This window comes from Capra hircus, chromosome 13 (genome assembly GCF_001704415.2).
Source record: "Capra hircus breed San Clemente chromosome 13, ASM170441v1, whole genome shotgun sequence".
Classification (NCBI taxonomy): domain Eukaryota; kingdom Metazoa; phylum Chordata; class Mammalia; order Artiodactyla; family Bovidae; genus Capra; species Capra hircus.
Window position 1 is genome coordinate 46,509,434 of NC_030820.1, and position 66,233 is coordinate 46,575,666.

A 66,233-nucleotide genomic window follows, 5' to 3' on the forward strand; every position below is an offset into this window, starting at 1 on the left:
CAGGGATAAGAGTTGAAGTTTCTGCTCCTTTTGTATCCCACACAGCACCTAGCACAGAACTGAGCACATCAGTTGAATGAGTGAATGAATGAATTATTCTGTCTTGCCCCTGGAAACCCAGTTTCCTACTACTCCCACACCCACTTAGGAGAGTCTATCATGTCTTAAAAGAACTTTGTATATCTCTGTCAGTGTCATAGGAACAATACATGTAAGTGGCTCAAAGATATACAGGAAGAATTTCTTTGCTTTCCCATTCACACGAAAGTTCAGGTACTCAAGAGTTTACCTGCACCACACACACACACAAAAAGACAAAGTACAAAATTGTTGAAAAAAGATATGGCAGGTTTTTAAGAACATTCTTCAGGTGTATCAGAAACAATTCATGTTATAAACACTTCAGATTCTTCAAGGAAAGCATGAAGTGATATCTACAATCTATTTTGGATCTAACAAAGAATGGTAGATTCTTTGTTTTTAAAAGTCCTTCAAATCTATTCAAATCCCTTTAAGAGCATTCTGCCTTGCACAGAAGAAGGTCATGGTACCTTAACAAAGCGCACAAGGTCCTTCACGACATGGTCCTTTTTTGTTCTCTAAGCTCACCTTCCGTAACCCATGCTTTACAACACAACCATACTGCCCAGCCCTCTCAAGCCCTCTACTACCCTCTACAGAATTCCTACTCACATCTCAGAACCACCTCAGATAAGACCTGTCTTAAGATTCTGGGTAAGATAGCCAGTCTCCTTGTGGTTTTGTGGTGTAATTATTTATTGACAGTGAGTGAAGTAGCTCAGTCGTGTCTGACTCTTTGCGACCCTGTGGACTGTAGCCCACCAGGCTCCTCCGTCCATGGGATTCTCCAGACAAGAATTCTGGAGTGGGTTGCCATTTCCTTCTCCAGGGGATCTTCCCAACCCAGGGATTAAACCCAGGTCTCCCGCATTGCAGGCAGATGCTTTAACCTCTGAGCCACCAGGGAAGCCCAAGCATTTATTGATATGTGTATCTCTAACAGCAGACTGTGAGTGTCTCCAAATCCAATGATAAGTTTTGATCACCTTGCATTCCTCTACACAAGTGCTGACCCAGTCTTGTCAGATATCTGCAGGGACTAGAACCCTCACAGTGGGCTCCTAAATGCCTCTCTACATGTCTGTTTCAGGAATTTCACCTCTCCTGAATCTCTTTCCTTCCACCATCCTTTTGTCTTGAAAGCACCAGAATTTGTGTTGTTGTTCAGTCATTCATTTGTGTCTGACTCTTTGTGACCCCATGAACTGCAGGATGCCATGTTTCCTATCCTTCACTATCTCCTGGAGTTTGCCCAAACTCATGTCCATTGAGTCACTGATGCCATCCAACCATTTCATCCTCTATCATCCTCTTCTCCTCCTTCCCTCAATCTTTCCCAGCATCAGGGTCTTTTCCAGTAAGTCGGCTCTTCGCATCAGGTGGCCAAATTATTGGAGTTTCACCTTCAGTATCAGTCCTTCCAATGAACATTCAGGACTGATTTCCTTTAGTATTGACTGATTTGATCTCCTTGTTGTCCAAGGGACTCTCAAGAGTCTTCTCCAGCACCAGAATTTGAAAGCATCAATTCTTCAGTGCTCAGCCTTCTTTATGGTCCAGCTCTCACATGTATACATGATTACTGGAGAAACCATAGCTTTGACTATACAAACCTTTGACGGCAATTGATGTCTCTGCTTTTTAATAGTCTGTCTAGGTCTGTCATAGTTTTCCTTCCAAGGAGCAAGTGCCTTTTAATTTCATGGCTGCAGTCACCCTCTGCAGTGATTTTGGAGCCCAAGAAAATAAAGGTGCCAGTGATGCCCTTTTCTCCCCACCTATTTGCCATGAAGTGATTGGATCATATTCCATGATCTTAATTTTTTGAATATTGAGTTTTAAACCAGCTTTTTCACTCTCCTCTTTCACCTTCATCAAGAGATTCTTTAGTTTCTCTTTACTTTCTGCCTTTAGGGTGGTATTATCTGCATAACTGAGGTTATTGATATTTCTCCCAGAAATCTTGGTTTCAGCTTGTGATTCATCCAGCCCAGCATTTTGCATGATCTACTCTGCATAGAAGTTGAATAAGCAGGTTGACAATATACAGCCTTGACATACTCCTTTCCCAAATTTGATCCAGTCCATTATTCCATGTCTGGTTCTAACTGTTGCTTCTTTACCTGCATACAGGAGTCTCAAGAGGCAGGTGAGGTAGTCTGATATTCCCACCTCTTTAAGAATTTTCCATAGCTTCTTGTGATCCACACAGTCAAAGGCATTAGTGTAGTCAGTGAAACGGAAGTAGATGTTTCTATGGGATTCCCTTGCTTTCTCAGCAATCCAATGGATGTTGGCAATTTGACCTCTGGTTCCTCTGCCTTTTCTAAATCCAGCATGTACACCTGGAAGTTCTCGGTTCACGTACTGTTGAAACCTAACTTGAAGGATTTTGAGAATTACCTTGCTAGTGAGTGAAATGAGAGAAATTGTGTCACAGTTGGAACCTTTGTTGGCATCGACCTTCTTTGGGATTGGAATGAAAACTGACCTTTCCCAGTCCTATGGCCACTGCTGAGTTTTCCAAGTTTGCTGGCATATTGAATGCAGCACTTTCACAGCATCATCTTTTAGAATTTGAAAAAACTCAGCTGGAATTCCATCACCTCCACCTCCTTAGAAATGTTTCCTAAGGCCCACTTTACTTCCCATTCCAGGATGTCTGGCTCTAGGTGACTGACAAAGCTATCGTGGCTATCCAGGTCATTAAAACCTTTTTTGTACAGTTCTTCCATATATTCTTGCCATCTCTTCTTAATATCTTCTGCTTCTATTAGGTCTTTACCATTTCTGTCCTTTATTGTGCCCATCTGTGCATGATATGCTCTCTTGTATCTCTAATTTTCTTGAAGAGATCTCTAGTCTTTCCCATTCTATTGTTTTCCTCTATTTCTTTGCAGTGTTCACTAAAGAAGGCTTTCTTATCTCTCCTTTCTATTCTTTGGAACTCTGCATTCAGTTGGGTATAATTTCTCCTTCCTCCTATGACTTTCACGTCTCTTCTTTTCTCAGCTATTTGTAAGGCCTCCTCCAACAACTATTTTGCCTTGTTTCATTTTTTTTTCTTTGGGACAGTTTTAGTCACCACCTCCTGTACAATGTTATAAACCTCCATCCATAGTTCTTCAGGCACTCCGACCATCATATCTAATCCATTGACTCTATTTGTCACTTCTACTGTATAATCATAAGGGATTTAATTTAGATCATATCTGAATGGCCTAATGGTTTTCCCTACTTTCTTCAGTTTAAGTCTGAATTTTGCAATAAGGAGCTGATGATCTGAACCACAGTCAGCTCCTAGTCTTGTTTATGCTGACTGTATAGAGCTTCTCCATCTTTGGCTGCAAAGAATATCATCAATCTGATTTTGGTATTGACCATCTGGTGATGTCCATGTGTAAAGTTGTCTCTTGAGTTGTTGGAAAAGGGTGTTTGCTATGACCAGTGCACTCTCTTGGCAAAACTCTGTTAGCCTTTGCCCTGGTTCATTTTGCACTCCAAGGCCAAACTTGCCTGTTATTCCAGGTATCTCTTGACTTCCTACTTTTGGATTTCAGTCCTCTATGATGAAAAGGACATCTTTTATGAGTGTTGGTTCTAGAAGGTCTTGTAGGTCTTCATAGAACTGGTCAACTTCAGCTTATTTGGCATTAGTGGTTGGGGCATAGACTGGGATTACTGTGATACTGAATGGTTTGCCTTGGAAACAAACCGAGATCATTCTGTTGTTTTTGATATTGCACCCAAGTACTGCATTTCGGATTGTGTTTGACTATCAGGGCTACTCCATTTCTTCTAAGGGATTCATGCCCACACTAGTAGAAAGAGTGGTCATCTGAATTAAATTTGCCCGCTCCCATACATTTTAGTTCACTGATTCCTAAAATGTTGATATTCAGTCTTGCCATCTCCTGTCTGACCACTTCCAATTTACCTTGATTCATGAACCTAGAATTCCAGGTTCCTATGCGATATTGCTCTTTACAGAATTGGACTTTACTTTCACCACCAGACACATCCATAATTGGCATCATTTCCACTTTGGCTCAGTCTCTTCATTCAGTCTGGAGCTATTTCTCCAACTTTCTCCAGTAGCATATTGGGCACCTACCATCCTGGGGAGGGGGGTCATCTTTCAGTGTCATATCTTTTTGCATATTGCTCATGGAATTCTCAAGGCAAGAATGCTGAAGTGGTTTGCCATTCCTTTCTCCAGTGGACCACATCCTCTGTCTTATACTATCTCCCAAAGTTTGCTCAAATTCATATCCATTGAGTCAGTGATGCTATCTTACCATCTCATTCTTTGAGGCCCCTTTCTCCTTTTACCTTCAGTCTTTCCCAGCATCAAGGTCTTTCCCAGTGAGTTGGCTCTTCACATCAGATGGCCAAAGTACTGGAGCTTCAGCTTCAGCATCTGTCCTTCCAATGAATATTCAGAGTTGATTTCATTTAGAATTGATAGGTTTGATTTCCTTGCAGTCCAAGGGACTCTCAAGAGTCTTCTCCAACACTACAATTTGAAAGCATCAATTCTTTGGCACTCAGCCTTCTCTATGGTCCAGCTCTCACATCTGTACATGACTACTGGACAAACCATAGCTTTGACTATATGGACCTTTGTTGGCAAACTGATGTCTCTGCTTTTTAATACACTGTCTAGATTTGTTGTAGCTTTCCTTCCAAGGAGCAAATTTCTTTTAATTTCATGGCTGCAGTTACCATCCACAGTGATTTTTGAAGCCCAAGAAAATAAAGTCTGTCGCTGCTTCCACCCTTTTCCCCTTCTATCTGTCATGAAGTTAAGGCTTCCTTGGTGACTCAGACAGTAAAGAATCTGCTGGTAATTCAGGAGACCTGGGTTGGATCCTTGGGTCAGAAAGATCCCCTGGAGAAGAAAATGACTACCCACTCCAGTATTCTTGACTGGAGAATTCCATGGATAGAAGAGCCTGGTGGGCAACAGTCCATGGGGTCACAAAGAGTTGAACACAAATGAGCGACTAACACTTTCAACACTATGGGACCAGATGCCATGATCTTAGTTGTTGTCGTTTTTTAATATTGAGTTTCAAGCCGGCTTTTTTACTCTTTTCTTTAACCTTAACCAAGAGGTTCTTTAGTATCTCATCACTTACTGCCGTTAGAATGGTATCATCAGCATATCTGAGGTTGTTGATATTTCTCCCAGCAATCTTGATTCCAGCTTGTTATTCATCCAGTCTGGCATTTCACTTGATGTACTCTGCATAGAAGTTAAATAAGCACGGTGATAATATACAGATTTGTCTGATACAGGAGCGCTGAAAGAGCTTCTAGGGGCCAAGGTTAAGACGATTTGAGCAACAACAAAAAAATAACATTGGATTATAATGTGAATAAAATAAATGCCCGTGAATCTATACTAATATAAATGATTGAATACATAGTATATAGCGGGGAAGAGATGGATCTCCTGGGTAGAAGAATTCCAAATAATTTATGCAGATATTCTGCCTTCAAGAGACTGGAGCATAATCTTCACTTCTTAAGTGTGAGTTGCATTAGTAATATCATTCCAAAGATGACAGCATGGAAAGATGGGAAATGTAACTTCATAGGGAGAAATCTGATAAATGTCACTTCAGCCAGGTGATTACAGTCAACATCAACAATGATAAATCATGTTGACAGTATGTACTACTGACATGATGTGAAGGAAACAGCATGTTACCTCTGAGGTCTTCCTCTCCAAAATTCATAACTCAAGTCTAATTATGAGAGAAACACAAAGACAAATTCAATAGAGGTACATCCTACAAAATATCTGAACAGTACTCTTCAAAGCCATCAAGACGGTTAAAAACAAGAAAATTCTGAGAAACTATCACAGCCAAGAGAAGCCTAAAAAACAAGCAACTATATAATGCTTCAATATTGGCTCATTAGTTGTAATAAAAGTACCACATTAATGTAAGATGTTAATAATAGAGGACATTGGGTATGTGTTAGATGGGAACTATCTTCTCAACTTTTCAGTAAATGTAAAACTTTTCTAAACAATCAAGTCTTGAAAAAATACAAGCAGCAAAAAAAGTATTTGCAATATATAACAGATAACAGATTTCATAGATTATTATGGATTATATGGATTATAGAAACAACTTCCATAATCAATGAGGAAAAGACTGACAAGCCGATAGGAAAATAGACAAAGGATATGAAAAGGCACACAAAAGAAATGCAAGTGGCCAATAAACATAGGAAAAAATGCTTAGTTTCATAACAATCACCAAAATGCACATTACATTAAACTATTGATAAGATAGTTTTTCCCTTATCAATTTAGAGGACTGATGATAGACACCCTTAGCAAGGCTGTGAGGAAACAATGAAAATGCATTCACATAAACTTGTGTCATTAAATATGAATTAACATGAGTGAATTTTTAAGAAAACTCAGAGGAAATAAAGGCATTATCTGGGACTTCCCTTGGTGGTACAGCAAATAAGCATCCACCTGCCAATGCAAGGGACATTCTATCTCTGATCTGGGAAGATTCCACAAGCCATGGACCAACGAAGCCCATGCAGCACATGCTGGGCCCACATGCTGCAACCACTGAAACCCATGTGCCTAGAGACTGTGCACCACAACAAGAAAAGCCACTGCAATGAGAAGCCCGCATGCTACTGCAAAGAGTAGCCCCTGCTTGCTGCAGCTAGAGAAAACCTGTGAAAAGCCACAAAGACCCACTGCAACCAAAAATAAATAAGCAAGCACACACAGAGGGAAAGAAAAGGCATTATCTCTTTGTCATCCTTTTGTCAGACTCTAAAGAAAAATATGATTCAAAAGTCTTAAATGAAAAAAAGTGATGGGTGGCTATCCAATGGCCAACAAGGACATAAGATGGTATTCAATCTCATTCATCATCAGGAAAATGCAAATTAAAACTATGAAGAGATACTATCACATACTAGAATGACTGACATTACTGAATGTCAATGAAGAAAAAGAGCAGCTAGACTGTCAGTGGAACTGGCACAATCCACTCTGGAAAACTCTTGGACAGAATCTATTCAAACTAAACATGCACCTGTTTTAAGGCCTAACGATCTCGCTTCTTGGTAAATATACAACAGAAGTGAGGCTTTATGGTCTACCAAATGACAAAAGGGGTCATGGCAGTTTTATCAGAGTAGTTACAAATTGGAAACAACCCAAATGTCCATGGATAGTATTGCTAAATAGAACAGCTAAATGGTACAGCAACCAAAGAGAACTATTGCCACATATAATGTGAATGAACCTCACTGACTTATTGCTGAGCAAAAGAATCAGATGCAAAAAAATACTTATCATATGGTTCCATGTCTTCATGTTCCATGAAGTTCAAGGATAAGCAAAATTAAGATGATAGAAATTGGCATAGCACCTTTGTGGGGCAGCGGGCAGTCCCTTGGAGGAGGCTTGAAACAGCCTAATGGGAGGAAGAGATGCTCTATATCTGCATCTGGATGGTGGTTACTCAGGTATAGACACAGGTAAAAACTAATCAAGTGCACACTTAAGATGCTTGAATTTTAATTGTAAGTTAATGGTTTTTCCAGTGGTCATGTATGGATGTGAGAGTTGGTTATAAAGAAAGCCGAGCACCGAAGAATTTATGCTTTTGAACTGTGGTGTTGGAGAAGACTCTTGAGAGTCCCTTGGACTGCAAGGAGATCCAACCAGTCCATTCTAAAGGAGATCAGTCCTGGGTATTCATTGGAAGAACTGATGTTGAAGCTGAAACTCCAGTACTTTGGCCACCTCATGCGAAGAGCTGACTCATTGGAAAAGATCCTGATGCTGGGAGGGATTGAGGGCAGGAGGAGAAGTGGAAGACAGAAGATGAAGTGGTTGGATGGCATCACCGACTCAATGGACATGGGTTTGAGTGGACTCCGGGAGTTGGTGATGGACAGGAAGGCCTGGCATGCTGCGGTTCAAGGGGTTGCAAATAGTAGGACATGACTGAACGACTGAACTGAAAAAGGAGGAAGTATGTGAATTTCGAGTATGGGATAATTATTTGTACTCACTGCATCATGTAGAGATCAATTTTCAGAAAGAAATATTAAACGAATGATACATAAAATGTGGTCTATCCTTTAATGGAATATTATTCAGCCATAAAAGGGAATAAAAATGAATGAATCTTCAAAATATTATGTAAATGAAAGAAACCAGACACAAAAGTCCACATAACTATATGATTCCATTTATATGAAATGTCCAGAATATGGGAATCCATAAAGGCAGAAAGTGTATTGATGATATCCAGGTGCTGTGGGAGGGAAGAATGGGGAGGGACTGTTAGTAGGCATGGGGTTTCTTTTCAAGGTGATGAAAATGTTCTGGAATTAGATAGTGTTGATGGTTGCATAGCTTCACAAATATACTATAAATCACTGAACTATGTGTACACTTTGAAGGAATGAATTTTAGACTATGTGGACTATATCTCCAAGGAAAAACAAAAACAGAAAGAAATAGCTTCAGAAGTCCCAGGAAAATGCAATAAGCAGAGCACACCTCTGTCATCAGGGTCAGCTTCATGGGCATGTGGACTGTGCAGCCATCAGAAGGGCCCTATGCTTGATTCAATGCTCTGCTATCACTGCTTTGAAATTCTTTTTTTTTTAACTTGAGATATAAAAGTCTGTTATATTGTTTTCAGGAGTATAACACAATGGTTTGATATTTGTATATATTGTAAAATGATCCCCACAATAAGTCTAGCTAGCATCCATCACCACACACAGCTACTCTTTTTTGGGGGGATGAGAATGTCTAAGATATTCACTCTTAGTGTTCATCCATAAAAATGAATTAAATCTGGCCATTTGAGATAACATGGATGGACCTTGAGGACATTATGCTAAGTGAAATAGGCAGAGAAAGACAAATACCTTATGATCTCACTTACATGTGGAATTAAAAAATAAAGAACAAGGGACTTCCCTGATAGCCCATTGGTGTAGAATCCACCTGCCAATGCAGGAGACACGGGTTCAATCCCTGGTCCAGGAAGATCCCACATGTCAAGAGACAACTAAGCTCATGTCCACAACTACTGAGCCCGCGTGTTGCAACAAGAGAAGTCACCACAATGAGAAGCCTGTGCACAGAAACGAAGAGTAGCCCCACTTGCTGCAACAGAGAAAGCCCATGTGCAGCAATGAAGACTCAGCAGAGCCAAAGGTAAGTAACATTTAAAAACGTTAAACATATTAAAAAAAATAAAAGACAAGCTCATCGACCAGAGAACAGATTGGTCGTTATCAGAGGAAGGGGGAATGGTGTGAAATGTGTGAAGGGGATCAAAAGGTACAAACTTCCAGTTATAAGAGATGGTATGGGGAGGGAGGTGGGAGGGGGTTCAGGATTGGGAACACGTGTACACCCGTGGTGGATTCATGTTGATGTATGGCAAAACCAATACAGTATTGTCAAGTAAAATTAAAAAAATAATAAATAAATAAATAAACCATGAGGGGAATTTCATTCTTCAGTTCAGTTCAGTTCAGTCGCTCAGTCGTGTCCGACTCTGCGACCCCATGAATCGCAGCACACCAGGCCTCCCTGTCCATCACCAGCTCCCGGAGTTCACTCAGACTCACGTCCACCGAGTCAGTGATGCCATCCAGCCATCTCATTCTCTGTCATCCCCTTCTCCTCCTGCCCCCAATCCCTCCCAGCATCAGAGTCTTTTCCAATGAGTCAACTCTTCGCATGAGGTGGCCAAAGTACTGGAGTTTCAGCTTTAGCATCATTCCTTCCAAAGATATCCCAGGGTTGATCTTCTTCAGAATGGACTGGTTGTATCTCCTTGCAGTCCAAGGGACTCTCAAGAGTCTTCTCCAACACCACAGTTTATTTATTTTTTTTTTTTTTTTTTTAATTTTTTTTGTTTTTTTTTTTTTTTTTTTTTTTTAATTTTAAAATCTTAATTCTTACATGCGTTCCAACATGAACCCCTCCACCCCTCCCACACATCTCTCTTCATCCCATGCACCAAGCATGCTGCACCTACGACAGACATGGACTGCGATTCAATTCTTACATGACAGTATACATGTTAGAATCCCATTCCCAATCATCCCACCCTCCCCTCCCTCTGAGTCCAAAAGTCCGTTATACACTTGTCTTTTTCCTGTCTTGCATACAGGGTCGTCATTGCATCTTCCTAATTCCATATATGCACACAGTTAAAAGCATCAATTCTCGGCTAGCTTCTTCACAGTCCAACTCTCACATCCATACATGACTACTGGAAAAACATAGCTTCACTAGATGGACCTTAGTCGCAAGTAATGTCTCTGCTTTTGAATATGCTATCTAGGTTGATCATAACTTCTTCCAAGGAGCAACTTTCAAATGTACAATACAGTATTATTAGCTATAGTCACTATGCATTCCTAGTCATATCACATTCCTAGGGCTTATTTTATAATTGGAAGTTTGTACATTAGAAAATTTCAATAATTTTTAACAAGGGCCCATATCATCATTTTACACTGGGCCCTGGCAAAGTAAGTGGCTGGTCCTCTGTGTCGAGAAGGTTTCATCTTCAAGGGGCTAAGGCTGGTGCCTGCCTTCAGATGGGGCTGGGGAGAGGGAAACACATGTAGAAAGTGCAGGACTACTTTTCCTTCCTCAGTTTGGGCCTGAAAACTTGGATGCCTGGACCCTGGCTCCAAGGGCTACCTTTCCATCCCCAGGGAAGCCTGAGGATAAGACTAAAGATCCGGAGGAGCTACCTGGGCCCTGGGCAGCCCAGAGGGCACAGCTGGGATCTGATGGGTACAGGAAAGAGGTTGAATGGGAGGCAGAGAAGGGGCTCTAGTGAAGGGGGAGGGCCAGGACAGTGGTGGGGAGTCATCCTCAAACCTGGGGCTCCCATTGCAGAGCATCCTGCTTCCCTCAGGGACCCACCAGATGAGCCCCAAGCCCCTCCAACTCCAGATTCTATAAGGATGAAAATACTGAAGGACCAAGATTGAGGCATTGATTGATTTCTTCTAGAGAGTTAAAAGCTAGCAACCCAACACTGAGGAGGCTACCCAAGGAGAGGGCCTGTAAGGCTTCAAGCAGTTCCTCTGCAATTAGTGTCTCCTTGCTGGGTGGTGCTATTGATGCTGATGAGGGTAAAGCCCTGGAATGGAGAAGAAGGGAAAGTCCCAAAAGAACCCTTGACTGGAAATTCCCTGGCAGTCCAGTGGTTAGCACTCCATGCTTTCACTGCCAAGGGCCAGGGTTCAATCCCTGTTTGGTGTACTAAGATCTCAAGAGGTGAGGCAACAAACAAACAAACAAACAAAAAAACCCCTAGATGTCTGCTGTTTCTCCAGGGAAAGCACAGGCCCTGGGGCACGTGGCTACTGCCTTCTCCACTTGAAAGCTTAAGGAGTAGATATATGGAAAACTGATTTTGTTTGTTTATTGTAGGTCTTAATTAAATTACACAATTTCTCTTGTAGCCACCCATCCTATTATGCATTTTAATTGCTTCTACTCGATTGGAGGCAGGAGGAGAAGGGGACAACAGAGGATGAGATGGCTGGATGGCATCACCGACTTGATGGACATGAGTTTGAGTGAACTCTGAGAGTTGGTAATGGACAGGGAGGCCTGGCATGCTGTGATTCATGGGGTTGCAAAGAGTGAGACATGACTAAGTGACTGAACTGAACTGAACTGAATCCATGACAATTTGAATAAAAAGCTTTAACATGTAAAATGAAGACATACAAATCAAATTATGATTAGTATGCACCAAGCGCTGTTCCTGTGGCTTGTTTAACCCTCACAGCCATATCAGACAGGCTCTATAATTATCCCCATTTTACAGAAGGGGAGACTGAAGCTTAGGGATTAGGCATGACTGGTAGTGAGCAAGGGACCTACTTCATCAGTCTAGGTTCAAAGGTCATACCTTAACCTCCATTTCTCTTTGCTTCCTTCCTTTATTTATTTGGCTGCTCTGGGTCTGAACTGCAGCACACGGGACCTTTAGTTTGAGTATGCTCTTCGTTGTGGCATGCAGGATCCCTGAACAGGCATCAAACCTGGGCCCCCTGCATTGGGAGCATGGAATCTTTGTCACTGGACCACCAGGGAAGTCTCCCTGCTGCCTCCTTTTAATAAATTTTAGGGGCTTCCCGGGCTTCCCAGTGGTTAAGAATCTACCTTGCAATGCGAGTGACATCAGCTCCATCCCTGGCCCAGGAAGATCCCACATGCCATGGGGCAACTAAGTCTGTTGGTCACAACTACTGAAGTCTGTACACCTAGAGCTCATGGTCCGGAACAAGAGAAGCCACTGTAACGAGAAGCCTGAGCACCACAACTGTTGGGGTCCTTTAATGGACTGGAACCTGATGGTCCGGAGTCGACCGATAAGAAAGTAAAGGAGAGAGAAAGAGGCCGATGTTCCTTGGTTTATGCAGAAAGCCAATAAAGCCCCTGCACGGGGCTTGCTCTGTTCACGAAGGCTTCAGGCGCCCTCTCTATGGGGTGAAGGTGCAGAGTGCCTTCTCGAGAGGGTCTTAGAAGCCCGGGCAGGAAAGTGAACTCAGAGAGCCTCTGTGCTCCAGGGGATCAGCCTGAAAAAGAGAGAGAGAGAGAGAGAGAGAGAGAGAGAGAGAAAGAAAGCAAGACAAGGGGACCAAAGCTCTGATGGAGCAAAGGTGTTTTAATCAACATGGTGTGAGCATATATACTGTAGTTATTCTCAGCAAAGATAAAGATTAAAATTCCAGACTTACAAAACATAGGCGATCCATATTAAAGAGAGAGAGAGTTGTAAATAATCACTTTTATCATATGGCTCACAAGAAGGAAGAGGGTACTTATCACCGTATAGAAAAACTAACGAAGGAAATGCCTGGATTCCTCAGCCCCCTGGGAGAGGTTTGCCTCTCCTCTTAATTCCTGAATATTTGGAATTAATAAGGAGCAGAGAATTCCTGACAGATCCAAAACAGCACACAGGAAGCCTCCTGTTAAATGCTTCCTGACACAGAACTAGAGAGCAGTCCCCACTCTCTGAAACTAGAGAAAAGCCCGTATACAGCAATGACGACACAGCACAGCCAAAAATAAATAAAATAAATTTTCACATTAAAAAATTTTTCATCCACAAGGCTGGAGAATCATCTCTTGCTGCTGGAGTCTTCAAGTGAAGGTCATGGCCCTGGCCACGGGCAGGAGACTCCACTTGACGCCGCACTACACAGTCTCCACCCGAAGCAGAACCAGCTGCAGACGGCATTGCTCGTCCCAGGTGCCCTGTCAAGAGGCTTGGAAAGCCTGGTGTCAACAATCTTGTGTTCAGCTTATAGGTCATAGAACCAAACCCTGTAACCACTCCCTGCTTGGTCCCCTGGCTTCCTCTCTATTTCCATTTATCAAATCCTCTCAGGGAAGAGAACAATGTTCAAGGCACATTCTTCCCCTAATTTAGGCATTTCCAGTTCACATGAGTCCTCGACCAGGCTTGGCTGAGAGGTAGATTGGGCTCTTTTACTGAGAAGGGCTTGCAGTTACTTTGAAGGAGTTTCCTGCCTCATCGGGGCATCTTCTTAAGATACTGAATGAACTGATGGGGCTGGAGCTGCTGGGAGTCCAGGAGGATCAGCTCAACCAGATTTGCATCCAACACGTCTCCCTCTACCCACTACAGAATGGCTAATTAATCCTGAAAACCCTGCACACTTTACCAGTCTTCAAAGACCAGGTGTCAGCTCTAGTCTTAGGTATAGACCTAAGAAGACAAAGAGCTTTTCACCACAGGGGGACATTGCTTACATCTGAATGAGGGATCTCTGAAAGACTTGCAAAGGCAAAGTCTAACACCATTTTCCTGGGATCCTCCCCTGGAGTGTAGCCAAAATAGAGATTGTGCCAAACCCCAGATCGCTGTGCTCCTCTTACCAGCTATGTGTGCCCTTGAACAAGTCACTGACCCTCATGGTATCTCTGTTTCATTTGTAAAGTGGAGATAAAGACCTACCTCATAGGTTGGTGTAAGATGTCAACAGCTTAGGGAAGTATATAGAAAATAGTAAATGCTTGACAAACAGTTACTACACTGCTTCTATTACTTCTACACTCTTACTCAAATGCCATGGACATACCCATCATCTATCTTCTTTTTTTTCCCTCTGGATTTCCAGGAATAGTTTTCTAGGGGTGGGGAATTAGTCGCTGATGATAGTTCTCCATCATACCCCAAACCAGAAGGCTTGGTCCTATGAAATCTATTCTAAAATGCAGTATTAACCCACTCATTTCTCAGTACTGCCAATGTCACCACCTGGCCCAGGCTCTGCCGTTATCTCACCTGGATATCTTCAACAGTCTCCCAACTGGCATTCTTGCTTCTATTTGCAAAAAGACAAAGATGGACAATTGAAACCATAAAAGCAATTCTCTCTCCTCTCCTCTCATCTCCTCCCCTCCTTCCTCTTTTCCCTTCCTCTTTTCTTCTTCTTCTCTCTCCCTCTCCTCCTTAAAACCTTTTCAAATCTTCCCACTGTACTGAAAATAACATTCAAACACTTTATACTGGCCTGCAAAGCTCTGTACCTCTCTCTAGCTTCATCTGCCCCCTTTCCTGGAACAACTCTGCTTCAGCCACCCAGGTCTTCTGCTAAAACACAAGTTATTTCCAGCCTCAGGAACCTTGTTTCCTCATACTCCTCTCTCATTATCATGTGGGGAGCTTCTTCCTAACCTTCAGGTCTCAGCCTAAGTATTAGCTCCATTCCATAATTTTCCATACCATCCTGCCTCAGCATGTTCCTTCGGGTGCTTCTTTATCTCAGCTTCTTTTCCCCTTCAGAGCACCTGTATCAGTCAGCTATTGCTGTGTAACAAACTATCTCAAAACTCCATGGCTTAAAATCACAATCTTATATTATCACTCACATCTGCAAGTTGGCTGGGCTCAGCTGGGCACAGCTGTGTTCCTCAGGGCAGAGCTATGGGTTGCTTGGGGGAGCATCTCAGCTCCATATGTCTCTCATCATCCTGCTAGAACCAGACACGAATGTTTTTCTCACAGCAATGGCGGAGGAGCAATAGAGTAAGCAGAAATGTATAAGATCTCCTGAGACTTATGCTCAAAATTGACATACCATCTCTTTTGTCAGAAAACAGAGATTTAGAATACTATCCTGTGAACTGAGAAGGAACTTTGAGACAGCAAAACAAAGCAGGCAAATTCATAAAATGAAATTATGAAGTTTATTTTTGGTAACTTACCTACAGGCAGGATTGGGCAGATGATCCAGAGGCATTTGCTGCTGCACGCCAATACGCCAAAAAGGGTATGTTGCTGTTCAGTTGCTAAGTTGTCTGACTGTTTGTGACCCCATGGACTGCAGCACACAGGGCTTCCCTGTCCTTCACTGTCTCCTGGAGTTTACTCAAATTCATGTCCACTGAATCAATAATGCTATATAACCATCTCATCTTCTGCTGCCCTCTTCTCCTTTTGCCTTCAGTCTTTCCCAGCATCAGGATCTTTTCCAATGAGTTGACTCTTTGAGTCAGGTGGCCGAAGTATTGGACCTTCAGCTTCAGAATCAGTCCTTCCAGTGAATATTCAGAGTTGATTTCCTTTAGATGGACTGGTTTGATCTCCTTGCTGTCCAGGGGACTCTCAAAAGTCTTCTCTAGCACCCAATTCAAAAGCATCAATTCTTCAGTGCTCAATCTTCTTTATGGTCAAACTCTCACATCCATACATGAATACTGGAAAAACCATAGCTTTAACTATCAGACCTTTGATGGCAATTGATGTCTCTGCTTTTTAATATGCTGTCTAGGTTTATCATAGCTTTCCTTCAGCAATCGTCTTTTAATTTCATGCCTGCAGTTGCCATCTGCAGTGATTTTGGAACCCAAGAAAATAAAGTCTGTCACTATTTCCACCTTTTCACCTACTATTTGTCATGAAGTGATGGGACCAGATGCCATGGCCTTAGTTTTTTGAAACCTGAGTTTCAAGCCAGCTTTTTCACACTCTTCTTTCACCCTCATCACTTTCTGCCATTAGAGTGGTATCATCTGCATATCTGAGGTTATTGATATTTCTCTCAGTAACCTTGATTCCAGCTTGTAATTCATCCAGTCCAGCATTTCACATGATGTACTCTGCATAGAAGTTAAATAAACAGGGTGACAATATACAGCCTTGTGGTACTCTTTTCCCGATTTTGAACTAGTCCGTTGTTCTGTGTCTGGTTCTAACTGTTGCTTCTCGACCTGCATTCAGGTTTCTCAGAAGACAGGTAAGTGGTCTGGTACTCCCATCTCTTTAAGAATTTTCCACAGTTTGTTGTGATCCACAGAGTCAAAGGTTTTAGTGTAGTCAGTGAAACAGAAGAAGATGTCTTTCTGGATTTCCCTTGCTTTCTCTAAGATCCAATGAACATTGGCAATTTGACCTCTGGTTCCTCTACCTTTTCTAAATCCTGCTTGTATATCTGAAAGTTCTCAGTTCAGGTACTGCTGAAGCCTAGTTTAAAGGATTTTGAGCATAATCTTGTTAGCATGTGAAAAGAGCGCAATTGTACGGTAGTGTGAACATGACAAAATGGCATTGCCCTTCTTTGGAACTGGAATGAAAACTGACTGTCCTCTGGCAACTGCTGAGCTTTCCAAATTTGCTGGCATTTGAATGCAGCATTTTAACAGCATCATATTTTAGGATGAAATAGCTCAGCTGGAATCCCATCACCTCCACTAGCTTTGTTCATAGTAATGCTTCCTCAGGCCCACTTTACTTCACATTCCAGGATGTCTTGCTCTCGGTAAATGACCACACCATCATGGTTTCCAGGCTTTTTCTGTATAGTTCTGTATATTCTTGCCACCTCTTCTTAATCTCTTCTGCTTCTGTTAATTCCTTATCACTTCTGTCTTTTATTGTGCCCATCCTTACACAAAATATTCCCTTTTTATCTCCAATTTTCCTGAAGAGATCTCTAGTCTTTCCCATTCTATTGTTTTCCTCTATTTCTTTGCACTGTTCATTGAAGAAGGTTTCTTATCTCTTCTATTCTCTGGAACTCTGCATTCAGTTGGGCATACCTTTCCCTGTCTCCCTTGCTTTTTGCATGTCTTCTTTCCTCAGGTATTTGTAAAGCCTCCTCAGACAACCACTTTATCTTGAATTTCTTTTTCATTGGGATGGTTTTGGTCACTGACTCCTGTACAATGTTACAAACTGCTTCGTGAATCACAGCCTTGTCATGGTGAAGGGGCTTGCATAACTCAATTAAGTTATGAATGCTGTGTAGGGCTACCCAAGACAGATGGGTCATAGTGGAGAATTCTAATATAACATGGTCCATGGGAGGAGGGAATGGCAAACCACTCCAGTATTCTTGCTGGGAGAACCCCATGAACGGTATGAAAGGCAAAAAGATATGACACAGGAAGATGAGCCCCCCAAGTCAAGTGTCCAATATGCTTACTGGGGAGGACCAGAGGGCAATTACTAATAACTTCAGAAAGAATGACGTAGCTGGGCTGAAGCGGAAATGATGCTCAGTTGTGGATGTGTCTGGTGGTGAAAGTAAAGTCTGATGCTGTAAAGAACAATATTGCATTGGAACCTGGAATGTCAGGTCCATGAATCAAGGTTTTGGACTTGGTCAAGCAGGAAATGGCAAGAGTGAAAATAGGTATCTTAGGAATCAGTGAAGTAAAATGGACTGGAATGGGCGAATATAATTCAGATGGCCATTATATCTACTACTGTGGGTAAGAATCCCTTAGAATAAATGGAGTAGCCTTCATAGTCAACAAAAGAGTCCAAAATGCAATACCTAGGTGCAATCTCAAAAACAACAAAATGATCTCTGTTATTCCCAAGGCAAACCATTCAGCATTCAAGTCTATGCCCCAACCACTAATGCTGAAGAAGCTGAAGTTACCAGTTCTGTGAAGACTTACAAGACCTTCTAGAACTAACACCCCAAAAAGATGTCCTTTCCATCATAGGGGATTGGAATGCAAAAGTAAAAAGTCAAGAGATACCTGGAATAACAGGCAAGTTTGGCCTTGGAGTACAAAATGAAGCAGGGCAAAGGCTAACAGAGTTTTGTTAAGAGAACACACTGGTCATAGCAAACACCCTTTGCCAACAACACAAGAGAAACTCTACACATGGACATCACAAATGGTCAATACCGAAATCAGACTGATGATAATTTTTGCAGCTGAAGATGGAGAAGCTCTATATAGCCAGCATAAAGAAGAGAGGGAGCTGACTGTAGCTCAGATCATGAGCTCCTTATTGCAAAGTGTTAGTCACTCAGTAGTGTCTGACTCTTTGCGACCCCATGGTCTGTCCATGGAATCCTTCAGGCAAAAATACTGGAGTAGGTTGCCATTTCCTCCTCCAGGGGATCTTCCCCACCCAGGGTTTGAACTCGCATCTCCTGAGGCTCCTGAGTTGCAGTCAGATTTTTTTTTTTTTTTTTTTTTTTTTTTACTACTGAGCCACCCGGGAAGCCCTTACTGCAAAATACAGGCTTAAATTAAAGAAAGTAGGGAAAACCACTTGGCCATTCAGGTACGATCTAAATCAAATCCCTTATGATTATACAGTGGAGGTGACGAAAAGATTCAATGAATTAGATCTAGTAGTCAGAGTGCCTAAAGAACTATGCGAACTATGGAGGTTTGTAACATTATACAGGAAACATTGACCAAAACCAAAATGGGTCTATAGAGATTTAAAGAGCCTGAATCTAAAAACAGAATCTGACTACCAAGCAAGAAGCAAGTCAGCAATGACAGGAATTGGGACTTTTTCTTCTCCCTGGGGGTCTTATGACCATTCCCCATCTGCATCAGCAAAAGGCATTCTTCCAGTTTTCATACCAGATGAAGGCAAGTTTAAAAGATGATAGGCACTTATTTGGCTTGGGCACATTCCTTGAGAGTAGGCTGAACCTCAGTCGCACAGAAAGGGGTGGGGGTTATGATGTGGGCTTAAGATGGGACTGACAAAATAGAGTCAGTGTGGTTCAACCACACATACATTCCATTGGCCAAAGCAAATCTCATGTTTAAGCCCAAAGTCGTGTTTTTGTTTCTCCCTTCTCCACTAGAACGTAAGCTCTGAGCAAGCAAGGCCTTTATCTGTCTTATGTATCTTCACCTAGAACAGTGTCGGGCACGTGATAGATGTTCAACCAGTCCTTTATACATGTGAATGAACTCCTGAACCAAAAATGTATGCTGAAGTCCAAACAACATCCTGTAAAATCATCGTGACTGTTGGCTTCTCAGAAATACCTCTGATTGGAGATGGCCTTGGAGACAAGCTTTTCTTATGATGGAGCTCTTTATTACTCATGTACAACTACACACTACTTGTCAGCAGCTCTGGACATGGCCTGAGAACCACAAGAGCCACCTCATGGTCCAAAACGGCAGAGAAAGCCCGTGCAAGTGGCCCTGACCAGGACAAAGACCATGCAAGGCATTTTCCACCCCGGACGTGGCAGAACCAGTAAAGTCCAGAGCTCAGCCCAGCCCCAAACTCTCCTGGTCTCAAACGTAACTATTCTCCAGAGAAGGAAGTGGCAGCAGGCAGAGGTAGAGAGAGGGTTGCGAAGGTTGATGGGTTTCCCTTTGCACCTCTTGTGAAGAATGAGGTCCACAAGAGGTTAAAACTCATGAAGAGCATCTAAGCATGTGTGAAAACCAGCAGTCCTTGGAGTGAAGAGGCTTAGCTCAGCTGGTGATCACACCAAGCAACTCGGGATAAAGTCTCTGACCTCTCTGTGCTTCAGTGTCTTCATATGAAACATGACACTAAAGCACTAAAGCCTTTGCCACCCCAAAGGCCAACATTAAGGAAGATACATTGGGTGAAGCCAGCATTTCCACTGGAATCATGTGTTTCCACCCAGGCTCAGAACCAGTGGATTCTAAAATTTTTCTGATTAGACATACATGAAATGGCAACCCACTCCAGTGTTCTCACCTAGAGAATCACAGGGACGGGGGTGCCTGGTGGGCTGCTGTCTATGGGGTCACACAGAGTCGGACACAACTGAAGTGACTCAGCAGCAGCAGCAGCAGCAGCAGTGAGCATTCTTAATATATGCTAATTCTTATTTGTAAATTACATAAATGTACTTTTGAATATTGTTAGTCGCCTCTTGCACTTTCATTATTCACATTATCTTAGATCTATGTTTTTTGGCAGTAATTCTTAAGCCTTTTAGGCTTTCTGTGCTCTTAAATACTTTACAGATACCTTTAAATACTAATGTTAATGACCTCTTGCACTTGCATTATTCATACTATCTGATTTATTTTTATTTTTTGCAGTGATTTTTTTAAAGCTTTTTAGGTTTTTTGGTGAGAGATTCAGTAAAACTAGAAGAGGGCATCAGCAACCCACTCCAGTATTCTTACCTGAAGAATCCTACGGAAAGAGGAGCATGACAGGCTACAGCCCATAGCGTCACAGAGTCAGACACGACTAAAGTGACTTAGCAAGGACACGTGCTCAGTAAAACTAAAAGTAATACTTCCTGTCACTTATATCATCCTTACCAAGGCACTTTTCTAAATGTTCTAAAGATGTTTAATTCCTGTAGTATCACCATGAGATGGGCCTTAATATTATTCCCATTCAAATGATGAAGAAATGAAAGTAGACAGTGAGCAAGCCAGGGCTCAAAATAGCAGAGTGAGGATTCGAACCAGAGAAGTCTGGCTCAGAAAGCATCAAAACACACCGGGACGCGTCAAAAGCTTTGATGTCCCAAACACTGAGCCCAGGGAGGGTGTCACCAGCAGCCTCTTCAAGGCATGAAGCTCTCACGTACTCTCAGAGCGTCCCTTCTGCTTTACTTGTGCAACAAGCTACGGAGCTGACATACAAACCAAGAAAGGGCACAAAGAGCAAAGTGTCACTATTTTAAGAATTTTAAAAATTCAATTATTTCAATTAAAACGGAGGTTATAGTCTTGTCCTACCTCACTTTGGAAGCCACTACTCAGAAGAGATGTGGAAATAGATGTAACACAGCGTCGCGACCACCAAGGGGCGCCATAAACCAACTGGCCCTGATCAGCAAGGGCCAAACCTGTTGACGGCACTCACGACCTGAACACCTTTCCGCCGAGTTTGCTTTGCTCCTTAGCCATCAGACTCATCCAGTTTGACAGATGGGCCTGTCTTAATTCCAAATCCTTCTCAGCGCTAGGCCTGGGAGGACGAAAAGCCTAGGTGTTAATCTCTGCTAATACCCGGATGGGGCAAGGACCATGCAATTCTCAGGGAGTCCCAGAGCTAGAAGGTAACACAAGGGGGCATTGCCCCCACCTGCTGCCTCCACATCTACCACCTCCTGGAGACAGATTTTAAAAAGATCTTTTTTAACAATTTCAGGGGCTTCCCTGGTGGCTTAGACAGTAAAGAATCTGCCGGTAATGTGGGAAACCTGAGTTTGATACCAAGGGTGGGGAAGATCCCGGAGAAGGAAATGGTTACCCACTCCAGAGAATGTTCAAACTACCATACAACTGCACTCATTTCACATGTTAGCGAGGTAATGCTCAAAATCCTCCAAGCAAGGCTTCAGTAGTACATAAACCAAGAACTTCCACATGTACAAGCTGGGTTTAGAAAAGGCAGAGAGAACCAGATATCAAATTGCCAACATCCACTGGATAGTATAAAAAGCAAGAGAATTCCAGAAAAGCATCTGCTTCATTGACTACAGTGAAGTCTTTCATTGTGTTCAGTTCAAACTCAGTTGTGTCCAACTCTTTGCGATCCTATGGACTGCAGTACACCAGGCTTCAAGAGATGGGAGTACCAGACCACCCTACTTGGCTCCTGAGATACCTGTAAGCAGGAGAAGAAGCAACAGTCAGAACTGGATATGGAACAATGGACAGGCTCAAAATTGGGAAAAGACTCTGACAAGGCTGTATATTGTCACCCCGCTTATTTAACTTCTAGGCAGGGTACATCATGCTAAATACAGGGCTGGGTGACTCACAAGCTGAAATCAAGATTCCTGGGAGAAATAACAACTTCAGATATGCAGATGATATCCCCCTAATGGCCGAAAGCAAAGAAGAACTAAAGAACTTCTTGATGAAGGTGAAAGAGGGGAGTGAAATAGCTGGCTTAAAACTCAACATTCAAAAAACGAACATGATGGCATCCAGTCCCGTCCCTTCATGGCAAATAGATGGTGGAAAAATGGGAACTGTGACAAACTTTATTTTCTTGGGCTCCAAAATCACTACAGATGGTGACTATAGCCATAAAATTAAAAGACACTTGCTCCTTAGAAGAAAAGCTAAGACAAACCTAGGCAGCATATTAAAAAGCAGAAATGTCACTTTGCCAGCAAAGGTCTGTATAGTCAAAGCTATGGTTTTTCCAGTAGTCATGTATGGATGAACATAAAGATTGAACCATAAAGAAGGCTGAGCGCCAAAGAATTGATGCTTTTGAACTGTGGTGTTGGAGAAGACTCTTGAGAGTCCCTTGGACTGCAAGGAGATCCAACCAGTCAATGCTAAGGGAAATGAACCTTGAGGTTCATTGGAAGGACTGATGCTAAAGCTCCAATACTTTGGCCACCTGATGCAAAGAGCCAACTCATTGGGAAGGACCCTGATGCTGGGAAAGATTGAAGGCAGGAGGAGAAAGGAGCAACAGAGGAGGAGATGGTCAGATGGCATCATCAACTCAATGGACATGAGTTTGAGCAAACTTCAGGAGATAGTGAAGGGGAAGCCTGGAGTTCTGCAGTCCATGGGGTCAAAAAGAGTAGGACACGACTGAATGACTGAACAACAACTCACTTCAGTATTCTTGTCTGGAAAATTCCACAGACAGAGGAGCCTGGCCTGGGAAAGGCCTGTTAGGACATTCTGCTTAAAAACAAAACAAAACAAAACAAAAACCTCTAACTCACACAGGCATCATCCAAACTTCTGAGGTTAACATGAATGACTTTTGGCTTCGGGACTGCATGGGAGGACCCTAAACTTGACTCTCCAAGGCGGCCTCTGAGGCTGGGCAGATGCAGAATGTGACAGCACCGAAGCAGAGTGTGAGTTAGAGAAAGAGCTCTGACAGGTTCACTCTGGCAAAGGCCCAGGGGCTAAGAGTGTTACTCACTCCAGTGGTACCTGCACCTTTTTTTTTTTTTTTGGTACCAGCATCTTATATTCCTTTCCACCAAAGAAAGGGCAATGCCAAATCCCACAGAATACCGTGGGTGAGTTTGCAGCATTAGAAGGCGGGACTCCATGCTCATACCAATAGAAAACATCATTCATTAATTCCATTCTGTGCCACAGAGAAGAATGTTTTGACCATTAGGAATACAGCAGTGAAGGTAACAGAGGAGATCTCTGGTTTCCAGGAACTTCCATTTTAGACAGGGAGGCAGAGAAAAACAAGTAAGAAATGTCCTACAGAGTGAAGCTGACGAAACAGTGCGATAAGAAAGCACTGAGGAAAGGCTGTATCCTGATTGGAGTTGTTGTTGTTCAGTTGCTAATTCATGTCCGACTCTTTGCAACCCCATGGACTGCAGCACACCAGGCTTCCTCATCTTTCCCTATCTCCCAGAGTTTGCTCAAACTCATGTCCATTGATTTTGATCTTGATTAGGGTATTGCTACCCTCAGATGGATGTATACCTTTGTCAAAATTCTCTATGCTCTGCTTTTAAGATAGGTACATTTTATCTTAATAAGTAGAATTTATCTTAATAAAAAACTTTCTTAAATAATGAAAAGAGTGACTGGAGAAGGAAGACATTACTAGGGTGATCAGGATGGCCTCTTTGCAGAGGGGACATCTGAGTTGAGACTTGAAAAATGAGAATGAGCTAGAATAAGAATGAACTAGTTAGCCATGGTAACCATGCAGCTGAGATACTTCAGGAGGAGAAACCTGTGTGTTCAAATAGCCCACGTTGAGAATGTGTTTGGTGGCGTGAGGAGGGAAGCGTGAGCAGAGGGAGCAGAGGAGCAGGTGTGTGAGATGAGGTTGAGGACGTAGCCAGGGGCTGCTGAGGAGGCCTTGAAGGTCTGTGTAGGAGTTCATTCTAAGTGCAGTTGGAAGTCTCTGGGAGGAATGAGAGGACATGGAGGAAAGAGAGCTTCTGAGCCTGGTAAACCCCAGACCATCTCCAGGCAGAGTCTACAGAAGAGGGAGGAGGAAGCAGCAAAGTCAAGAAACTACCTGAGAACTGACATTAGTGGCCTGGACAGCAGACAAGCAACAGGGGTCCAAGTTGTCCAGGGTAGGCACTGTGCCCACAGATGGAAAGCACAGCAGGGAATGGGCAGGACGTAGAGGAGTCAGAAAGAGCCAGGTTCACCTGGAGGGCTCCCAGGCCTGCGGTATTCCACAAGTGGGCACCAATATATGCCTCCTGAAATGAGCCAGTTGAAAAGTGAGTCAGAAGAAAAGGGACAAGGCTGAATGCCATCAGCAGGAAGGGCACTGCCCAACCACCGACCTGAGCTCCCTGTATGCCCACTCCTAGGAGTCCAGCAGCCATCTTGTAGACACACCCTAGGAAGTCCAGTGTTCCAGGAAAACAGGTGCCTGGTTGGTCCATATGGTGCATAAATTAATCCCCACAAGTCTGCAAGCAAAGGGTTTCTCTCATATGGTCAGGTGACTGAAGTATCAGCAGAGTGTCCCCCAAATGCCTGCACTCCCCATTGTTTCTGTCTGGTAGATACCTTTGGGTTGTCAGCTGTGCACTCTTAGAATGAAGAAAACCAACTGAAAGCTGCCACCCCAAACATCTAAATGACCTGGAGAAAGAAAAGCTAAGCTGGATATCTGAGATGGGGCCATCTGTTGTTATCTGAGAATGGAAGCGATCTCACCAAAGTGAAATAAGTTGGAACTAACTGCTGGGCGGGAGCAAGAAAATAGGTGGGCAATTTCAGCATGTCATTCAGGTTTACACAGAGAAGGGCTCCTCTCCTGAGACACACTGTCTTTCCAAAAGACACCATCTTTCTCATCTTTCTCTGTCTGGGATCTTAATTGATTCCAGTGTTAAATGAATGACAAAGCAAAAGAACCAAAGCTTCTTCAGTTCACTGATTGCTTTTACTCACAATTATATGGGGGCTTTGAGATGGCCTAGAAGAAGGGAATGAGCTTCAAGAAGTATGGATCCCTGGAGTTGGGGGTCTGGGGTCAGCCCTGCTTTGGCCTTGTTTCTCTCAGACTTTGTTTCTCATGACTGGGCATTATTCCAGCCTTCACAGTTATACATTTTCTAATTTGCTAAACAGGATCATGCAACCAACTATGGGCAATATTTGTGTCTAACTTCACTGTTTCCAAAGTAGCTCAGGCTTTCCATAGTTCTGTAGATTGACAAATGATGCCCAAAATATAAGGTCCCGATCCCTGGAACCTATAAATGTTATCTTATATGGAAAAAAGATCCTTGCAAATGTGCTTAAAGATTTTGAAAGGAAGAAATTATGGTGGAATATGGACCCTAGATGAATTCCTGGAGTGAAGGAGAAAAGCCTTTCTTTTTAGGACATCCAGGAAATTGTAAGATGAAGAATGAAGAAACAAGTTTACAGACCTCTGCTGCGGAATAGCTTTAATATTTACATCGAACAAATTGTCGCTTTTAACATATACAGATACAATGATTTCCTGTAGGAGATATTGTTCATATCACTTGTTTCTGTGTACACACACCTGATCATTAACAGCCAGCACCTGCAAGCTCATGTGCTTAGGGAATTAATGGCTCCCTCCTCCCCCAAGAGCAGCCCTCTACCATTGCCTGATGAAGGTTGGTATTTAAATACCCCGGCTGTCTCGCCCTGCAGTGGGAGAACTCTGAGGTGTACTCTACCATGTTCCCAAAGGTCTTCAGCAGGACTGAGCTGTAGTTGCCCAAGTGGTAACTTAATAACAAACCCTGTATTGGCTTCCTTCCTTTCCTTCCCTTTCCTATCACACTTTCCTCTTCCACCTCATCTGTGGAATCAACTCCCAAACTAAGTTTGAATCCAAACTAAAACACAATTGTGTGTCACCTAGTGATAATGTCAAAAGCATACATTTAAGGTACTTCATTAATTTGAACCTGAGCAAAATGACCTTGCTGGTCCTAACAGAAGCTCCAAATGGGCAAGAGATAGAGCATTAGCTCTTGACAGGGCATGTCAAAGCTGACCAAGTCATTGGTTTGAAGATGCTAGAATGTGTAGCCAGTATGGAGAGTCACTGATGTGAAAAGGACCACTTGGGCCTCTGGTCAGCCATGCAGCCAGATGCCTACAAGACTTTCCTTAGAGAAGAGGCACTCCCCTGCTCAGGAGAGAGGGATGTTTTGCAGCCTCCCCACCTTTTAGGGCCCTGGGGCATCCAGGTTCCTAGATGAGGAGGATGGGTTGAATCCTATTAGCAAGTGCTTGCAAAGGGGCTTCCCTGGTAGCTCAGTGGTAAAGAATCCACCTGCAATGCAGGAGACACAGGAGACAGGGGTTTGATCCCTGGGTGGGGAAGATCCCCTGGAGGAGGGCATGGCAACCCACCCCGGTATTACCTGGAAACCCCCATGGACAGAGGAGCCTGCCAGGCTATAGCACTATGGACTTGCTAAGAGTCGGACATGACTGAAGTGACTTAGCAAGCACAGGATAATTTTGGAACAATTAGAACTGTTTAGGGAAATCTAGAATTTAAGTGTATTTAGGATTTCTTGGGGTTTTTTATGGCCTTTTGGACTGAAAGGGTTTAGATCTATTAAAATAGATTTAAATTCATTAAAATAGATTTAAAGCAAATGCGAATTTTTAAGGCGCTTTAGGGAAGTATGAAGCTTAAGATCTTTTAGAGTCTATTGTGATCCTTAGGTCATGTAGAGTTGTTTGAGTTAGTTTAGGTAATTTGGGGCTTAAGATTTTAAGCATCTCTTAAGAAACTTGAGGATGTTTTGTGTTGCCTGGGATTTAGGGTTTAGTTCTGTTTAGGATCTTTGAGAGTACTTTAGAATGTAGGGTGGTTTTAGTCTTCTTAGGACCCTTTGGGCTTATGTGGCTTTCAGCCGTGTTCAGAGTGTGATTTGTGAACCAGCACAGGGGCTCCATTGCCCTGAGGCATGTGTAATCTTCGTGGACTGAGGATAGAAGCCATGTCCCCTGCATTGGTAGGCGGACTCTTAATCATTGGGCCACCAGAGAAGTCCTATTATGATCATTTTAAATTCAGCTTCTACTTGCTTTCTTTCAGTGGCTCATGGATGTTGCAGTTTGTTCTTTCTGCTGAGTTAACTGGGGGTCTTCCCTGGTGGCTCAGATGGTAAAGAATCTGCCTGCAATTTAGGAGACCCAGATTGGATCCCTGGATTGGAAAGATCCCCTGCAGAAAAGAAAGGCTACACACTCTAGTATTCTTGCCTGGAGAATTCCATGGAAAGAGGAGCCTGGCAGGCTGCAGTCCATGGGGTCACAAAGAGTTGGATGTGACTGAGCTTAACTAACAAAAGGATTCTGGTCAGACTACTAATATTAATTTTTATGATGACTTGTGCTATTGCCAAAATTTGGAAAAGGAACTTTAACAATTTAACTCATTACATTTCTGTAAATATGTCCCTTGCCTTTAAAAATCTTTCCTTGGGGTCATTTTGGATTCCAGGCTTTTTACAGTCCAGATATTCAATATGTGTGGGAGTTCTCATCAGCAGTTTGTTCCTGAAATTACACTTCAGACATCTCTAAGACATAATTATTTCCATTAATAAGACAACCCATGCTTGTCCTGTTCCTTTGATCCAAACTTTGGTACAAACTACACTCGGGGAGGGGCTTCCCAGGTGGTGTTAGTGGTAAAGAATCCACCTGCTAGTGCAGGAGACATAAGAAACACAGGCTCGATCCCTGGGTCAGGAAGATCCCCTTCAGGAGCGTATGGCACCCCACTCCAGTATTCTTGCCTGGAGAATCCCATGGACAGAGAAACCTGGAGGGCTACAGTCCATGGGGTCACACGACTGAAGTGACTTAGCACACACATGCACACTCTGGGAGCCCAGGTTTCTCTCAGTAGTGTTCCTGATCCCTGAAATGGTTGTGAAGACGCAGTTAGGGTGACATTGAAAATCATGAGTTTGAATTTGAATTGTGTTCAATTTTACAACTTAACATTTAAATCAGCATTATCAAAATAGTGATAAATAAAATATCCACGTTATAGTCTGCCTTCCATCAAAACATGGGTAGATTTCAGCATACTCTAAAGTTTAAATTTAACATTTAAACTCTAATTGATGACTTTTCTTAAACATCTTACATACTAAAATTGTGATATGCCGATTTTGGCCAATGCACACAGTGACCATATCTATCACCCACACTGGGCCATTTTGAGAACAAAAGAGGGGGCTATTGATAATTACACTAGAGTAACAGACATAAGTTGGAGTTGTCCTGAGCAACCAGGACTTACAGCCCCTACCAATGAGCCCATAGTTTTAAAACTGCTAAACTTACGTATTTATAAAATATATGTTACCATTATGATAAAGTTCATTTACATAGTTATATAACTACATACTTAAATAATGAGTAAAAATTTTTGTTTGGTTGCCTCTTTTTTCCCTGCATTCTCTCCACCCCCTATTTTGTCTGTCAGTTTTTACCCAGGTTCAATTTTCAGTAGGTTTGCTTGCATCTAAGTGTTCCAGGAAAACCTACTTGAATGTATTCAGAACTTTACAGTAAAGTCTTGTTCTCATAGCAAACTCCGGTTAATAATAGCTTCATTACATAAAACAGATACCAACAAATTATGTCATAAAATTTGTTTTCATAAAGCAAGACAGAAACTGCCAACTCCTTTGGCAGCAGCTATTAGTATTTGTTGGGTGACTTCAGGTACTCTAACTTCTATAAAGTTTACTGCCCGATTTGAGGTCTTAGTAGGACCCCAAAAAGACCATTTATCTTTTGCTTATGTTGCCTACATCCACATACTGTACAGTACAGAAACCTCACTGCTTTATATGTTTTAGCTGTCTACTCATCTATTTCACTCAGTTTAATTAATTCAGCACCTAAAACGCTGCTGCTTGGAGTGAAAACTCTAAATATACAAGCATTGTTTGGTGGCACTGATAAAAATATAGTCTTGGTTGTTATCTTTTTCTAGAGGCCAAACTATGCTGGTCATTCTTTATGCTCCATGGCCAGATATCCTAAGAAGACAACTGTCAATCATATATTTAAATGTTCTAAACCAACTACACAACCTTTCTCTGTGTTAGAGTTCTGCAGAGAAACATAGCCAGCAGAATGAAGATATATATATATATACACATAATATATTAAATATATAATATATAGATATAATGTATATTTATATAGATATAGATATAGATATATAGATAGATATAGAGAGAGTTACTTTAAAGAATTGACTCATGCAATTGTGGGAGACGAGGAATCCAAAATCTCAAGGATAGGCTGGCAGTCTGGAGGTCAGGGAAGAGCCAGTGTTGCAGCTGTTTTCCAAAGGCAGACTGGAGGCAGAATTCCCTCTCCCTCTCCCTCAGTGTTTGTCTGTTAAGGCCTTCAGTTGATTGGATGAGGCCTACTCACATTATAGATGGTGATCTGCTTTACTCAAAGTCTACTGATTTCAATGTTGCGTGCATGCTAAGTCACTTCTGTCATGTCCGACTCTTTGTGACTGTATGGACTGTAGCCCGCCAGGCTCCTCTGTCCATGGGATTTTCCAGACAAGAATACTGGGGTGCATTGCTGTGCCCTCCCCCAGGGGACCCTCCCAACCCAGGGGTCAAGCCTGCTTCTCTTACGGCTCCTGCATTGGCAGTTGGGTTCTTTACCATTTGTGCCACCTGGTTAATCCCACCTAAAAATATCACAGCAATAGCCAGGCTAGTGTTTGACCAATATCTGGGTGCCATGATCTAGCCAAGTTGTGAATAAAATTAACCATCATCCTTCCCCCATACCATCTGATGGAACTTGGGCCCTAATTGGTAGGTCTTAGGTTTGGCAACCCCTGAGGGGCTGCCACCAACAGAGATAAACCCAGGTCCTCAACCCAAGACAGTGGTTTGACCATTTACAGATGAGGGAACAAGTCCTAGAAAAAGGTTCAATGAATCGGCCCCAAAACCCCAGGGTAGAGTTAGGACAAAAATCCAGCCTCACTGAACAGCTGTCCCCAGCTATTCCTACAATTCTTGGTTCCGCCGGGGGCCTGAACTCAAGATTCCTAAAGAATATTCTAATTTCACTTTCTATTTGGAAAACTAGAACCAAGTCCGAACACATTCAAACCATAAACTCTGAAGGAAGAATATCAAAGCCTCTCCCAGATGCACCTTCACATTCCCATCCCCAACCCTCCTATAATGCAGCAGACACACATACACGTCCACCAGAAAATTCTTTTTGAGAGTGCTTTATTCAAAAAGATCTAAGTCAGGTGCTTTAAAACATATCAAAATGTTACAGAAATTCACAGTTCCCTACTGAGGACTTGTCAAGTTACATTAAGATATCTAAACACATCAGTTTATAAATTCAGAACCAAACATTGAACCAGGTCATGTACCATTGCTTGAAAAGCAAGTTATGATTAAGATAAAAGATACTTCACAAAGCTAAATCAAATGGGGAAACCCTTAAGAAACACTAGCAGTTATATACCAGAAACCAGCAGCTTGGAAAACAGGTCTGCGATCTGCTGGGGAGGCTCCACGGGTAAACTGAGTTTCTCCCTTTACAGCTGGTCCATGTCTAGCGCTCGGCTATAACACAGTGGGAGCTGTAACCTCCCATGACAGGGTTGCTGCTGCTGCTGCTAAGTCGCTTCAGTCGTATCCGACTCTGTGCGACCCTAGAGAAGGCAGCCCACTAGGCTCCCCCGTCTCTGGGATTCTCCAGGCAAGAACACTGGAGTGGGTTGCCATTTCCTTCTCCAATGCATGAAAGTGAAGTCGCTCAGTCGTGTCCAACCCTCAGCGACCCCATGGACTGCAGCCTTCCAGGCTCCTGTCCATGGGATTTTCCAGGCAAGAGTACTGGAGTGGGGTGCCATTGGATAAATGCTGTCAATTCCCTCAGAAAGAAAGGGTGCCGCATTTCTCTATTTTTACCTCTAGATCATTTCTGATCCCGTCTGCCTCCAGCAAGAAGACTTTGTGTAAAATAATTTAAGTAGAGACTTGACTAGAGAATCTGTATTGCTGCATCGGTGCTCAAGGAGATCTCTGCCTCCTATCTAGGCCTTCACATCATGGTTTGGGCGCTCTGCTGGTGTGCTAAGTCCCTTCAGTCCTATCCAACTCTGTGCGACCCTTATGAACTATAGCCTGCCAGGCTGCTCTGTCCATAAGATTCTCCAGGCAACAATATTGGAGTGGGTTGCCACGCCTTTCTCCAGGGGATCTTCCTGACCTAGGGGCTGAATCCGTGTGTTAGATCTTCTGCACTGGCAGGCAGGTTCATTACTACTAGGGCCACCTATGGGATTCCTTTGTTCATACAGAAATTCCTCCTGGAGATGTATCTACGGCACCGTGTTCTGTGCTACAGAGCTTTGAAACAGTTTTGTTTTTTAAAGACAGCATCTCTTTTCTTTAAGAGAGCTTCTTCTCCTTCTGTGATCCATCTCTCCTTCCAATCTCCTAACCCTGAAGTAACTGCCCAAACTCCAGAGAAAGAATTCTGGCCAAGACATTTTTGCATCAGAGACTGTGTTTTGAGTGACTTTTTTATTTTCTGGTCTTTATGTCCTAAAGTCTTATCGACATAGATGACAAAATATCATTATCTGGAGGTCTCTAGGAGAGTGTCTTGTTTTCTTTCTGGTAGAAAGGAGGGAAAGGTGAATATATTATTCCTTGAAGTCTCAGGCCAAAACCTCAACCTCAGGGCTCAGCATCTGTCACAGGGATGGCTAATCTCAGATTCTCCCACCTCAGCCTCAACTCAGAGTTCAAGTCCAAACGCCTGGAGGTCAGTATGCATTCGTTGCAGTTTGCGCAGTCAAGCCTATTTTGTGCTTTTCAGTTCCTCCTCAAGGTAACCACTCCCCCTCCCCCTACAATTTAACTCCTCACGTTCTCACTAATGTAATTACTAAGAATGTTACCTTGTGCTTAATTCCAACATCACCTGGAGGACTGGATCCCCTTATCACCAATCAGATAAACTCAAGTTTTTCCTTCATTTGATCACCTTATAACATAAGCTCCGGGAAAAAGATTAAGTTGGATGAGGCTATGTTGCTTTTCACAAGTGAGGGAAAAAACCCTATAAAGTGGCCCTTTGTTCATCACACGATTTCAGGTTCACTGCACACAATTACATAAATGCACACAAATCTGTCCAGGAGTTCAAAGCTGCAAGGCCATGTGATACCAGTGAGAAAATACAGCTCTACATCACAGCAGTGTCTCTATTTCAAAGAATCTTTCCAAAATTCCTGATTGGGTTATTAGTACATGAGAAATGATTTCTAAACAGGGTAAGCCAAAATGGAAAACTGGGGTCTGCATTAAGTGGAATGTATCATGTAAGATATTTCCCTTAATTCCACCCCAATCCCCAATCTTTAAAAATACCAAGTCTACCCCAGTATCACTTTCTCAGAAAGTGATCTGGCAAATTGACATTTTGCAACATTTCCATGTTTAATACTATCAAAATGTTAGTGCAAATTAAAGAGAACTTTCATAAACCAAAATAGCTGTCCAATAAAAGTTAGTCATTAGTAATTTACATTGTGGAAAATTTTTTCCCAAGCCATTCAAGGAAGATTATTATTAGGGCCAACAAAGGCTTTGAACATTCAAAATAAAAATAACCAGAAGAAAAGTTTTCCAAGTCATTTCTCAAATGCAAAATTCAGGAAGTATGTTTGCATTCACAAAACTGTTCTTTCCCATCTGTAACAAAGGAAGCCTCTCCCTGGGCCCCTATTATTTTCTGTGCATTTTGCAGAAGCCCACTGAGGAGGCTAAGGCCCTCCTGATTTCCAGTCCACCCTGCACAAGGCTGGTGGATATCCCCACAGAGGCAGTAAGCTTAGCAAAATGACAGGTGGCAGCATACCATCTTCTCGAAAGTCAACAATGAAACCACAGCTGTAAGCCATCTAAAGAGGTCTTTCTTGGAAGCCATAGGGGCAGATGGGGGCAAGGGTGCCCAGGGCAGGAAGAGCTCTGCTGCAAAGGTCCACTTTCCTTGCAGGCACAGATCAGTGGCTCTTCTTTCCTCAACTGCCCAGCTCTCCAAATCTTCAGAGAGGAGGTAGAGAAGAGACGGGGAGTTTATTCCAACAAGGCTCAGACTCTTGCTGTTAGGAGCTTCTGGCCCTGCTTGGTTGACCTCCACAGCCAGCACCCTGTTCCAACCATCCATCTAACCCTCTTCAAACAGTATCAGCTGTACTGGGGCTGAGCTACTTGTCAGTCTTCCCAATGGGGGCTCCAAGGGACAGACTCTTCTTGCCCTTTCCCCTCCGTTGGAGTCTCTCTAAATATCACCCAGGTAGCTGCTCAGAGAAGCTGAGAGAGAAGCTCCATCCTAACTATGCACCATCACAGGGCAGCCCAAAAGGCATCTCTGAACCCCATACTTGGTAAACAGCAGAAGTCTTCATTCCTAAGAGTCCATTTCCACATACAATGTGAGAGCAACCTGCAAGAATATAGTGGTTGGAAAGTTTAAAGGCTTGACTTCAAACATAGGACTTCAGCTCCGAGTGCAGGAAGACTCCTTGATTATGTGCAAATAGACTGAACTTACAGGCACCTGTCATTCTACAAGAAGTCTTCACATTTCCCTAAGGAGGGGAAATTTCCCAGCCACCCAAGACTAGGCCCTGATCTCGCCAGCCAGTCAGCACCTTATACAAACAAGTGAGACCTGTTTCATAAGACATTTCTTTCAACTCAGGAGGCACCAAAGAACTGGGGTCAACAGCTTGGCATGCTGAGAGAAACATCAGGCTCCCCCTATCTCCAAGAAGTAGCTAGGGAGGCAAGGGCCAAAGAAGGGTCCATTCTTTACTGGCATCCAGACAGATACATCCTTGTTATTTAGAACAATCAAAGTTTCCAGTGTAAAAACCTGTGGGCTTATTGCATCTACCCCACTGATAGTTTATCTTCTTTTTTTTCATCAGACCTGCCTTGAGGGCATGGTTTGTTAATTAATTTGTTTATTTCCAGGGATCTCAGACTCTCAGATCCTTCTAGGCATACAAAGAGAATATCTATTAACACAGTGAAAGTGAAAGTCACTCAGTCTTATCTCCATGGACTGTAGCCCATCAGGCTCCTCTGCCCATGGAATTCTCCAGGCAGGAATAATGGAGTGGGTAGCCATTCCCTTCTCCAGGGATCTTCCCAACCCAGGAACAAACCCCGGTCTCCTGTATTGCAGGCGGATTCTTTATCATCTGAGCCACCAGGGTAGCCCAAGAATACCGGAGTGGGTAGCCTGTCTCTTCTCCAGGAGATCGTCCCAACCCAGAAATCGAACCGGGGTCTCCTGCATTGCAGGTGGATTTTTTACCAGCTGAGCTACCAGGGAAGCTCCTATTAACACATAAATACCCCAGTTGGTGAGTTTGCTAGGCCTTCTTTTCCTTCTAAAGTTGAGCAGATATGTATGGTTGCTCCCTGGCACTTGAGAGGAGAAATCTTTTCTTCAGTCTGAAACCCCTCAGACTGGCAGTGACTTCTCTGATTTCCCTGCCTACAAGCAGCATATTTGCCAGCCTCAAGCACTAGTGCTGGGTTCTTGGAATTGAACTGCATGTGAATATATCATGTAGGCATGTGGATGTGTACCATATGAGCACACACGTGTGCACACACATTTTGGGTCCTCCTTATAATAAAAATTGAAAGTCCTCATGAGTGAAGCAAAGGAGCAGGGAAAGAAAGGAGAGGGAGTTGCTGGCTTCTCCATTGTGGTTTGAAAGCTGGAAAGATTTGCTTTTAAATGTTTCCATGGAAGGCATCCAGCTTCCTGTGAGTCTTCTCTGGCAACAAAGGCCTCCGCAGCATCTGGATCCCCTTCTTCTAGTGGCTCAGATTGTTGCTGGGGTCTCAGCTATCTCCTCCAGCCTCTGCCGAATCATTAGGCGGAGCACAGTGTACCTGGGGAAAGAAGAGCTGCAGTGGAGAGCAGAAGGCAACACACTCCCTCTCGTGACCCTCCCCACCACCTGCGGGACCAGATGCGTCAACCCTTTGCTTCTTTTACTGGCCCACTCTTGAACCACTTCATTACTTGTGTTCATTACCACAACAGGATGAAAGGGCTGAAGAGGCTCACTCCAAACTATTATAATTATTTTATAAGTATTAGAAAATCTGACAAAGAATGAGAAGGTGAAATAACATGAACAGTAATAAGGTTCCCTTCACTGAGTGCTTAATATGCTTAAGGCACTATACATAGAGGATTACATAATCCTCAACTAGGCTGGACCATAGGAAATTGCCATTATTTTTACCATTTGGAGGAGCCTACAAAAATGGCAACTTCATATGGTTCAACCTAATATTAGCATCTGCATTTTGCCAAAGAGGATATAGTAACTACCAGGCATGGAGGTCCATGGCTTATTGATAAGTACTGTTTTTTATACCTTTCCTGAATTATGGCAATTCAGATACTGGACTGGACACTATTATACAGAGTGAACATGGCTTTGCACTACACAGCAAAAACTATTTTTAAAGTTTGGCATAGTAAGTGCTCAATAAATGCTAATTGCTATCATACTAGTTATCACTTTATTCTCTAGTGGCAAGAAAACCTCAGTTGTTCTGCCATATCTGTGAAATGTAATCTATTTTGTGACTAAATATGACCAAAAAAAAAAAAATCCTTCCTAGAACAAAGTTTTAGTACTGGACTTTTCAACTCAAATGCAATTTCCAGAAGAGATGTTTAAAAAAAAAAAGGAGGAAAGATACAAGGAAGGGATTTTAGAGGTACTCTGCTCAGATGAATTTCCACTACTGAGACAATCTTCCTAAAATCCTCAGAATATTTTTATGTCCCATATCAAAATGAGAAGTTGAACAAGAAGCAGAAAGACGAACACACCAACACAAGTTTCATGTCCCCATCTGACATATGGCATTGTCAACAGGAAGTCCCCTGAACAAAGTCCATAAGACCCAGATCCCGGCAGCAGCTCACGTAGCCCCTGCAGGGCTCCAGAACAGAGCCTTCTCTCATTGAGGCCTCAGGAGAATGCAACCAGCCACCCCAGGGGCCATGCTTACTTGCGCATCAGCTTCTTGACTTCCCTATCTTCTTCCTCTTGGAGCTTCTGAATGAAGCTTTTAAGGACAGGCATCTCAAACTTTATATACTGAGCCACCTGAGGAGGAAAAAGTAAGTCTGGGCTATAAGACCCCTATCAGCACTATTCCAACTTTTTTGGGCATCTCTCTCATGTTAGGCACAAAGGCTTGGGAAATCTGTTTCTGTGCTAATTCATGATTTCCTCAAAGACAGAAACCAAGTTTTATTCTTCTCCAGGTGGGCAAAGAGTCCATGATAAAGATTGCTTTATCTACATGATATTTAATACATTATCTCATGACTTCTCATTTTTATCTCATGTATTCAATAGCACGAGAGGTAATGTCAAACACAGAAAAGCACTTTCTGTTGATTCAGTCATGCAGAGAAGATTGGAACTCATAATATTCAATAAACCCCTCTGATCTCCCCTAAAAGAATTTAAGGAACCATGCTCAGAATGATGACTTATGCCTCAAGCCTCAAACAGGTATCCAAATGTGAACTTCCTCCTGAGAAGCTGTAAGTGAGAGAGTGGCCCCTACCAGCCACTCCTCCTCCCTCACCCGAATCCTCACCCTGCTCTATCAGCTTCTCCACGTGAGAAGTATATGTCTTCACCCTTTTAATGTTGGGCTCAGCTATGCAAGTTGCTTCGGCCAATGGAACATGTATGTGGGTGTGATATGTGTCAAATCCAAGTGGGGGCTTTAAATGAGCTTACATGGTTTCTTGCACTCCAGCCATCTGCCATAGGGAGCATACCTAAGTAGCCACTGCCTCTGAACCCTTGGCCTCTGAATAAGACACACCATGTAGTTAAAGTGAAAGTCACTCAGTCGTGTCCTATTCTTTGTGACCCTGTGAACTGTAGCCCACCAGGCTCTTCTGTCCATAGAATTCTCCAGGCAAGGGTACTGGAATGGGTTGCCATTTCCTTCTCCAGGGGATCTCCGCAACCCAGGTATTGAGCCTGGGTCTCCTGCATTGCAGGCAACTTCTTTACCATTTGAGCCACCTGAAGTCAACCCACATCTAAAGCGGAATGACTGCTACCAGCCTGGAGAATCCTGATCAAGAAAGTAAATGTTTGCTGTTGTTAAGTGACTAAGATTTGGGAATGTTTGTTACTATGGCAAAAGCAGACTAATGTGCAAGGTAAAGATCTCAGCTAACTTCTTGAAATTGCTTAGAAAAGGTTTGCAGAAATTTTTCAGCCCTTAAGTATACCAAAAAGCCTCAATAAGTTTATTCTTTCTATGGAAATCATTTTGTGCCTGAGCATTCTTCCAATTAATTACCACAGGACACACCTTCAGCCTAGCCTCTACATTAACTTTCCTTGGCCCCATGATCATTACCATTCAAGAAAATCTATTATTGAGAAATAGCAACAAAGTTGGGCAAAAAAACCAAGCTTATAACCCAGTTATCATTTATCCAACCCACCCACCACCCTCCTGGGACAGATGTCGGACTGAAAAGGGACTCACATCATAGGTAACTTCCTCCACCTGGTCTTTTTCCATAAGGAACACTTTGGAGACCTGCTCACATGGGCCCTGGAGGATCCGGGCAATCAGAGGATAATCCGTGTTCTTCAGCTTCTGTTTCTCTGGAACCACACACAGCCAAGAGCAGCTCTGAGTTGCCTGAGGTCTTTCTCACTGTAAGTAGCTGTCAGTGAGTAGCCCCTGAGTTAAATGGGCTAAATGGACCAGGCACCTTAGGCGATGCGGCCACACAAGTCAGGAAGACTGATTTGTAAATGAGAGATTCAACAGGTATTGTTCAAAGCAACCGCTGCCGCTCCCCTACCCCTCAGCAATATTTCCATGCCTCAAGCCTTTTGAAAGATGCTGCATTGGAGAAAACAGTTTTCTCTGTGCTTTGAGAAAATCCAGTTCCTTTTTTTTTATAGGCAGTTAGGTTTTAGGGTTTGTTTACTGACCATATATGGCATTCCCCAGTGAACTTACCCAGGGAGCCCACCCGCCTTGAAGGCAAACAACATTTGGAGGTTTCCAAAACTAAGAACTAAGCAAATAAGGGAGAGATTCTGTTTTTAAATGCTATTTTGAGTTAATTAAAAGTTTTAAGCGCCTTGTGTTCTTTATACTTACCACCGCTGGTATGGACCACATACAATGCAAACTCCTCTGCCGAGTTCTCAATCTGAATCAGGAAGGAGCAAAAGATACTCACTAAAAGCATACATTACACATCTAAACTGTGGCCATTTCTTCTTCTTGAACACTGCAAAGCTAAATAAATGACAGGCTCTTTTGAGGGGAGGATTATTTATCTACAGCATTAAAAGTGATGAGGAGATGGGGCAGGTAAGTAACTTTATTAATAATAATAGGTAATAAAATAGGTGCTAATATTTATTGCACCATGCTAGACACAGTTCTAACAAACTTTACATGTTTTAATTCATCTAATACTCATGAAAATCCAGTGAGAAGTAAAATGCTGCCTGGCATATTGGTAAACAAAAGATGTTACAGACATCAGCGATTGCAGGCACCTCCAATGGTGAGCCCGTGAGTCCAGATGAGGACTCAGGAAGGAAACAAAAAGTGCTTGCCAACTAGCAGCCATTGGACTATAGCGACTCCATATGTGACCCCAGAGGAAACTTAGGATGTGAAAAGACTGAACTCTGGCCCAATAGCTGAGGTGCATATCAAAAGAATGACTTCAGTGAGCCCAGACACTTGCATCCTCCTATACCTAGAAAAACTCTTTAATTCCTTAACTTGAGATATCTGATTTTCCTTTAATTCACAATAATCTTTTGACATTCAGACTACTTGCCCTTTGTTGGAAAACTATGTATTCTAGCTCCCTCCTTGTCTCCTTGGAGCAATTTTCTCAGGATTACTCGAGATGCTGCCTCCAGGTCTTGAAGTCCTAAGAATATCCGCCAAACATAGCTCTCACTCACAGACTTAGATTGCCTGGGGGGAGGGATAGTTAGGGAGTTTGGGATGGACATGTACACATTGCTGTATGTAAAATGGATAACCACCAAGGACCTGCTGTATAGCACAGGGTACTCTGCTCAATATTATGTGGCAGCCTCGAGGGGAGGAGGGTTTGAGGGAGAATGGATACATGTATACACATAACTGAGTCCCTTTGCTGTTCACCTGAAACTATTAACAACATTGTTAATTGGCTATACTCCAAGACAAACTTCAAGATTTTGTTTAAACAGAAAAAATACATAGCTCTCAACTTTTAGATTGTGCAATTTTTTTTTTCTGTTGACACCAGCAATGGGTGCTCTCAACCTCATTTTACAGATGGGGAGGCAGAAGCACAGGGATTTTCAGTCACTTGTCCAAATCATCCAACCAGCAGATGATGGATGGAGATTCAAACCCAGAGGCCATGCCTTAAACCACTAGGAAACACTGGCTTCTATAAAAATAAGAATACCTGGTTTCCAAAAGACTTAGAAGGTGATGGTGGAACACATACAGAGTAACAAGACTTTTTAAACACCATGCTCTAAAATTTTCACATCTACTGAAGACTGATTTTTTAAAGTAGCTTCCCTAAATGCACAGAAGTCAATATGTACATGGAGCCCTGATCCAGTCATCAGGTCTGGGGTCCTTCTCTGGTGGAGAAGGATCTGAGGGGTGGTGCTTCCCAGGCTTCAGTGGTATCAGAATCCCTGTAAGCCTTGTTGAACAGGTTCCCTGGCCTCTCTGAGTTCCTGTTCCAGTGGGCCTGATTCAAGGGAGAGACCTGAAAACCTGCTTTGCCAACAAACTCCCAGGTGATGCTGATTTCATGGGCTCTAAAGAACCTAAACCTTCTCTGCCCAGTGTCCTCCTAACCAGGCAACACACACTCTCCATAGCTCCCACCTCTACACCTCTGGGGGCCCCAAGGCACACATGTCACTGTCTGAGACAGCCAGCAGAGAGAACTTGCGAACTTGCCTTAAATTTGTTGAGCAGCAACTTCAGGACCTGTGGAGTCGTCATGGTGCTGTTGATGCGGACATTGGTGATGGAGCCATAAGCTGGCGTGAACACTGATGTCTGTTAACAGAAGAGTCTGACTCAGAGTGGATGTACAAGAATGGGGCACTAAAATCCAAGAGACAAGGACAATGGCACTCAATCTGTGCTTCCTGAGGGTCCCCTGCCCCTAACAACCTAGAAGTATCAGGCTTTGAGTTCAACAAAGAGCCCTGGGTTTTGCCTAGCTCAGGAACTTGCAACCACCCCACCATAGGAGGCTGGAGGGATCTGAGCTTGCCAATTGGCAGGCCTGGGGAGGGAAAGAGGAACAGATAAGGGAGGCCCTCCATCCAAACAAAACACGCACAAAGCACTTCCACTGCAACTTCAACAGGAGGAAGTCTGTGATCATCCTTCCATGATGCAATTGTTTCTAGGGCCAGATTAAAGCCAAGTAGCAAGACTGAAGGAGGGTCAGCTAGCTTGGGGTCTTGAGGCGGGAGATAGAGGGGCCCCAGGCTGAACAGTTTCTCCCCATGGGTAGAAATGCCTTAATAGTAGAAACTCCATAAAAGCAAGATGATGGAGGAGGCTGGGCTCTGCCCAGATAAGAGAAAAAAGACCACATATTTCTCAATCTTGAAGTTAAGGAAAGAAAAAAGAAAGTGAAGTTGCTCAGCCGTGTTCGACTCTTTGCGACACCATGGACTGTAGCCCACCACTCCTCTGTCCATGAGATTTTCCAGGCAAGAATACTGGAGTGGGTTGCCATTGCCTCCTCCAGGGGATCTTCCCAACCCAGAGATCGAACCCGTGCCTCCCGCATTGCAGGCAGATGCTTTACCATCTGAGCCACCAGGGAAGTTAAGGAGACCTCCCCAATTGTACATGTGCAAAAAGGCTCCTTGGAGGTCAAAAAGGGAGGGGGTATGATGTCAACTACCCACAGGCCTTTCCACTAGAATCTGAGGCAGGAGTTAGATGGGCCGCAGGCTAGGCATTTACAACTGGTCTCATGTTTGCATTTCACGGGCAGGAAAAAGTGGGCTTCAGGCTGGACACTTACAATTAGCCTCCTGTTTGTATTTCCAGAGACAGGAGATAGGTGGGCTCCAGGTTAGGTAAGTTTGCTCTCCCAAATGGAGTAACAGAAACAGGGTAAATAGGGAGGCTTTGTCTCCTATCTATTTACCTTAAGATAATAGTCATGACAGGAACAGAGATGGGCAAAATCTTGTTTGCATAAAGGATCAGGAGGCCATATATTTCCCATCTTTGAGGCAAGGGAGACACTGCACATGTGCATAAAGGCTCCTTGGGGGACAAAAATCAGGAGACAGTGCCAGGCCATGATGAGTCTTGCTTCTCCCAGGACGCTTTCCTTCAAAATCCATCTTGTCTGAAAGGTACATATGCACGTAGGGGGAAGGTCTTGAGACAAATTAGCCAGGGTGGCAAAACAAGATGACTGGCCAGGTGGAAGACAAAGACCCAAAAGAACTGCCCTATATTAAACACCTCTTTACTATGCTCCTCCTCATTAGGGAGGACACCCACACACTTTCTCTCCAGGTGTGCATCTCTGCCTTGCTTCTTTCTCATCTAAACAAACTGTTCCTCTGTGTGCTCTCCCACATGTTGTTGTGCTATGTCTCTAATAGTAAACTCTGTACTTGCATTTAGTTTTTGCCTCCATGATACATGCATTTTTCACTAGGAGCAAGAGCCAGGGAAAAATAGCTTCCAGCCTCTAGCCCTCGCTGGTCTGGTGGCTAGGATTCCTGGGTTTCATCCAGGCTATCCAGGTTCAGTTCCTGGGCAGGGAATTAAGATTTCACTTCATGCTACTGTTCACTGGTGCCTCTCCTGATCAAATCCATCTTGGCTAAGAGATGTGCATGCACACAAGGGAGGACCCTGAGATATATCAAAGACTGACTCAGAACCAGGCAGACCAAGATGACCGATCAGAGGAAATCTAGAAGAACTGTGCCATAAAAGTGATTCAGACTACTGTGAGGGTGTGAACTTCTCTCTCTGAGCCCTCCAGGGTGTCTATCCACACATACTGTACTCTTTCTTCCTAACAAACACTTTACTTGCTTCCCTGCTTTCTGCCTGTAGGTGGAAATTCATTTCTACACAGTTGATGGGCCAAGGCTTTGTCACTGGCCGCTGGTCCCTGGTGGTCTAGTGGCTAGGATTTAGCAATTTTCCTGCTGCTGCCCGATCTCAATCTCTAGCCAGAAACCAAAACCCTGCTTCAAGATGCTACAGGCTCAGGTCACGTGAGACCAACCTGAATTCTGCAGCTCTATTTCAGGGCAGCCCTTTAACTCACAGAGAAGTCAGGCCCCATAGCAGCTGGAGGCACATGGTGCAGAAACAGAGTAACACGTGGACTGGGGGTAAAGGGGGTGATTCTGATGAGGGTTGTCTATGGGTCATCTCACATCTCACTCACTGAGACAGGAACAAAGTGGGCGGGGCACAACCATTAAAAGAATGGCACAGCCATTGTGAACAGGATACCACAAAAACTGGTTGGAACCTACTAGGTCCAAGATGTCAGCAGATTTGATTTCCAGTAGACCTTCACCTCCATATGTACTCATTGTAATACATTAGCATCTAAATGACCCACTCACAGGTGCCATGACAGTTCTGAGGTCAACCATAAGAGGCCAAAAAGTGGGTGGTACCCCAATTCATGGAAATCCCCATCCCTTCTTCAAGATAGTTAGAATATTCCTCCCGCTCATTAGCCTAGGAAATTCTCCACCCCATAAAAACTAACCACCCCCATAGCCCAGGGCTGCTCTCACATTCCCAGATGACCCATTGTCCTGGGGCCACCACTCTCCTTTCAAGATGGCCTGCATTCTGTCTGTGGAATGTGTATCCCCCAGGGCTACACTCTCTGTGGAGTGTGTTTCTCCCAGCACTGCCCTCACTTTCTCAGGTGACCCCATGCCCTAGGTCAACACCCCCTTCTGAGACAGCCCACACTCTGTCTATAGAAGAATGTGTAGCTCTCTGAATAAACCCGCTTTCACTCTACTGTGGCTCACTCTTGAATTGTGTGAAGCCAAGGACCCTCATTTGGTGGCCCATCCCAAAGGACTCACCTAAGACCTAGGACACAGTCATCTTCTCACAGCTTTTCCTACACCACCACCGCCTAGGGGGGCTCTTGTTCTGGAGGCCCTCATCTCTAACAGAGCCAGCAGCCCACCCACAAGGCGAAGACTGAGTGGCTTCCCAGGTGGTGTCTGCAGCCCTGATGTGGCAGTTGCCCAGGAAGGGGTCTTGCTCCCACTAGGGCTGCCCCATGCCCCATGCTGCCCTGCTTCCCCTACCTTGTGGTTGTAGAAATGGCCGTTGATAGAGAAGCGGTGGCGTCTGATTCGCCGCTGGTCGCTGGGTGTCCTCACATTGCCACGACGACGTACCCCAACATCACTGCGTGTGCGCATCAACTGTGGGGTGTCTTCCTGTAGGGACTTCAGGCCCCTGGAGTCTGAGATGGAAAGAGGAAATGAGCTCTGAATGCCTAGACCTGGGATGTGGCAGTTACAGTAACTTCTTGACCAATGCTACAGTATGTACAGCTTCCCCAAAAATATATTTTATAAAAATAGTATTTCTTGCTGGGGAAAAAACATGATACATAATTTACCAAAAAGCAATACAGTGACAAAGTTTAGAGCACAGACTTCAGAGCCAGACTCCCAGGCTCAAACCCCAGTTCTACCACTGCCACTGTAGGGGAGCAAAATTTGCCACCCCAAAATGTCACTGGTCTGCTGAAAATGATCAAGACCCAAAAGACTGATAAATGGAACAATACCTGCCATATCAGTAAACAAAGGCTATCACCGTTATCAGCGACTGCAGTCACCGCCGATGGTGAGCTGGTAAGTCCTGAGAGAACTCAGGAAGGAAAGAATACCTGCCAGTTAGCAGCCATCAGACTGCAGCCACTCCCTACGGCAACCCCCGAAGAAATTCAGGAAGTGAAAACACAGGATATTTGCCTCAGATAGCTGAGGTGCATATTAAAAGAATGATTTCACTGAGCCCAGACTCTTGCATTTTCCCATATATAGAAAAGCACTAAATTCCTTAACTTGAAATATCTGGGCTTTTAAAATTAACAATTATCTTCTGATTACCTGTCCTTTGTTGCAAAACTCCTAAATATCTTAGCTGCACACCACTGGATTCTTTGGAGCAGCTCTCTCAGTCTGGGTTCCTTGAGATACAGCCTCCCAGGTTTGAAGTCCTAAAAATTCCCTAAAATTCTTAATTTTTAGGTTGTAATAAGTTTTCAGCCAAAAAACTCAGGAAGAAACTGACTTTTCCCCTAACTGTCAAGGATTTAAGATAGTAGGCCTATTACAGGCCTAAAGCTACCATCAGAGACATCTACAAAGAATATGGGCTAAATGTGGTAAAGGAAACAGAGATCAAAGTTCACCGCATGTCACACTGTCTTTTCAGGGCCAAGCAAACATCTGTTTACCAACCATTGCTTTTCTTTTTTTTTTTAAATATAAATTTATTTATTTCAATTGGAGGTTAATTACTTTACAATATTATATTGGTTTTGCCATACATCAACATGAATCTGCCATGGGCGTACACGTGTTCCCCATCCTGAACCCCCCTCCCTCCTCCCTCCCTGTACCATCCCTCTGGGTCATCCCAGTGCACCAGCCCCAAGCATCCAGTATCATGCATTGAACCTGGACTGGTGATTCATTTCATATATTATATTATACATGTTTCAATGCCATTCTCCCAAATCATCCCACCCTCACCCTCTCCCACAGAGTACAAAAGACTGTTCTATACATCTGTGTCTCTTTTGCTGTCTCGCATATAGGGTTATCATTACCATCTTTCTAAATTCCGTATATATGCATTAGTATACTGTATTGGTGTTTTTCTTCCTGGCTTACTTCACTCTGTATAATAGGCTCTAGTTTCATCCACCTCATTAGAACTGATTCAAATGTATTCTTTTTAATGGCTGAGTAATACTCCATTGTGTATATGTATCACAGCTTTCTTATCCATTCATCTGCTGATGGACATCTAGGTTGCTTCCATGTCCTGGCTATTATAAACAGTGCTGCAATGAACATTGGGGTACACGTGCCTCTTTCAATTCTGACCAACCATTGCTTCTCCATCTCCATGTGAATTGCCTTCCTCCCCTCTGAAGTCCCCAAATACTACCCAGTAAGAGGCTGGCAAGTATTAAACAAAGGGGAAACAAAGTCATCTTAGGAGAAATTTCCCTGTATCTTTGAGATGCAAATGTCCTATCTGGTCTCCTCATCTCTACCATCTCTTTAAAATGCAAATTTTTTAAAAGGGTAAAGTAATTTAGAACTTGACTTGTTTTCCATAAATATTAGTAAAAAAGGAAGAAGCCTTTAAAATTTTTTCTTATTCTAACTGTCATTTACAAATTAGTGAGTTCTGTATTGTGATATCTGATTCATGACTAAGTTTGGAAAATAAAGTATAATATTTCTTATTGTGTCTATGTGGATATGTGTATATCTCAGTAAGTGTCTTTGGATATTATTGTTAAGGTTAATTCATAAAAGAGCTCTGTTTAAGTTGCCTTAAAGAAAAGTAAGTGCTTACAAACCAAACAATTCTAAATACAAAGGAAATTAAGCTAAATTAGTTTTAGGTTCAGTGAACAGGAAAGTATTTAGTATTAAATTAATATCTTATGTTAATGTTTGTTTGTTGATCTAATTAATATAGATATGTCTTTGGAACCATCAATATTAAGTAGCACTCTTTCACTGTACCTAGTTTTAATAGAGGTTAAAGGAAATTCTGTTATACCTGTGGCAAATTTGTCAGCAAGAAAAAATAACTTGATAACTTTAGCTAAAAATCATTTAAAATAGTTTCTCCATATTTTGGTAACTATTATTTGTCTCTTGGTTTTCACTAGAATTTAAGATTTTTAGGAGTTGGGAATTCTAATTTAAATATATAATTAAAGCTACTGAAGACAATAAAACATTTTATGGTAGAATGTGTGAGGTTAAGAAGGCATGAGGAGGGACTTCCCTGGTGGTCCATGTCCCTGCCAATGCAAGGGACATGAGTTTGATCCCTGGTCCCAGATCCCATGTGCTGCAGAGCAATTAAGCCTGTGCTGCACAACTACTAAGCCTGCACACCTAGAGCCTGGCTCTGCAACAAGAGAAGTTACCACATTGAGGAGCCCACACACCACAACAGGGAGTAGCCACCACCACCCCCTACCATCCCACACTGCAACCAGGGAAAGCCTGTATGCAGCAATGAAGATCCGGTTAATAGTGTTAAAAAAGACCCAGTTAATAAATGCTAAAAAGAAAAAAAGAAGGTATGAAGCATGAGATTACATTTTACTGAGAAAGTTTTATACAAGGTCAGGATTAACTAAATTTAGACTGAAGTTGACTAGGTAAATGGATTTTGTTACGTAAACTAATATAAGGCTGGAATTTGATATATCTCTTTCTATTAGAAGTGCTCCTTTTTGGTTACAGTTGCATGAGTTTCTGGTCCCTTAGTTGATCCATATTTGCTTTCTTTTAATCATTTGGAGACTTTGGTTAAATGAATAAATATTGTTTCATAGTGACCTATTGTGTTTTAAAACCGTTTTGATATTTTTAACAAACTTTTCTGACTAAAGCTTTTTTAGCCTCCAGCTGACTCTGGGATACTTCAAAAGAACATCTCTGAGACATTTCAAAGAGGAAGGTCAAACTAAGTTTATCTGATATGTTAAATTACTTCAAAATCCTTGTCAAATGGTTGGAGAAGAACCTTAGGTTATAGTGTATGGATAAATGCCACTAATGTAGATATTCCAAAATTTATGTGGAATCCCTAACATCTGATATGTCCTGATATATTATCTAAAATGTTATATCTCACAGAAATAACCAAGTTTCCTGCTAACTGCATTTTACTCAAATCTTTAGGCTATTTTAAGTTTTGTACATGGACTGATGAATATGGTTCATAATTTTATGACTTTGAGAAATATACTAGCTTTAATTAAAAAAAAAACTTTTATGATATGACCTACAACAAGTTTATAAAGTATACGTTTGCAAACAAAGCTGAAATATTTCTCATTTTCTATCTGATCCAACCAAAATTTGGAGGCCCCAGCTGGCTCTCCTGTGGACTTGATATTTTATTGCAATTGGACTCCCTGGTGCTTCAGATAGTAAAGAATCTGCCTGGAGTGCAGGAGACCCAGGTTAGATCCCTGGGTTGGGAAGATCCCCTGGAAGAGGGAATTGCTACCCACTCCAGAATTCTTGCCTGGAGAATTCCCTGGACAGGAGACTGGCGAGCTACAATCCATGGGGTCACAAAAAGTCGGACAGGACTGACCAACTAACACTACTACTGGTTATGCTAATCATCATTTTAATTATTCTTTTTTCCAAGTTGTTTGTGCTTTGTGTCTCCCTGCAGCACTATGTCTTTGTTAATGTTACTAGCTGTGTTACTTATATCCTGTCTTTTTTACAAGATTATTGTCTCTTACAGTACCGAGTGTGTAACCAGGCCTCCAACAAAACTATGGCTAAACATCTTGAGGCACAGACCACATTTATTACATACAGTAATTGTAATAGTGTGATTCTAGGTGTGGGAAGAAGCAACAAGGGAGAATGTCTCTTGGATCATAATTAGACAGAAGATCTAAATGATCTTTTATTACTGACAGGGCCTAACCAAAAATTTAGCAGCTGGAGTGGCATAGCAAGAATTCTCGCCTGATCTTGGATGGGCCTCCCAGCCAGCACCATGCGACAAAGTTTGATTATGAAATGTTTCCCAAATGTTGGCCAAATTCCTGACCAAGGGGAGATCAGTCATCAGCAATTGCAGCTCTCCAGTGTGAGCTGATGAGCCCTGAGGGAACTCAAGAAGGAAGGACTATTTGCCATTTGCAGCCATCAGATTGTGGCCACTCCCTATGGTGAGCCCTGAGGAAACTCAGGATGTGAGAATAGAGGATACAGAGCCTTAGTTAACTGAGAAGTATATCAAAAGAATGATTTCAGTGAGCCCAGACTCTTGTATCTTCCCATATGTAGCATGGAATTCCTTAACTTGAGATGCTGCCTCCTGGGTTTGAAGTCCTAAAAAATTCTTGCTGAATAAAACATAACTCTCAACTTTTAGACTGTGAATATTTTTAAGTCTACAAGTACAAAGAAGGCACTTTCCAAAGGGGAACAAAAGAAGACAAATCTCAACATTTGGAACACTGGCACCAATGGTGAACACTCCCAGAAAGGTCCATCTGATGAAGCAGTTAGAATGGTCATCACCCCCTTTCCACAAGACTGTGGAACAGACATTGACAGTGGGGGATTATAATAGGGAAAAGCCAGTTTTGATTCCATGTTGGATCTGTCTCTGACTTTACCTTTGTTTTTGTTATTATAAAAATACATAATGGCCTGCCTCAAGGAAATCTGCCCCTCTGTCTAACTGTTAAGCTAAAGTGGCTTTGTTCAGTTCACAGGGAGACAATCTGACCCTGCCCATCAGTTGCAGAATAGTTGCAGAAAAGATGAATTTAACACATCCTCTCCTATATTACAAGATAAATGGCCTTTGTACTGTATGTCCTCACCTTCTCTCCTTCTCTGTTCTACAAAAGCAACTGGAATCCAGACCCTGATAATATGGGTTTTTTGGAGACACTATTTTGCCATCTTCTCAGTCTATGGCTTTCTGACTCATATTCTTTGCCTCAGCACCTCAGCTTTCAGTTTATTGGCCTGTTGTGTGTTGGAGTAGAATGAGCCTGGACTCGGTAACAGGTAGAGAAAAATGTCTTTCTTTCCAACATCATATATCACTAACCTCTCTGTGCCTCAGCTACATCACCTATAGAAGGGGTTAATAATAGCATCCACCTCACAAGATTGTTGTATGGGTTTAAATAAGTTGATTAATTGAAAGCACTTAGAACAGTGTCAGGCACAGGATAAGCATGATATAAGGACTTGCAAGATATTATGAACTGATAATATCTATCAAAATTACAAATGCACACAGCCTCAGACCTAGAAACTTAATTTGAATGAATTCTACAGACACCAATGTGTGAAATGAGACATGTACAAGGACATTGTCTACACTTTTGTTTGTCTAAAGACTAGAAATGACTTAAATGTTTATCAATAGGAAGTGATTAAATTATTTATTCATACAATGAAATGCTGCAGAGCTGTAAAGATTGCAGAGGTTCTTTCTGGGTTTGTATGGAACAATCCTCAAGACAAACTAACAGAAATGGGATGTGCCAAATGCTACCACTTATATAAGAAAGGGAAAGAAAAAAATGACATCCAAACATTAAGCTTTGTTGCTGTGTATTTCCTTATGTTTGCAAAGAATATCTTGGGAAGAAAGCCTTCAGACTGCTTCTAGGGAGGGAAAATCAGCAGGTGGATGAGATGTGCAACTTTGAATTCTTTTTTCTTAATAAGTTTTGAATCTCAAACCATGTGAATTTTATATTTCCAAAAAATAGGTAACAGTATACAACATTCATCACATCAGTCTTCACACAGGTGGCCCCAAACTGGAGGATCCTCCCACCATGCATGTACCTGTGGAGCTCAATGTCTGATCACTCTCAGGCAGGGCATCCACCTCTGAGATTGGAATGTTGGGCATGGTGAGGGGCTTCAGGATGGTACTGGAAACAAAAACAAACAAAAGGTTCAGCCCCTGCAGAGGAACTCCCTCAATCCCACCCCATCCCACTCATGCAAAGGGAATACTTCTGGGGATCATGCAGTAGGTGATGAAGGACATGGTAGGCTATGCTGAGGGCCTCATGAGGCTGGCCCAGCTCCTGAGCCAAACACTGAGCAAGGAAGGCGAATTCTGGAGGGAGAAAGTTTTGCTCCCAGCATTTGTAGCAACATCAAGCCCAGGACAGAGAACAACAAAGAATAGCTGTGTGGTACCTGTGCTGGGTTTCTAAGCACCTACAAAGGCTATGCCTTATTTAGAAAACCCTAATAATGGTCATTTATTTCTAGGGACAAGATTCTAGTACAGACCCATTTATGTTGGAGGAATTACTCAGAAATTTCTTCTGGAATCTAACAGGAATGGAAATTAATAGGTTGGTTGCTATGAGAATCAGAGTAACTACAGAGTGGCACTTATGGCAGTGTGCTCAGGGTTGCTGGAGAGAGGGTCACATGTAGGCAATCTGAGTTGAGACCTGGTATTGCCCTGATAACTGGGAAATAACTTCCCAAAGCTCAGAAGGACAATGGAAGAAGCTCAGAGAAACACAACCAAAATCAACAGAGGATTTGGCTAGAAAGGAGAATCGTATTTGACCAATTAAGACCTTCCCATGGTGAGAAGAATGTAGGTGCCCTGGTGAAACCAAGCAAGACCCTATGGGGGCTTCCCAGGAACAGACCCCTGCATCCTCTTCTTATTTGTTAAAAAGCTTTAGCCTTCTAGGCCTTCTCTGAGTTCCAAAAAAAAAAAAAAAATCAGAGACGTGAGAAAATGCAGAAACAAAGGAAAACAGCCAAGCAAGACAAAAAAATCATAGTTTAGCCATAAAACAATTCAAGAACCTTTAGTTCCTCCTCAGGGGCTATAGATAATATCCTGAGCCATACCCAGGAGATGTTTTGCAGATACTGACTCCTCCACCAGGTATATGAAGTTAACTGCATTCTGACCACAAGCAGGTGAACCCCAAACCAGTTGGAACCAGATAATGTTGACTCCTGAAGTACCGCCTAATTACCTTACCACCAAATTAATGAGAAGAGCATCTACCACCCTGCAACAGTCTCCCTCACTTTGCCTTAAAAACTCTTCCCTGAAAGCCATCAAAGAGTTCAGGTCTTCTGAGCATGAGCTGCCTATACTCCTTGCTTGGACTTGCAATAAATGCAGCACCTTCCTTCACCATAACCTTGTGTCAGTAAATTGGCTTTACTGCATGTAGGTGAGCAGACCCAAATTTGGTTTGGTAATACTACGACTCAGCAGAGACAGGACTTACAGTCCAGGGATGATACTTTTTTGTTTGTTTTTTTGCCACATCATGTGGCTTGTGGGATCTTAGTTCTCTGACCAGGGTTTGAACCTGAGCCCTCTGCAGTGAGAATATGAGTCCTAATCACTGGACCACCAGGGATGATAATTTTAAGGAAAGACAATTGAAAATTGAACATCTAAAAGAACTACCTGTTGTATAGTTATAACTTGTGGGCATCTGAGCCCCAGAATGAAATCAGAGACTCTCAGGAATGGTGTACACTTGGCACCCACAGCAGCCACTGCCTACTCCCTAGTCTGAAACCCTCTTTATTGCCCAAGCAGAAACTGGTCTCAGCATGTTTCTTTAAAAAAAAACAAAAACAACTTTTTATTTTGCATTTGGGTATAGCCAATTAATAATGTTGTGATAGTTTCAGGTAAACAGCGAAGGGACTCAATCATATATATACATGTATCCATTCTCCTCCAAACTCAGCATTCTTCTTAAAACAGTGGTCCAGGCATTCACTTTACTATAGCAGGCACTGGAATAACATTATTTATCATTCCTGAAAACTCTGTCAAAGTATTTGCAGGTTTGAAGAAGCAACCAAGACCAGCTTGATGCCATAAGGAAGGGAAAAGAAACAAGTGTACAGCTTGAAAGACTTTGGAGTAGGCCAGCCAAAGGCCACATGGTCAAATGGAATTTTAAAAACCATCTCTTTTAGGGAATGAAATGTAATACTCCACGGGCTAGGCTGGTGCTATGGAATGGGTTTGGCCCACTTGAAACCAAATACAGTGAAAATGCCGAAAGCAAAGAAGAGTATGAAACTGCAAAGTTAGATGAAACCAAAGAACCTTGACTGGACCTCTCCGCGGCTCCCCCCACACCCCCAACCCCAGCACTGATGGTACAAGCAAAGAATTTCCTCCTTAAATTCCCTTGGAAATAAACCAGATCAGCTACAGGCTTTGGGCAACATTGTAGATTTCTCTTAAATTCAGCCAAGTGCTCGCTTTGGCAGCACATATACTAAAATTGGAACGATACAGAGAAGATTAGCATGGCCCCTGCGCAAGGATGACACGCAAATTCGTGAAGCGTTCCATATTTTTAAACAGATAGGAGGCAAAGCCCAGAAAGTGGACAGTGACTCAAGTAAACCTCCTGAAACCCTGACCGACCCTCCTGGTGTCTGTCAGGAAAAAGTAGAAGAAAAGCCACCCCCTGCACCCACCATAGCCACCAAACCTATTAGAACTGGACCAATCAAACCTCAGGCGATCAAAACCGAAGAAACAAAATCTTAAAGTCTGTGGGTTATTGCAGAGGGTAGGGGAAGGGAGAGGGGAAAGAGGGAGAATGAAGTTAGACAATGCCGTCAGCCAAAGGGGTAAAGTGGCCTCTGACATTATCCTGTCCAGAGCTTGGAGGTGCACAAGGGACATAGGAGCAATTTACACTGACACAGAGCTGCTGCACCAGTAAAATGAGGCTTTGCCAGCTTGCACCTGCTGTATAACGTGCACTCTGTTGACGGCCATGCATCTTCAGCCAGAATTTGTACATGAATCCGTGCACACATTCCTTGAGTGCATATAATGTAGAACTAAAACCCTTATGGTTAGATGACACACCAGAAATATGAGGGAAATAACACCACAGAGGAATAGCTCAGCCTGAACAATGTGATGGTCCCAGCTAAGACATCAGGTGTGGTTTCCCTCACGTTCTTGGAATATGGTTATAGCATTTATGGGCTTGGTGGTGAAGAACAGAAGACAACTGGTGCTGGATAGAGGAGCCCTATTTTTTATTATGGCAGCTTGCTATTTTTGTAACATGGTGATTGAGTTGAACACAATCAAAGTACAGTAACTGATCTCCCCTTCTTCCCGGATGAGTGAGCAGATGATGAAATATTGACATCAACATCCTTGAACATATCTAAGTGGGCAGTGTTTGGCTACTGCTTCTGTTTGAAATGATGCTGTGTTTTGGTTGTGGCCCAAAGCTTTGAAGTGCTACTTGGCATCTCCTTTCTTCCATGAAGCTCTTAACCATTCAGACACGATGGAGTTGGTTAAATGCTACTTAGGTTGAGTCCTGCTTGCCTCTCTTCAGTCATCTTTGTATGAATCCAATGGTTGGGTTTTGTTTATTTTTTTAAACGGTTTTTAGCTGATGTTCATGAAGAGCAGTTCCTAGAACTATGCCAATAAAGAAAGGAAATCCTATCTAAGAAGGTGCATTTCTGTACCAGAGCTGTGTCATAACCATCCTTTGGGCCCTCTGCTGGAAAAGTAGAATCAAGTCTCAAATAATGCCTTTTTAATTATATCCTCTAGCATTCTAGATGTAGGACAGTACTGTATCATACCTCTGTGAATGTAAAATATCTTGTACCTGCTCTATGATAAGTAGTAGTGACCGTGCTTTATCAGATCTGTTTTTAATGTTATTCTAGAATGTTTTCTTTCCAGATGATGATTGAGAAATGTAATTTAAAAAAAAATGGTGCCAGGTACCACAACAGTAACAGAACTTTGCTGTTTTCTGAGGTTTTGTTTTTTTACTTTTTTTTTTTTTTTAAATGGAGTGTGCTGGATGTCTCTATAATTTTGTTCAGATGACTGCAGAACTTGGAAAAGCTGTTGCTGCTATTGATGCATAACATACTGCTATTGGTCTTTTATATAAATAAATAAATCTATATATATATACATATATATATAATTTGAATTTTTGGAAACTTTAGCTGTGCTGTCAACTTTGGAAAAAGTATCCCAGTTGTACCGTGTTGGGTTGGCATTGTACAGAAATTAACAGCCATATTGGTCTAGAAACGTTAAACATAATTTTTTCCATTTGTACAGGGGTAACACACTGTATTAAATACGTAAGGTCTTATCTACATGGGTTTGATTACAGAAACTAATAAAGTATTCTCTAAAAAAAAAAAAAAAAATTCAGCCAAGAAGAGATTTGGCTGTGGAGTTTAACAAAATGTTCAATAGGGCCAACAGAGAGGGCTTGGTTCTCATTTAAAACAGAAAAAAACATCACTGTGGTTTTGGCTGGGATTTTGGTGCATTCCACCATGCTCTGGCCCCAAGGCATTCAGCATTAGCAAATTTTAGGATGGAACAAAGGGTTGTCACTTTACCCTAAAAACTGAAATCCCAGATAGTAGGGATTTCCCTGGTGGTCTAATGATTAAGAAGCTGCCCGCCAACGTAGAGGGCATGGGTTCAATCCCTGGTTTGGGAACTAAGATTCCTCATGCCGTGGGACAACTAAGCCCATGCATCACAGCTACTGAAGCCCACACACCCTAGAGAGTGTGCTCTGCCAAGAGAAGCCGCCTCAATGGGAAGCCTGTGCACCTTAGCTAGAGAAAGCCTGCACGCAGCAATGAAGAGCTCATGCACCACAAGGAGACCCAGCACAGCCAGACACACACACACACAACAGTAAAGAGGGTGTGCCTTACTAGACATACAGAGCTACTCATCTGGCTACAGGAAGGAACAGGCTTAGTCTCCACAGACCTTCTAGTGGGAACACGGGAGAGGGGACCTCCCAGACCATCACACCACCACCCAACTCCAGGTGTAACCTAAAGGAAGCAGAGCTTGCTTGGCTGGCTTGGTCAGGGCCTGACATGCTTTCTCCACTTTAAGGTTCCTCTAAGACACAGAGAGCTTTGGACAGAAGTTTTGAGCCCTAAATGACTCTGGGGTGTGGTCACTCTGTGAGGAGTGGCCCCAGTCGGGAGGGTGCTGAGGCACTGGGTGTCCTGTCAGAAATCTGCAGACTGATGCTGGCTAGCCACTACAATACTCCTCAGAGAGGTAGGGTCTCCACCAGCGATGGCACGCTGCTCACTCAAGCCTTAGTGCTTCTCCTCTTGGACTCAGCATCTCCCTTCCTCACTCTTCCGTTCATTGATTGTGGTGCCAGGCCTGGAAGCCCAGTAACACCAACATATGCCCCTTTCTCCTCATTCCAAGTCTAGAGCAGGGGGGAGTGGGAACGGGAGCTTGATCAAGGCTTGCTGGAAGAAGGTAGCCTTTACCAGCTTGAGAACACATGCAACCCCCAGATACCTCTGGTAAATCCCCAGTCCTATCTCTCTTTACTCACCCTTGAGCCCCCAAGTTACAGCCAGAGTGCCAAGAGGAAGAGGATGGAGGGGGGCGAATGCGTTCATTGTCATCCTGCATCTGTAGACGAATAGGCCGGCGCAGTCCCCAGGAGATGTTCAGCAGCCCCTCCACAATAAACTCATCTTCCTCCTGCCACAAAGCAATTGGATAAGTCCAGAAAAGTCCCAAAGAAGCCAGCACCATGTTGTTTACGGTAAATAACAGTTTTCTTGATGTGCCCAGGTAGGTGCACCCAAGTTATAGTCACACCTCAGCTCTGAGCCACTCTCCAGGCTCTGAAGCTGAGCTCGAAGGTCCGCACATAGTTGCCTCAAAATTCATAGACATGTGCAAATTCTAACAATGGTTTCTTTGTTGTTTTTTATACTAATGACTTTAAAGAACGATAAACATATTTCTTAAAGTATGTGAGAAAATAGCCTGTTATTCTTAAATTCTGCTAACAGAAGCAAGAGCTAAAACCTTGAATTAGCTATTTTTCCCCTCCCCTACTATAGAAAGTGATGTGTCTTTCATTATAACATGTTTAGCAATCTGACCCACTGGTTGATGATTTAAAGTAACATTTCCTCAAGTTTGTTCAACAGAATACTAGCTCATCTGGCAAGATGAACTGTTACCTTAAAAAGAGTATCAAGTGATCGTGAGTTGGGAGATGATATGTTATCAGATTTCTTAACAGCAGAACTTCCCAGGGCCAATAATTAGCTAATGTGCTACATAATAACTCTCTAAGAGGTGAATAAATTCTGCAAGAATTCCAAATTTATACTCAAGGGTTGTTGATTGATAAGAATTTAAATGTGAAGGCCTTCTAAAAATATCTGATGTTTTAGTCAAAAAGAAATGGATCTCAGGAATCACCAGACCCTTGAGTCATCTATAGGACATATCTCAGAAAAGCTGTTTCAGAGAAGGTAATGGCACCCCACTCCAGTACTCTTGCTGGAAAAATCCCATGGACGGAGGAGCCTGGTAGGCTGCAGTCCATGGGGTCTCTAAGAGTTGGACACGACTAAGCAAATTCACTCTCACTTTTCACTTTCATGCATTGGAGAAGGAAATGGTAATCCACTCCAGTGTTCTTGCCTGCCATCTATGGGGTCACGCAGAGTCAGACACGACTGAAGTGACTTAGCAGCAGCAGCAGAAAAGCTGTTTAAGGACCAAAATCTTGCTACTGATCCAGCCGCAAATTAGTAGAAGGTTTGAGGACAGTGCCTAAAGAGTCAGGTCTTCTTTCTAGAATCTCAGCAAAACCTTTTGAACCCATGTTTTTATAAGCAGGGTCAAGACCTAAGGTCTGGGCTATTGGCTACATCTTCAGGACAAGCCCCATGAAAGAAGATGACACATGCTCAGTGAACAACCAATCTGGGTCCCAAGATCATCCTTAGAGAAGGAGGGGGTAATAAAAGAAGACAGGAGAGGGGTGGAACAACTTTAGGGTGTTTGGGGATCTTAAGGAGAAAAGCATTATTTAAGCACAGGTTACATGTATGGTCTTCTAAGTGGTCAAGGCTGGCATCAATACTTTATACCACATGATTAGAGGGCAGAATTTAACCCAAAGTAGGACTTTGCCTAAGCGGTGTAGTTTGAGGAACATACTAAAAGCCACGACATACTATACCCAACCTGCCTGCCTTAGTAGCTGAAATTCTACCATCTGATATCTGTCTCTACAGATTAAATCAATATGGCTTGATAACCTGAAAATGTGTTTAGAAGGGTGTTACATGTACCTTCTTATCAGCCAAGAACACTTGAGCATAAATTATTCTACCAGGCTCCCATATAATTCACCATCTACCCGAAATAGGCTTTACAGAAATGGATACAGGATGGGGCTGGGGAAAGACATATGGATAACAAAAGACATGCTAAGAAGGCATTCTAGGAAGGCTGCTGCAGCTGTGGGGAAAAGCCGAGTTCCCACCCAAAGCTTATGTAACTTGTCCAGATTGCTGCAACAGCACATGGGCCAGATGTGCCAACACAGAGGACAGGGTGAGGTTCCTGAATTGCCCAAGAGGAAAAAGGTTGCTTGAATACCATCTGAAATAGTCATTTCATGAAAGCATCCTTTTGGAGGGTCCTCCTTCTGAGGCTAGTATTAGTCCAGCCACAGGAATATCTCCAGAACAGAAAACATATTCTTTTTAGAAAAAATCTGGGCCCGGGGTGTACTTTCAAAGAACTCTAGGGACTCCCAATAACATCACTAACATTGAGAGGCTACTCACTGTGGCAAGAGAGGCAGAGACCCTTTTGGTGAGGGTGACATGGAGACATGGAGACCCAGAAGACATGGAGACGAAGACTGGGCTGGCTGCTAGGGGAGGAGCCCCACAGATCTTCCCTGTGACTCCTTACCTCACGATGACGGAGCTGCAAATTTTGGCCTTCATAGTACAAGTTGTAGGTCTTCAAATGCAGGAGAAGTTCATTCCTTAAGAGAAAAATACAAAAGGTGTCACAATCTCAGCTAAAATCACTTATAATGCAATTACTCCCTCTTTTTCTCACCTCTAATCTGGCCTTCAGTCACTCCAGTCGGGGTATTGTCTACATGTGTACATACACACAAATACACACCCCCAGAGTGTAGAACCACACATCTTCCATCACAAACTTTCCCAGGATCAAGATCAAGAGTAAATACTACCTAGAACAGACTTAATGTAAGGAGCAACTCCAGAAAACCAAGGCAGGTCTGGTCTGCTGACAAAGGTTAGCAGCTCTCACTACATTTCTCAAACCCAAGCTAAATATGCAAGCCTTGTTAAACCGCAGATTCATAGAAGCAAATGCACTGTAAAGCCCATACACAAGGTTTCTTTAGCCTCTCCACAGACTTTCCTCTCTCACACATGCTGTGAGAAGACATTCACTGCAGACCTTCATGAGACTCAGAAACTCCAAGGATTTCAGGAAGTTAAAAAGGGAGAGCTCTGGGCCCCATTGACTTAGGCTTCACTGACATACCTTTGTTGTTTAGTCGCTAAGTTGTGTCCAATTCTTTACAACCCCATGGACTATAGCGCACCAGGCTCTTCTGTTCATGGGATTTCCCGGGCAAGAATGCTGAAATGGGGTGCTATTCCTTTCTCCAGGGGATTTTCCCAATCCAGGTATTGAACCCTTGTCTCCTGCACTGCAGGCAGATTATTTCCCGCTGAACCACACGGGAAGCCCCTACCGTAATATTCTGCATTACTTTTCTAATGTACTAATCTAATCTACTCTTCTTCTCTCCTTCAAGAGGTGCTTTTGTCTCTTTATTCTACGTGCTTTTAGTTTATAAAGACATTTTTTTAAAACCTTACAAGGCCTCTAAATACTGGTTTCCAAGTTGTTCCCTTGGGAGCATAGCTCTGTTAATACTAAACATGGAAGACAGAGCATGTGACACCCTTTGTGATCAGAGTGAGAGCTGTCAAACCTGAAAATGCTCTGATCAAGTTTTATCTGAAAGCGAATGAAGGGAGGCCTGGGAGGAGGGAGGAGCTTGCGGAGAAACTGAGGCGTGCTTTTGCCTCTTCTCAGGCAAGAGGCAAGGGCGTTCTGTCACTTTAAGTCCAGTCATTCAATGTAAAGATTTGGGGCTGTCACAACCAACTCCTCCTCCTAGAAACTCTCCAGGACATCAGCTCTTTTGAGCCTCTAAAGGTACTATGTCTTGAAGACCCTCTTAAGTTCACTCTGTATGGCCAGGCTCTGGGGGCATGTTCTTTAACTATAGCAGCAAACTCGCTTGATGCTCCCATCAGTCCACACGCAGTTGCTTTCTCCTTCTCATACACAGGAGCTCCTCTTGTGTACAGAGGAGCCTCCTCTCCAGTGGCTTCCATCCACATGGGACTAGCCACTGCAAAGACAACACCATAGCAAAAAACCTTACTTGGAAATGTATTTATCTTGTCCACATGGGACTAGGGAAGTTTGGTGATGGTAGTCCATTCTTCCTTTCTCTTTTCATCAGAAGAGGCCTATATTTAAAAGAAGACAGCAGTTAAAGTCCAGTTGTGTCTTTAAGAAGTCAGCAGAACATGGGCTGGGGGCTGGGAGCACATGGTTCTTTGTCCCTGCCCCAGATACATAGCTTGAGCAGCCCAACACTGACAAAGGGCCAGGGAGATGCCATACTGTTGGCTGCTGCCTCTGCTTGCCAGAGCTTCTGAGGAAAAAACCCAAACAAAAGATAACAATCCCTGCACAGCCCCAAAACCACAGACGATGCTGGCACCCAAGCTGGTTTGAAGGAATGAATCTTCCTGAAGAGAACTTCACTACACAGAATAGAGATTTGTCTGAAAAGGAAGGTTGATATTACTGAGATATACTAAAGATTGGTAAACAACCTTAAAAAAATGCCCAAAGAGAAATGTGTACAATAAATCACAGCATATACATCATCATTAAAACATGACAATATGAAAGGCAATTTAATTACCTGAGAAAATGACAATACATTATGAAAACAAACTTATAAAACTATGAATCTAATTTTGTTTAATATACATGTAAGGCTTCCCTAGTGGCTCAGATGGTAAAGAATCTGCCTGCAATGTTGGAGACCCAGGTTCGATCCCTGGGTTGGGAAGATCCCTTGCAGAAGGAAATGGCAATCCACTGCAGTATTCTTGCCTAGAGAATTCCATAGACACAAGAGCCTGGCAGGCTACAGACCAAGGAGTCTCAAAGAGTCAGACAAAACTGAGCAATTATACTTTCAAGGGTAGTTACCTTAGTGATAAAGAATCTACCTGCCAATGCAGGAGACACAGGAGGAGATGTGGGTTGGATCCCAGGGTCGAGAAGATCCCCTGAAGGAGGAAATGGCAACCCAATCCAGTATTCTTGCCTGGGAAATCCCATGGACAGAGGAGCCTGGCAGGCTACAGTCCATGGGGCTGTAAAGCTCCATGATGTGACTGAGCAGGCATGCATGCAAGCATAAAATCTGCATATATATACACATTACTTTGCTGCATGCTAGCAAAGCAATGCTCAAAATTCTCCATGCCAGACTTCAACAGTACGTGAACCAAGAACTTCCAGATGTACAAGTTGGATTTAGAAAAGGAAGAGGAACCAGACATCAAATTGCCAATATCTGCTGGATCATAGAAAAAGCAAGAGAACTTCAGAAAAACATCTATTTCTGCTTCAAAGACTACACTAAAGCCTATGACTGTGTGGCTCACAACAAACTGTAGAAAATTCTTAAAGAGATGGGAATACCGGATCACCTTACCAATCTCCTGAGAAACCTGCAGGCAGGTCAAGAAGGAACAGGTAGAACCAGACATGGAACAATGGACTGGCTCAAAATTGAGAAAGGAGTACATCAAGGCTGTATATTGTTATCCTGCTTATTTAACTTCTATGCAGAGTACATCATGCAAAATGCTGGGCTGAATGAAGCACATGCTGGAATGAAGATTGCTGGGAGAAATATCAATAAGCTCAGATATGCAGATGACATCACCCTAATGGCAGCAAGAGAAGAGGAACTAAAGAGCTTCTTGATGAAGGTGAAAGAGGAGAGTGAAAAAGTTGACTTAAAACTCAATATTCAATAAATGAAGATCATGGCATCTGGTCCCATCACCTCATGACAAATAGATGGGGACAAAGTGGAAACAGTGACAGACTTTATTTTCTTGGGCTCCAAAATCACTGCAGGTGGTGACTGCAGTCACGAAATTAAAAGATGCTTGTTCCTTGGAAGAAAACCTATGACAAACCTAGAGAGCATATTAAAAAGCAGAAACATTATTTTGCTAACAAAGGTCCATCTAGTCAAAGATACGGTTTTTCCAGTAGTCATGTGTGGATGTGAGAGGTGGACCATAAAGAAGGCTGAATGCTGAAGAATTGATGTTTTTGAGCTGTGATGTTGAAGAAGATTCTCGAGAGTCCCTTGGATTACAAGATCAAACCAGTCAATCATAAAGGAAATCAGTCTTGAATATTCACTGGAAGGACTGATCTGAAGCTCCAATACTTTGGCTACGTGATGCAAAGAGCAAACTCATTAGAAAAGACCCTGAGGCTGGGAAAGATTGAAGGCAGGAGGAGAAAGGGACGACAGAGGATGAGATGGTTGGATGGCATCACTGACTCAATGGACATGAGTATGAGCAAGCTCCAGGAGTTGGTGAAGGACAGGGAAGCCTGGTGTGCTATGATCCATGGGGTTGTAAAAAGTCAGACACAACTGAACGACTGAACAAGAACAACAACATACATTCATGTGAATGGATATATATATATATATATATATATATATATTAGGGTTTTTCAACCTCCGCACTATTGACTTTGGGGGCTAGGTCATTCTTTGTTGTGAGGGCTGTCCTGTGCATTGAAACATGTTTAGCAGTATCCTTCGCCCTTACCCACTAGATGCCAGGAGCATGGCCCCCAGTCATGACAATCAAAAATGTCTCAGGACATTACCACTGTCCCCAGGGAACTACACTGCCCCTAGTTGAGAACATTTGGCATATGTATATGTAAGTGAATGAAAGGCCAGCTCTCTCAGGTAACAGTATTATTAGAATTTTTCTCAAGTATTTTATTCTGAAATTTTTCAGAAACAAAATTTAATAAGACAGGAATAGCAATACACTTTTGGCTAGTCTGTCCTTAATATTTACTATCCTTACATTATAACACATCTGTCCATCCCTTTATCCATTCAATAATTTATCTTATTTTTCACAAAAAGATGTCCTTTTCATCATAGGGGATTGGAATGCAAAAGTACAAAGTCAAGTGATACCTGGAGTAACAGGCAAGTTCGGCCTTGAAGTACAAAATGAAGCAGGGCAAGGGATAACAGAGTTTTGCCAAGAGAACACACTGGTCATAGCCAACACCTTCTTCCAACAACACAAGAGAAGACCGTACACATGGATATCACCAGATGGTCGATACCGAAATCAAATTGATTATATTCTTTGCAACTGAAAATGAAGAAGCTCTTTACAGTCAGCATAAACAAGACTGGGAGCTGACTGTGGGTCAGATTATGAACTCCTTATTGCCAAATTCACATTTAGATTGAAGAAATTAGGGAAAACCACTAGACCATTCAGGTGTGACCTAAATCAAATCACCTATGATTATACAGTGGAAGTGACAAATAGATTGAAGAGATTAGATCTGATAGAGTGCCTGAAGAACTATGGACGGAGGTTTGTGACATTGTACAGGAGGCAGTGATCAAAACCATCCCCAAGAAAAAGAAATGCAAAAAGGCAAAATGGCTGTCTTAGGAGGCCTTACAAATAGCTGTGAAAAGAAGAGAAACCAAAAGCAAAGGAGAAAAGGAAAGATATAAGCATCTGAATGCAGAGTTCCAAAGAATAGCAAGGAGAGATAAGAAAGCCTTCCTCATCAATCAATGAGAAGAAATAGGGGAATGGGAAAAACCAGAGATCTCTTCAAGAAAATTAGAGATACCAAGGGAACATTTCATGCAAAGACGGGCACAATAAAGGACAGAAATGCTATGGACCTAACAGAAGAGAAGATATTAAGAAGAGGTGGCAAGAATACACAAAAGAACTATACAAAAAAATCTTCATGACACAGATAACCATGATGGTATGATCACTCACCTAGAGCCAGACATCCTGGAATGCAAACTCAAGTGGGCCTTAGGAAGCAGTAGCAAGAACAAAGCTAGTGGAGGTGATGGAATTCCAGTTGAGCTATTCTCAAATCTTAAAGGACGATGCTGTTGAAGGTCTGCACTCAATATGACAGCAAATTTGGAAGATTCAGACGTGGCCACAGGACTGGAAGGTCAGTTTTCATCCCAGTCTCAAAGAATGTTCCATCTACTGCACAGTTGCACTCATTTCACATACTAGCAAAGCAATGCTCAAAATTCTCCAAGCCAGGCTTCAACAGTACATGAACCATGAAATTCCAGATGTTCAAGCTGTATTTAGAAAAGGTAGAGGAACCAGAGATCAAATTGCCAACATCCACTGGATTATAGAAAAAGCAAAAGAGTTCCAGAAAAACATCTACTTCTGCTTTATTGATTACACAAAGCCTTTGACTGTGTAGATCACAACAAACTGGAAAATTCTTCAAGAGATGCGAATACCAGACCACCTTACCTGTTTCCTGAGAAATCTGTATGCAGGTCAAGAAGCAACAGTGAGAACTGGACATGGAACAACAGACTGGAAAGGAGTAAGTCAAGGCTGTATATTGTTAACCTGCTTATTTAACTTATATGCAGAGTACATCATGTGAAATGCTGGGCTGGATGAAGCACAAGCTTGAATGAAGATTGCTGGTAGAAATATCAATAACCTCAGATATGCAAATGACACCATCCTTATGGCAGAAAGCAAAGAAGAACTAAAGAGCCTCTTGATTGAAGTGAAAGAGGAGAGTGAAAAAGTTGGCTTAAAAACACAAGATTCAGAAAACTAAGTCATGGCATCTGGTCCCATCATTTCATGGCAAATAGATGGGGAAACAATGAAAACAGTTAGAGACTTTATTTCTTGGGGCTCCAAAATCACTGCAGATGGTGGCTGCAGCCATGAAATTAAAAGATGCTTGCTCCTTGGAAGAAAAGCTATGACCAACCTAGACAGCATACTAAAAAGCAGAGACATTACTTTGCCAACAAAGGTCCATCTAGTCAAAGCTATGGTTTTTCCAGTAGTCATGTATGGATGTAAGGGCTGGACTATAAAGAAAGCTGAGTGCTGAAGAATTGATGCTTTTGAACTGTGGTGTTGGAGAAGACTCTTGAGAGTCCCTTGGACTGCAAGATCCAACCAGTCCATCCTAAAGGAAATCAGTCCTGAATATTCATTGGAAGGACTGATGCTAAAATTGAAACTCCAATACTTTGGGCCACCTGATGAGAAGAACTGACTCATTGGAAAAGACCCTGAGCCTGGGAAAGATTGAAGGCAGGAGGAGAAGAGGAAGACAGAGGATGAGATGGTTGGATGGCATCACCAACTCGATGGATATGAGTTTGAGCAAGCTCCAGGAGTTGGTGATGGACAGGAAGCCTGGCAGGCTGCAGGCCATGGGGGCACAAAGAGTTGGACACAACTGTGTGATTAACTGAACTGAACCTTTAACATTTACTATCCTTTTCACTATCACACATCTGTCCATCCCTTTATCCATTCAATAATTCATCTTATTTTTCATACATTCCAAAGTAAATTAGAAACAAATCATGTCTTAGCAATTTAAGAAGTTGAAATCATACTAAGTATCTTTTCCAATCACAGTAGTATTAAATTAAAAATCAACAGTAGAAAAAAGCTGAAAAATTCACAAATATGTGGAAATTACACAACACACTCCTGAACAACCAAAGAGACAAAGAAGAAACAAAAAAGAAATTTACAAACATCTTAAATAGAAACAGAAGCAAACACACTAACAGTTATGAGATACACCAAAAGCACCTCTAAGAGGGAAGTTTATAGCAATACATACCTACATTAAGAAAAAACAGAAGATCTCAAATGAACAATCTAATTTTAAACCTTAAAGAACCAGAAAAAGAAAAAACTAAACCTACAACTAGCAAAAAAGAAGGAAACAGCAAATATCAGAGCAGAAATAAATGAAATGGAAACCAGAAAAAAGATAGAAAAGGTCAATGAAACAAAGAGCTGGGTTTTTTTAACAAGATAAACAAGTAGAAATATATAAGTTGAATCAATAATTATTTATTGATTTGTATATATTGAACCATACTTGTATTCCAAGGGAAAAATCTCACTTGATCATAGTGCATGATCCTTTTAATGCACTCTCAAAATTCAGTTTGCCAGTATTTTGTTGAGAATTTTTCTACTTATATTAATCTAGTATTTTGACCTGTTGTTGTTCAGTCGCTCAGTTGTGTTGGACTTTTTGCGACTCTATGGACTGCAGCATGCCAGGCTTCCCTGTCCTTCACTATCTCCTAAGTTTGCTCAAACTCATGTCCATTGAGTCAGTGATCCCATCCAATCTCATTCTCTGTCACCCTCTTCTCCTGCCCTCAATCTTTCCCAGCAAAGGGGTCTTTTCCAGTGAGTCGGCTTGTAGTTTTTTTGTTTGTTTGTTTGTAATGTCTTTATCTGACTTTGGTATCTGGCCTTGTAAAATGAGTTTGAGTGTTCCATCCTCTTCAATTTTTTTGCAAGAATTTGAGAAGGATCAATATTAACACTTCTTTAGACATTGGGTAGAATTCACCAGTGAAACCATCTGATCTTGGGCTTTCCTTTGTTGGGAGGTTTCTAACTGTGGATGCTCAATATCACTAATCATCAGGGAAATGCAAATCATGCAAACTATTAAATACAGGCTGGATAAACAATAAAGTCCTACTGTACAGCACAGGGAAATATATTCATCATTCCATGATAAACTATGATGGAAACAATATGAAAAAGAATATGTATGTGTATAGCTGAGTCACCTTACTATACAGCAGTAATTAAATA

The 66,233-nt window shown here is 42.6% G+C and overlaps 1 protein-coding gene across 2 annotated transcripts; it reads right to left on the reverse strand.

Moving 5' to 3' along the window:
• Positions 34,662 to 59,725, reverse strand: RASSF2 (Ras association domain family member 2). Of its 2 annotated transcripts, XM_018057361.1 has the most exons (10): positions 59,636 to 59,725; positions 58,108 to 58,183; positions 55,709 to 55,860; positions 50,145 to 50,233; positions 43,830 to 43,990; positions 40,447 to 40,548; positions 38,611 to 38,662; positions 37,981 to 38,102; positions 36,466 to 36,563; positions 34,662 to 35,325 (listed from the first exon to the last, which is right to left on the reverse strand). In XM_018057361.1, the coding sequence occupies exons 1-10, from the start codon at positions 59,692 to 59,694 to the stop codon at positions 35,256 to 35,258; spliced, it is 981 nt and encodes a 326-aa protein (XP_017912850.1). In that variant the 5' UTR covers positions 59,695 to 59,725; the 3' UTR covers positions 34,662 to 35,255. The 2 variants fall into 2 exon arrangements, with proteins under 2 accessions (XP_017912850.1, XP_017912851.1); XM_018057362.1 differs by lacking the exon at positions 36,466 to 36,563.

Coding starts and splice junctions, on each gene's coding strand:
- RASSF2 (XM_018057361.1), bottom strand. CDS start 59,694: ATGGACTACCATCACCAAACTTCCCTAGTCCCATGTGGACAAGATAAA. Junction 55,861..58,107: donor TGCAGCTCCGTCATCGTGAG/GTAAGGAGTCAC, acceptor GCTTTGTGGCAG/GAGGAAGATGAGTTTATTGT. Junction 36,564..37,980: donor TGGAGGAAGTTACCTATGAT/GTGAGTCCCTTT, acceptor TTTCCTCCTCAG/GTGGCTCAGTATATAAAGTT.